The sequence below is a fragment of the Boleophthalmus pectinirostris genome, unplaced genomic scaffold (assembly GCF_026225935.1).
Source record: "Boleophthalmus pectinirostris isolate CB_2022bp ecotype Guang Dong unplaced genomic scaffold, ASM2622593v1 HiC_scaffold_13, whole genome shotgun sequence".
NCBI lineage: Eukaryota > Metazoa > Chordata > Actinopteri > Gobiiformes > Gobiidae > Boleophthalmus > Boleophthalmus pectinirostris.
In genome coordinates, this window is record NW_026571036.1 from 18,439,001 (window position 1) to 18,511,089 (window position 72,089).

At 39.6% G+C, this 72,089-nt stretch overlaps 3 protein-coding genes across 4 annotated transcripts; 1 reads left to right on the forward strand and 2 right to left on the reverse strand.

Moving 5' to 3' along the window:
- Positions 1-26,998: 26,998 nt before the first annotated feature.
- Positions 26,999-43,441, reverse strand: rps6kc1 (ribosomal protein S6 kinase polypeptide 1). Of its 2 annotated transcripts, XM_020927062.2 has the most exons (16): positions 43,266-43,441; positions 42,542-42,577; positions 41,864-41,984; positions 41,662-41,777; positions 41,503-41,596; positions 41,375-41,428; positions 40,880-41,302; positions 40,428-40,552; positions 40,224-40,322; positions 39,201-39,248; positions 38,567-38,699; positions 35,429-36,985; positions 34,648-34,737; positions 29,970-30,052; positions 28,558-28,653; positions 26,999-28,020 (listed from the first exon to the last, which is right to left on the reverse strand). In XM_020927062.2, exons 1-16 carry the CDS (start codon positions 43,404-43,406, stop codon positions 27,904-27,906), a joined length of 3,333 nt encoding a protein of 1,110 aa, XP_020782721.2. In that variant the 5' UTR covers positions 43,407-43,441; the 3' UTR covers positions 26,999-27,903. The 2 variants fall into 2 exon arrangements, with proteins under 2 accessions (XP_020782721.2, XP_055005350.1); XM_055149375.1 differs by lacking the exon at positions 41,864-41,984 and having other exon boundaries at positions 43,266-43,373.
- A 689-nt stretch (positions 43,442-44,130) lies between these two features.
- snx9b (sorting nexin 9b) lies at positions 44,131-54,004 on the forward strand. Its single transcript, XM_055149419.1, has 18 exons — positions 44,131-44,433; positions 45,240-45,326; positions 45,699-45,773; positions 46,597-46,722; positions 47,900-48,065; positions 48,576-48,696; positions 48,768-48,849; positions 48,927-49,052; positions 49,174-49,291; positions 49,363-49,493; positions 49,824-49,927; positions 50,019-50,122; positions 50,260-50,337; positions 50,696-50,772; positions 51,728-51,817; positions 51,889-52,003; positions 52,078-52,169; positions 52,694-54,004. Exons 1-18 carry the CDS (start codon positions 44,422-44,424, stop codon positions 52,739-52,741), a joined length of 1,752 nt encoding a protein of 583 aa, XP_055005394.1. The 5' UTR covers positions 44,131-44,421; the 3' UTR covers positions 52,742-54,004.
- A 370-nt stretch (positions 54,005-54,374) lies between these two features.
- On the reverse strand, positions 54,375-58,250 carry si:ch211-203k16.3 (fibrinogen-like protein 1). Its single transcript, XM_020919916.2, has 8 exons — positions 58,125-58,250; positions 57,474-57,689; positions 56,822-56,941; positions 56,365-56,482; positions 56,160-56,291; positions 55,441-55,657; positions 54,978-55,173; positions 54,375-54,905 (listed from the first exon to the last, which is right to left on the reverse strand). The coding sequence occupies exons 1-8, from the start codon at positions 58,248-58,250 to the stop codon at positions 54,759-54,761; spliced, it is 1,272 nt and encodes a 423-aa protein (XP_020775575.2). The 3' UTR covers positions 54,375-54,758.
- Between the last annotated feature and the right edge of the window lie 13,839 nt (positions 58,251-72,089).

The following is a 72,089-nucleotide window of genomic DNA, read 5'->3' on the forward strand; positions in this document are numbered from 1 at the left end:
TGTGACAGATACAGCTCATATATACAGTACTCCACAGGGCTCTGGGCTGGGGCATCTCCTAAACCCACCTTCACCCCCCTCTCTATCCTATGCACGGCCCTTGGATACCTGCTGGGCTAAAAGTCACATCCAAGCGCACCCAGACACTATTCATATCACATAATGGGGCTGCTCTTAAAGGGGCCTCTGGGGAGTTGGGTGTGATGGCCCAGAGCAGCACTTGCCCCTGGGCTTCAGCTGTGTTTGTGGAGCAGATCTGGGCTCCTGCCACACACAGGCTGGCCTCACTGCCTCAGGGCACACTGCAGGCTATAGCAGGGCCTTAAAGGACACCAGCTACAAGGGATGAGGAGCTGCTTCTAAAGCGTGTCCCCAACCTTTTTACTTTAGATGTGTGATTTTTGACCACCTCGTCTGCCATGGTTTGGTCCACACTTGTCTCTTTATTGTGAGTCACCAAAGCCTGGTCAAGTTCAGTTATTCATGGGTTTCAACTTCCTGTTTATATGTGCAGTTTTGAGGAATTTTCCCCATTCAAAAGATTAAATATTTAGCTTTGAATTGTTAATAGTAATAATTTTGTATTGTTCAGAAATGCATGAATAAGGACTTGATGTCTCACAAAAAAGTTTCACATAATCCCACAATGAAATATTATGCTATGCTTGTCTATTGCTATCAGCCAATCACAACCCATGCATCTCACTCAGTCATGGCACAGCTATAAAATTTTTTATCCTTTCCTTTTCTGTTATTGTTGTAGAATAATGGAAGTATAGACTGAGAGTTGTAAAGACAGGCAGGACACTGGTTGTCTACAGGGAGTAGGGAGTATTATAGCCTCTGATGACGTATGCCAGATAACAAGATAACTGAGCTGGAGGTGTCCTTGGCACAGCAGTGCAATGTCCCTATCATTGACCTGCCTCTTTCTTATCCACCAGAGCAGCAGAACCATCTGTCACCTCAGGCTTTCAATCTTCCTCCCCACTTCTACCTTTGAGGGTTTACCAAAGTATCAAAAATCTGATATTAATCCATACTAAAACTAGTTTTGAAACTACTCTTTTGACCTAGGATCATCACAAAACAATCACGCAAACAGGACAAAAGTTAACATTTCCAGGACAATGGTTTTGAATGATGTTAAGCTTTATCAGAATGAGTATACTGCATGAACACACACAAAAAAATACTATTATTTTAAAAATTACTGCTTCAAGTTTTAAATTTTGGTATTGTGGCAACACCACTACCTTTTACCCCTCACCTTATACACTAGTTACTCCTAGTTTAAACATTTGTCTTGACTTGTAAACACGCACATTCACATATGCATAAGTACCCATCCTTGTTCGCTCCTTGTCTATAAATACGCGTGTTCTTCACCTTTCTTGCAGCCCTGCCACCTTCACATATGCGTCCCCTCACGTGCTCCGCTGTTAGCCCCCGTCGCTAAACAGCTGTCTGAGATGTGGCGCCGCACTGTACCCGTCCTCCATCACTGTCACCTCCCCATCACCTGCTTCGCTTCTCCTCCTTCTCCTCATCCTCTCCTCACTTCCATCAATCAGCATTTTTCACACACGGGGCGATGACAAGGGCACACCCGTCCCCCGGCCATACATCACCTTTATTGGGGGGTGGAGGGGTGGGGGGGGTGATGGTGGACCGTGCATGGTGGCGCTGCCGTTGTCCCAAACTCCTTCACAAGTTGGGACCTAGCCAAGTTTTATCTGCGTTGTCCATTCAGCCGTTTTGTATCTAAGGAGAGTGTATCCTTTGTTGATAGGTTACATATAAGAAGCAACGGCCAATCAGAAGGACTCCTAGGTCAGATTAGGTCAATGGAAGCTGGAAGTGTCTATTCTAATACCGACAGCTATGGGCTGAAGGTGGAAGTGAACCATTATAATGCTATATTTCAAAGCTGTAGTACAAAACATAGAAATTTTGTTTATACTTTTTTCAAAATGAGTTTATATAGAGTTAAATCTGGCTTGTATCTTATAGTTCAGGAGAAAATGCTTAATCCATGTCAGTTTGTGTCAAAACATCTTCAAATTCATCTTTGTTAATTTACATTACATTATAAATGACTGTTAATATGGATTGGGGGCTTAATATGAATTGTCCTCCTTGTAATATAGATATTTACAGTCATTTTTCAACAATAATACAACAAAAAGTACACATACAATGCCACAGACATCAACAAAAATACAAAACAACATCACAATAATTTACTATGTGGACAGCATTATCACATATACCATTACATTGCTCAAACAAAGGCTCTAATCTGTGATATGCTGTTTTTCATTCAGCTGTAAACACATAAAAAGTTGTGTAAAAGTTGTGCTAAAGAACCTTGGGGAGGGTTTCGGTCCAGTCCCATGCGATGCGCAGCTGTACACCTCCACCTCCTTCCCTCTGTCCTCCCCTGTCCTCCTCTGTCCTCCTGTGTCCTCTCCGTCCCTGTCTCTCCTGCACCACCTGTTTTTCTTCACTTCTCACACCTGGACTCTATTCTTGGCTTTTTTGTTTACTGCTTGTGTTTTTCCAAAGTCTGCCCCCTCCTCTCCTCTTTCTGTGCTGCTTGTACCATCTATCACTCACTCCCTCCTTCTCTCACCTCTCCACTGTCTGCCCTTGCTCTGGCTCTCCTCTGGCTCACCTCTCATTAAGCCCCCGTGCCTACTGCCACCATGCCCAGTGTCCACCCACTCGTCTCACACCTCTTTTTGTCTCTTATCAGTGTCCTCTGTCACAGACAACCTTCCAAAATTAGCCTTTGTCTTCCCTTTTACAAATTACATGTAGGTCATTATTAATATAGTATGCAATTCCATAAAGAAGAGTTATGTAAATGGGCGAAAGAAATTTGTACATGTAACATTGTTTTGTATTGAGAAGCCAATTTTGATTATTTATTTTTTCTTGTCTTTTAGAAAACTGTCAGTGAAGAAGAAACCAACCCTACCCCAGTGTTCCAGCCAAGGAAGGTAAAATTTGTGAGGTGTCATGCTCATAGGCACAAAGCCAATATGCAGTTCTATTTGTAGAGGTACAATGAGCACAGGACAAAGTACAGCTTGTAATACATACTACAAAACTATATCATTATTACTGCTTGGATCAAAGACAGCAAATTTTACTGTGCAATCACTGTTATAGAAGTAAAAAGTACATTATCAATTAGAGATACCAGTTCTATACATTTTTCTCCAAACCAAATGACAGCTGGAATAATATAACTCTTGTCGTATATAAACATAAGTAAAAGTAGTATATTTGTTGCAGTGAAAAGTTGTGCACCATTTAATCTTATTGAAACACACACACATGTACACACACACGTACAGGTCGGCCGGCAGCCTTACCTTGACCACAGCGCTCCTCACTGATTACCGCCTGTACTTCTTTGCTCCCAAACACTGTGCATCACAAAGAGCGCACTGTCCGTGAAGGGCTAAAATAATTGTTTATAATAGCCCCTCCACTTGCGATGACGAGAGTGCATTTTAGGCTGTACATGAGAGCCAAAGCTTTGTGCGCGGCTAATTTCCTTTCTCGCCGTAAGTGGTCAAGGTTCGGCGTTTTCAAATGTTTGTGCGAATGAGGCATTGTTTCAGGAGATGTGCCAGTGTCCGCGTAGAGAGCTCCTGCCCTTGTCTCTCCTCTTGAGGAACAATGGAATACACTTCAGAGATGCTGTGTATGAAGTATGTTTATGAGTGCTCTTGGACAATGCGGAAAAATGTTACACAATATGAAGAAATCAGCCAGGCGTTGGAGAGAAGCACTGGGGTCCTCACGGATATCCTTGACATTCACAAATAATTACATGCGCCGAGGTGGGCCGGAGTCGTACGAGGTGGGAGAATGGGAGAGTGATAGAGAGGAAACACAATGTGATGTTGCTGTTTTGTTGGACATGAAAGCTTGCTAACAGCTACGGTAAACAGGAGCGGTGCCAAGGCTCACAGGTGTCATCTGGATCCTGGATAGGAGCCACACATAGATGACTCCAGGCCGCTCTGAAGGCTGCTGCAAGACGCTACAGTAGAAGGAGAAGAGGGCAAAGGTCAGTGCAGAGTGAGGAAAAGAAGAAGAGACCACCTGTGATCAAGGATTTGCATACCTGGCTGTCTATAGTAATATGGAATTGGATTAGGATGTTGAAGCTTCTATTCTTATACCTTATAATAGTTTTTCTTGTACTTTTGGACATTTTTATATTAACTCTGGAAAAGGATGTCTCATCATCAGCATGAATAAATCAAAAATGTGCAATGCTAAAAGGAGCTAAGTGGTTGGTTTAGTGTAATATATGAATTATTAACATCTATCTGCTTTTTGTTATTATATTGATTGTGATATGTGAGCTACTGTGGCCAAATAATTTCCCTTGTGTGAATCAGTTATGTTTGTCTAAGTCTAAGTATTAGTCCTTTACAGTCCTGTCTCAAAGTCAGATTATAATTTCATACATCCTTCATTAGCTCTATGTTTGGTGGTGGTTACTTCTGTAACTACAGCTGCCCGAAGGTAAACCTGTGCTGCAGATCTATGCGTATGGTCCCCATAGACTGTATATAAATGGACATAGCTAACCCACTAGCCGCCTTCCAAATAGGAAGTGAGCATAGAGACGCTTTGGGATCCATTGACTTTGATTTCTAGTTTACATTATACTGAAAATTGTTGCCCCTCTCTTTTTCAGTCTTCATACACTTCTTTATACAGTCTATGATGGCCTCAGGCATTCAAAGTGGGCATAATGTCTTATCCAATGCTTCAACAGCAGTTTGTACAGGTTGATGCTGGAATAGAACCGACAACCACTGCATTTGTGGGCTAACACTCTATTGAAATACTTCGCGTTTAGTGTCTTTTATTGACCTAATTTACAACTAACTTGCAACTAATCCCCCCAAGCAGATGCAAACTAAAACAGGAAAAAATGTGTGAAAAAAACCCAACAGTTAACACTAAAGGACCACCACTATCTCCAAGGTATGAGCCAATACAATCCCCAACAACTGCAAACTCCTGGTGACGGATAAACCTTGCCAAAGAAAATAGGTTACCTCTGTTTCTCCTGGTGGCCCTAGGGAGGCGCTCAGTGGAAGAGGGGTGCCCCAGTGTCACCCAGGAAACATTTAGCCACGAAAACTGCCCCGCAACACTGCCGACAACATCCCTAAAACTGCACAGGACCGGGTGACGGGGGCTGGTGGTAAATATGGACACACTGGGATTATCATATGAAGGTGTTTCTATGAAGAGGAATGCATTGTTTTACAGTTTTTATTAATTACTGGGGTGACAGTAGCTCAGTTGGTGGTGTGTCCACTGATCCAAAGGTTGAATTGCCTTCTCGATGTAAACATCATTGGTTGAGCGGTCAGATTGTCTGACCCACAGGTTGGCAGTACGATTCCAGCAACCACAGATGAACGCTGTTGTTGTATCTAAAGTGATTTGTGTCTAAAGCTCTTTGAGTGCCTTGAAGGTGGAAAAGCGTTACATAAAGTAAGACCAAATATGACTATAAATTGTCACGAGTAAAATCATTTATTTACATTAAAGGTGCATTGTGTAACTTTTCTGGTATTCCACATGCTTGACCCCTTGGTGATGCCTGGTATGTATCGCAGTATGGCGTCATGCTAAATCTGCCCAGTTACATTTTTTATATATTTTTATGAATTTAAAAAAACATGCATTTCTACCATAAGCTTAGCCGCCTCTCCACAGATCTGCCCTGTCACTCGGCCTTGCATCGTCACCAGTTTGTCTCCACATACATACATTTAATGCCAAACTGTGGAACATTCCAGACCAATCTATATTCCTGATACATAGTTTGCCTTTATAACTCTGTCTTTTGTATCTAATCTAATGACATTTCCCTTAATTAAAATCATCCTTGTCTTAACTGTGCACTCATCTATGGCCCTCTCCTTGCAGCCATTTGAGCGTGGCTAAAGCTTGTCTTAATCTCCCTCCTCCAGCATCACGGAACAAAGAGCAGAGCGCTGGCACATCCTTGTTTTTCTAACTAATGTCGATTATATATTTGATAAACAGCCCTTCGCATTAGCATTAGCCTTAGCGAGGACAGGATTAGCAGTGCTCATCCTCAAACCACTCTGTGTCTATGCCTCATCTGTTTGTTCATCCTTTTGTTTCCTGCTTGTTTGTGGCCATCTGAAATCCTAAAGGACACGACTTCACACACAAATATTTGAAAGAGTGATTCAAAATCGGTTGGGAAAACAGATTATTGACTGTTGCTCTTTTTTGTTGATCTGTAAATACAAAGATGCTGCGCGGGTTGAAGTGGTGTTAAAGACTTTCAAACACACTTTAGTTTCTTATCAGAGTGCAAAAGTTTAAACATGAGCTAATAAAAAGTATTTTGGTGCCACTTTTTAATACAATATTTATAATAATTTGCCTTCAAAGATTTTAAAGGCGTCATTCATAATGAACAGATAAGAATGATTCAGGCTCAATGAAACTGCTTAATTAAGGAGTCAGGCTCCACAAATCAAAATAGCAATTTGAGTTGCTGCAATTACCAAACTGCAAAGGCTGCAATTATTTAGAAAGTCTTCTGCAAATAACAAATAACTCTCTCTGCAAACATGTTCTTGGGATTCTTTTATTTGTTCATTGGTTCATATTTCAGTCAACTCTCAAATGTGAATACTGCTGAAGTAGATGTGCACTCTGAACAGAAACCTACCTGTCTATGGAAAATCTAGGGTTAGGGTATGAATGAAGTAGTCTGTAAGCCTGAAACATTCTTAATAAACCGTGTATTCATTATGAATTAAGTCTTTGTTCATGCTTTATTAAGGCTATTAGAAGTGTAGTTATTATAGTGTCTTCTCCCTTAATATTAGATTCTGTTAGACTAATGACACATTAAAAGAAAAAAAGGTGTATGTGATTGTGATTGCACTACAGTAGTACAAAAAGAATAATGCTTATAATGCTTACTGGTGCTTACTGCTAAGTTGTAGCTTCAATTCTTGCAAAGACCAATGAGGTCACACTTCCATCTGAAAGCAGTATTAAATGTCTAAGACTCACTAGTGTTCATCATACATGTTTTACACACATTACAACAAGTGCCAACCACGGGATTGGGAGAATTAGCTCAATACAGTTGAAAAAAGTTTCAAGTGGCTTGAGTTGACCGCACACAAAGAGCCTGATCTGCTTAGCATCCTTAAATCTCTCCCTCTGTTCTTTTTTCTTTTTTCTTCTATTCATTCTTACATTGGACCCCTCCCAAAAAGCCTTGGTATGGCCCACACACTCCAACCCCTTCAGACCAATCCAAGAGCCTTCAAAGGGCCAGGCAGGATCACTATAGTCCTAGAAGAGGATCCCAAAGACCTCTCCTCGGACCTATTAAAATGCCTGAAGGTGTAGAATTGACAACCAGACACCCTTCCCCAAAACGGGCTGTTGTGGAGACTCTGTAATCCCGCCATTTTCGATCCTTTTCATTACTCGGGCAGTAATCGTTTGACATTAACACTAATCTGTTTTTTGTTTCTTCAAATCTGGCGGCTGTTGTTCTTGGTCATTTCTTCTGTGAATTACAAGACATTTCACAATTTTGGACCACAGTGATAAACAGTGGATTAAGGATTTGTCTCCATGTTGACTTCCAATCAAATAATATTGTGTGGTTTTTTTGGGAGGTCCAACTGCAAAACTGTTTCTGTGGGGCTTGGCAAAAGAGATTGTTTAATGCCTTCTGTTGTTGTTCTCTGTTCTCTACACCAGGTCAAAAGTAACTTAGAAGTATCATTTTTATATAGGGCTTTTCCACCTTCAAGGCACTCACATTTCTTTCCATCAAGGAACCACTAACCTGTTCAGACATACATTCATACACCAGTGTACACAGATACTGGGAGTGCGGTGGGTTAAGTGTCTTGCCCAAGGACAGAACAACAGTATTCATCTTTAGTAGCTGGAATCACACCGCCAGCCTGTGGGTCAATAAATCTGACCCCTCAACCAATAATGTTTACATCAAGAGTGGGATTTGAACCGCCAACCTTCATATATGGACTGAATGAAAATAAGTCCTATGCAACGTCATGATTATTATTATTATAGTTTTGCCTATGTCAAAATGGATAATTTTATCTTTATGTTTTGGCCTACATGTGATAAACTACAAAATGGCTGCCTTTTATATACATTTTCTTTGTTAAATTCTCTACTAATTACAAGAAGAATATTTATAGACTCATGTAATAGACTAAATCAAAGAATCCTCTGAGCACTGTTAATGGCATTGTTAAAGTGGCCTTATTGTTCACTCATCTTTCACTAAAGCACCGTAATAAACCAGAGAAAGATGTAGTGAATTCTGTTTTAATTGGACTGATGCTAGTTTCTTGCTACAGTGAAGATAATTAAAAGGACATCCAAAGACCTATTACCCTTATTATCAGATCCAAAAGAATACAAGATTGTGTTCGGCTGAATAAAGCAATATATCACAAATCAATCCTTTCTACTTTTATTTTTTTCTTGATTATTAATTAGATTTTTTTTATCCATTATAGGAAACAGCACTCCCTAGATACTTAACAATAATACATTTCCATGAAGATAAGTACACCATGTTATTTCGGTCACACTGGCCTTAACCAAATAAAATCATTGGAGAGATTGCAATTGTTCAATTAGGATTCATTAAGGCTTTGTGGTTGGCTGAAAGCAAATGGGCCCTCACTTACTGTATCTCGGGGCGTAGGGGTCAAGGATTTGTGGAGAACGTGATTGGTCGCATGTAGATCCAAGAGTGGACCAATTGCAGGGCTATATGATGACCTTTGACCTCCGCAGCCTCCTCATCCTCCCAACTCCACAGCTCCATTTAGCTAACATGAGCGGCTAAAGGACTGCTGAGTTGTACTTCAGAAGTCCTCCAGTCCAATCACTCATTTATCCTGAGAGATTTTATCACTCTCCAGAGAGAATTATCAAGAGGCATAAGCAAAGTGTGGGGCTTTGAACCGGCAACCAACAATTATCAAAGTTACAAACCTTATTGGTTGGCACAATGTCCATGAAGTCATCTTCAACAGGAACAATTGTGGTGGTTTAAAAGAAACGGCACACTGCAAGTGGTCCATTAAACCACAGACTGGACTTTCCTGCTTTATTTGATTTATTGATTAGATGAAAAGTTTGAAGGTATGTAGTATTTATTTTAGGACTTTTATGTCTCTCCTTTCTGGCAACCAGTAGTTCCAATCCAATCCAAGTTTATTGTAGTACATTTTGATAGAAATATGGTCTGGAGTATTCCACAGTATGGCATTGCTTAAAAAGACCCTGAAAAACATGAATTCTTACTGTTATGGTCTCTTCTTTACAGCTTTGACCTGTAACTTGGCCTGGTGGCATCAGTTGCTTGTCTCCATGGAGATAGACAACCAAAACATACATAGTGCACCATTAAAATATAATTTACTGATAATTGGGATGTAGAACCTTTTTTGTTGTTGTTGTTTGAGTGGTTTGAGACAGTTGTTAAATGTACAGTTCAGTTATTCAGTCAGTAGTTTTGTCTCATATGTTTTCTAACACAGTTTTTTCTTTAAAGTTGGAGGGTCCACTACCTACTTGTCTCCATGAAGATATTATTGCTTTGCCTGGAATGACTTTAAACATATGCATCCAGTATTTATTCATTACGGTTGTTTCCATTGCTCAAAAATACAATACTTCCTTCTGTGAATAAGGGCTCCCTCGTGATAATAATCTACAGTGGAACATTCTAAACAAAGCAAAAACATTTCCTTGGAAACAAACAGGTGGCAGACCCAAAATGTTATGCAGTACAACTTTGACTGATTTCACATTTTACTACAAAGAATAATTAAAATCCTTGAGAACTATTTTACTCTCCTTACAACAGAAAATTTCAAGATACAGAGAGAGGGGACATCCAGTGGCCCTTTTGGTCAGTGCAAAACATTTTTCATTCTACAAGACCAGCTTTACTACGATCTGCTCTAATCCCTCCCACTTGAACCTTAGTCCACCGCAGTGCTCATGCCAACAGATTAGCACAATGCGCAAAGATAATTCAGACTGTGATCTCTGTCAAATCTATGAAGATACCTACCCTCGCCAAACCCAGATTAAGCCCACAGATCTACAGCCTTAGCCCCTCTTAGGCCTATATTAGCATTACTACGCAATGCTTTTTTAAATATTTGTGTGATACGAAAAACAGATAAAGCTCAATTTGAGTGTCACAAAATCTGCCTTGGTTTAGATCAACGGATATCCAGATTGAGACGAGATCAAAGAGCAGACGTAATCCATATTATGTGCTGCAAAGAGGGAATTATTTAAGAGTGTCTTTGTCGCACTCTTTTTGGCAGTGGTCATTTAGGGACATCATGACAGAAGCCAGCCCCATTCTCCAGCAGATTATGCGATTTCAATTAAGAGGCTGAAGATCTGGGAATTATGATTTCCATTTTCAAAAAAGATTGTGTGAGATTTGCCAAAAGAGAGAAGGCAATTGTTAAATCACATTTATGTGTTTCTGCTAATGGAATATGTAGACTTATTTGAATTTGTTAGATTTAGTCTACCAGTAACTAGCCTTAAGACACAGTGTTGATCTCATACAACCAAATGCAACTTGGTGGCTTTATTCTAGCTCATGTTGAGGATTGTACATATTAGTATGATAATTAGTAGGCTGTATATACAGTATACATCATAGATAACATTTAATATAACATTTTCATTAAGTGCCTTTTACATATAAATATACCAAATTTACAGAACTCCCAAAAGCATGTGGAACAATTTAATCTCACTTTAAAACTTTATACTTCGGGTTGGCTCTCAAGATTGGCAGCCCATGTGTAATTTGCCATGTTTGGTTGCATTTCCTGAGGACTCTTGGCTGAAAGAAACACACAATCAGAATCACCTGTAGTAGACAAACACAAATAATCTGATCAGATCCATTCGGCTCAAGTCCACCCTCCTCTGGTCGCAGAAGTTTGGGTTTGGGGGCCTTAAGTTGCCAGACTCTTGCCTGTGTTGTTCCCAATGCAGATAGTTGGAGAGTGCGCTGTTCCCGCGGCGACAGACTGTGGCCCCTCTCTGCTGTGCTCAAGGGCCCTTGAGGCGGCCATTATCTGGACGCCCGCCTCGCCGAGGCATATGGGTAATTACTGAGCTAATAGAGTGATGGAGGGAGAGGCACAGGCAGGAGCCTAGGCCAATTAGATGATGCATTAGTGTTCTGTCTTTTGTAAGCACCTAATGTGTGGGGAAAGGCTGGGCGAGATCGAGAAAACGTGTCATTTCTGAAGGGTCAGGATCCGTGTGCAAACGCAAACACTCGCTCTCTCTCCTTCTCTTCCTCCCTCTCTCTCTCTCTCTCTCTCTCTCACACACACACACACGCACACGCACACATGCACACACACACACCCATCCACACACGCACACACACACACACACATCCAAACACACACATGCATAACGCACAAACAGTCACAGTGTGTAACAGTGTGTACTCAGACATGTGATCCACACACTCCCTGATTACAGCGCTTTGTTTTGCTCTTTTCTCTAAGTGTCTGAAGAGTGTGAAGTCCTAATTATGACACACTGGCTCACTCACACACACACACGAAGCAAATGCAGATGAGTCCAAATAAACCAGGAGACCCTGCCCAGTCCATTGAGGTCTGCTATGAGAATCCACTCCATCAATTACATTAAAGAGGCTGCCTAATGACGGACACAGCTGTAATCACACTCAGCTGAAGCATTTCACACCCGCGTCTTTGTTTGCAGCTATTATCATGAGCCACGAGGAGACAAGTCTGATCTGGAGTATCACCACATTGTTTTGTGTTAAGAACGTGCTTTTGTCATTAGCCCGTCTGTGCATATTGTTCAATATATTTGTCCAGTCCAGCTGCAGAGGAACGGGCCAAAGAAACAGCTCGAAGTTGGCAATTTGTTACAGTTTCTTCCTCGTACTTTTTAAATTTCAATCAATTAAGTCAAATTTAGTTTCAGAACTTTTCTTTTTTAATTAATTATTTTGTTTTCAACTGTTCAATTACAATTTTCTCCAATGTTAGCTGAAATGTAATGTCTGTGCAGTACTCAGGGCACTCACTGTCAGCTCAATCCTTGTTATCTTAGCCTGCATCATCAGAGAAACATACTCACTCTGGACTGCACTAGACTGCACTACACTATTACATGTCTTGGGGATTCATGTCTGCTGTTGCCTGGTCCCGTAGTAATCAATCAATTTGTAGTCAATAAACTTCTTGCTCCACCTCTTCTCTTCAAATCTCTACAACTATTTATTCTACAACTGTGCCTGCAGTGTCTATTAGCAGTGTCTACATTTAATTTACATATTACCAGATACATACATATTACCTGTATGTGTGATGTGACCATTTAGGACTTTAATCTTAATAGTACTAGGTCACCTCCAACATGTTATAATTAAATGCAAATCTCCATATTCAATTTCTAAATTATTACACCCTGTAAAAATGTACATCTGTCCAGGGTCATGAAAGGGCGAGCTGGACTAAAGCATATGATTAACCTGCTCGATGGCATCTTTGTAATCCGCATAATAACTCCAAGGACCTCTGCTTTATTCCACGCTGCCCACTTTAACCACAACCTCTGTACAGTTTTTCAGCAGCACAAAGCATCCACTGCAGCCCCATAACCTGTAATAGCCGTTATTATTATTCCCAATTACAAATAGCACAGCTTATTATCAAACAAAAGATGAGATTATTAGTGATATGATGAACACATTCTCAAGTACTGTGTTTTCGGTTGTTAAAATTGGTCAGTTTTGCATGTTTTTGACCTTGTGATGGCGTACAAAGTTGCTCTTAATTGCCTGTAATTGTAGGTAATCTTTGATGAGCTAAGTCAAACAAGGGAGGTGCATTTGGTCTGATCTTTGGTGCTTCAGAGAGGGGCTTTGGTGGAGTTAAAATGCGTTCCCAGACTGTATCACCTTGAGGAGTTAGCTGGAGGCGATCTTCATACGACCAGCGAATTCATAAAAGAAACAAAGGAATAGAAGCTGACGTTGAAATATGTTTTAATATCACCCAAGTGGAGAGATTGTGACCCACAGGTGGAAGTCTTGCATCAGAAATTAAGAGTGAAAATATACTGCAGATTTTCTGATCACTGATTGTGTGGTTAAGATAAGAGGTAAAAGAGCCTTTATTTGTTCCACAATGGGGGAATTCCAGTGTTGCAATGCAAAGTTCAGAAGAATAAAAATATGCAAAAATAAAGATAAAAAATACACTTAATTATCTGTTTAACTAGAATATTAGAGATACTTAGAGATAGAGGGTTAGCAACAAAATAACAACAATAATAATAATAATAAAATACAACACTGTGAATGCAAAAAACCAAAACTATAATTTGCAATAAGTGGCTATAATAATAAGTGGTTATGCAGCGTCAAAAGAAAATAATGAAATCTATAGTATTGCCCAGAAGAAAGCGTCTTTCCCCTCCTCCAGATCCCTCTTGGGCAGTGAGCGATCCAAGTGAGTGTGGATTGTGGGAGCATCGGAGACCTAGTAAAAACCAAACACATGCTAATGTGCGACCTGCCTCTCCAGCATCACCTCCCGCCATAGAGACCCCGAGCTCTCAAGTACAACCAACCTGGTCCTTACTCCATCAATGAGAGGCCCTCCTCTTGCAGCTATCCTTCACTTCTGCAGACAGAGAGCTCTCCTCTTCTTCTTCTGTGCTTCTCAGTGACCCCATGACCTGTCCCCATCTCCTCTGCTGCGTTTGAGGGCTCTTCAGACGTCTACTGAGAAAGAGCAGAAGCCTGTGAACCAACCAAGACAGTGGAGACGGTGTGTCCGAAAACAGAAACCAGGGACACATTTGAAAAGCTTAAAGCAGGAGGTATGCAGGATATAGGCCCCAAAGGTTATGGCTATAGTTCTTACATTAACATGTGATGCCCTGGTATTCTCTGTCATGCTAATCCTGCGTCTTTGTGCTAGCCGCGGTATGCTAGCCCTGGCCTCCTGTAGCCGGTGTGGAGTGGCCGATCAGGGGGCATAATAAGGGGGTAAACAGCGCTGTTGTCTAAAAGGATCACGTTTGAATACACTGTTAGCATTAGCATACATTAATTATGCAGCCCTGCTAAAGGTGCTAGCCATTTCCCAAATAAGCCTCTGTTGTTGTTTACAGACAGGGAACGCTTCCAGGAAGCTGGACACATGAAAGGAAAACAGTTAAAAGTGGTTTGCCATCATCACGTCTGTAAACCCTGTGGCATTAACAATCAAAAATTCTGCTTTTCCGAGTGATTACTTTGTCATTTTGAAGTCTTGGATGGGGAAAAGGAATAGAGGGAGAGAGCTGAGCCAGAATTTCCTGGAGGTAGCATATCTCTCAAGTCTCCACAGGGGCTGGAGAGAGGCTGGAGAGGGGCTGGAGGAGGCGAGAGGGGTGCAGCTTCTCTTGCGTGTTTATCCACAGTAATCAGGAGTCGGTGGACCAGGAATGGGAGCTTGGCAGTGGGGGGACCCTGCCACATTAGAGAGGAATGAATAGCAACGCGCCAAGCCTGGCACACCAACCACTACACTGCACCCTTACTGATTTTGTCAAAACTTTTCAAAGTGGCAGATACGCTGAGACTGTTGTAGGAGACAAACTGGAACACTGTGTTTTTTTTCCTTACTGAACTTTCATAGCAAAGTGATGTTGTAAAAACAAAAGAGGAGGGTTGACAAAGAGGAGAATAGATGGTATGCGAACGACAAGCCACCATCTGCTCTGGAGAACGACCAAAATCTTGACACACTTCAGCAATCCCACAATCCCCTGCTCCAGGAGCGTTCCAGGCGCCCCATTCATGCGCTTCTCTCACTCTCAGAGTCTGTGCGATCCCCTTTTTCTCTCTCCTCCTCAATTAAGTCATTAATTCTTTTCTTCACCCCCTCTTAATGACCACAGAGACACAAACAAGCCCCAGTCGCTTCCTATTGAGGCCCTCTGATTGGGCATAATTGCTGTGAGTTCCCAAGTACAGAGAAGCAGCCATGAGGATGGCATTGTTTTAGACAGTGGTTAGAAGAAGGCCGAAGAAGAATATTCAGTTCATTAACACGCAAGAGTATGTGGACTATGTGGACTGGGCCTAGGCAGCCTATATGGCCTGATTGTCACTGGAAATTTGGACAACTTTTAAAGATCTATAGTGAGGGAGCATGAAAAATGAAAGTCATCATTGTCACATTATGACCCCACAGTGTGTGCAGTTGCAGAGTCCTAGTTTTGTCCTGCAAAGTCTAAGTTTGTTAAAACAGCTCATCTTAAGTGCTCTATCACTGTGGTTTTAAAATTCTTGCATTTCTGAAATTCTGAGACACAAACAGACAAATCTCTGCATCCAGCCCCATACCCATGAAGTCAATCCAAGCTTTAGTTACTCTAAATCCTGGCTTAGTCTCAAGATCTCAAGATTGGATATTGTGTTTCTTTTTGTGATCTGGCATTGTTCATTTGACCAGTACAGCTTCGCTCAACTCCACTGTTCTGGCATGTATGTGTTTAGTTTAAGGAGGCATCCGGATTAGAAGTGACTGGTGCTGGCTTTGTGTGAAGAGCTAACACCCAGTGACTTCTGCTAGCAGCATCCACCAAGAAAGCCCTCCAAGAGACAGGAGTCCAACATTCTCACAGAAATCAAACCGTCTTGTTTGGCTGATTGTGCATTATGTGCCCATCTGCAAAAGCTGGGACTGTGTCTGAGAGAGTGTGTTTTGGGAACCTGATGAAGGGGGGTGGGGCCAAAGAGTAGTGTAGATAAATGTACAGAGAATTAGTCCATCTTTAATAACACATTTCAGCAATAAATGTGTGTTTGAAATACTTACAGATCACTCTGTTTTAGAGGAAGAGCAAACAGAGCAGGAGAGAAGGACAAACACTGAGCTGTGGACAGATAAAAGAGTAAATCTCCAGATTAGAGATTTGCCATAGTGGCAGATTTAAAGGACTGTCTGGTCCAGCGCCAGGATGCTCCAGCATCTCTGTGTCTCCTGATGTTCAGGATTGCCAATCCTTCCCAGTGCATCCCAGTATCCTTACCCATTAGCTTCAAGACTACCTAAACAGAAAAAAAAAAATCATAAAATAGTTAGCAATAGACCTGTCTTCTTCAGGTCTGATAACTTCTAGCCAAAGATTCAGCTTCTTATAATATGTCTTATATTCTTATTATACATTTCATAACCATAGGCTGTCTCCGGACATGGGTATTGCTAATGTGCTAATGCTAAACTGGGCTGGTATCATGCTGTGTTACTAATGTAGCCTTTGGCCTGATGTTTATCTTTGATGTTTTAGGCCCTCTAAGCACTTCTTATTGGGTACTAATTCCTGTTTTTACATGGGTGTAAGTAATCTGCCATAATCAGAACATCTATCCTAATACTGTTATATGTGTAAAATGTGTATGTAGGTACTGGGTCAGATTTCTGTTACACACACTTGTGATATAAATCCCACTGAAGCTTAAGTTGGGCTCATGCCGTGCAACTAAACCTAAACTAAGAGCAACTTTTAGTGCCATTTAAACCTTTATGTCTTTTAAATCATGTTGAAAATATGTTAGTTTCATCAGACCTCACACATTTTCAAGACTCTGTCAACATCTGCCTTTGAAGCTTTTTCATACAGGCCTATTTAAAAGAACACCCATTAATGAGTGACTGCTGTATGAACCAATAGACTCAAACATAGAATCAAATGTAACATGACGATCTGGTTTTCCTGACAACAAACTGAGGAATACATTTGGTATGATATTGTGTGCCTGTTTGATATAATGAACTACATTTGCTTGAAAAGTTTCACAAGTATAAATAAACCAAGCCTAGTAGCCACAATAAAGGGTTTATAGCACATATAGTTCCCTGTGATAAAAATGTAGGCTCAGACCTCTGGTGCTCCATCAATTACACTATTACAGTAACACACATCTGTGTGTGCCAGCTCCTTTGTCTGTAGTCTTGTTACGTCTTTCTTTACTGCGAATGTCCTCTATTATATTATGTGTTTTATAAAATACTGTCCCCAGTTAAGATGGGTCTTGAACAAAAACAGCTTCTGGTTGCTGTATAATTCTTGTGTAAGAGGCTTACAGACCAGTGGTGCTCTGATATGGGATGAGATCTTGGAGAGGCGTGTCTTTGGACCCAGGAAGCGGTGGCCACTGATTGGAGAATAGAGCACTTGGACGGAGTCGGTGCTCTGGGGTATCGCACACACCCCAAAAGACGCTGGGACACAATGAGAAATCACAGCTCTTTCACTCTTCGTCCATCTGCCCGCCACGGAGCGTGCTCAGTGTGTGCCACTTGGCCAAACTCTGTCCCATCAGCCACCACAAAAGCCCCCCGATCCAATCACAGGGAGCAGACCTGGGCCAAGACCATGAAACGGAGAGCCAAGGAACGGAGCAGAATCAACAGCCCATTCTCCTAAGATCACACACACACAGCACCCACACAGCACCCACACAGCACCCACATGCACACACGACCAAGAACACCAGGCCAAGAACACACAAAGAAGGGCTGAAAATGGCAGATTTAAGGCTGGCCACAAATGCACCGCTTTCTCATCTTTGCCTCAGCCCAGCCCGGCTCAGCCCGGTTCTGTCTCCAAAGGTTCAAATAGCTCCTCTATGAAGTTATGTGTTGAGGAGAACACAGTGATGCACAGTCTCTTGTTTGCTTAAAGCTTGCTGGGCCTCTCCCTGGCTGCCTGTTAATTGTGTGAGAGCAGGTCATCAGTTGCAGTGCATTAGAATAATGGAAATAGATGGCAGAGACCTGCGGATGGCAACACAAACCATCTTCCCTATTTGCATGGCTGCGTGCTCCGGGACAATTATGTCATTATCACAGACCTCTATGTGTCATGTGAGTGTGTGTGTGTGTGTACGTGTGTGTGTGTGTGTGTGCAGTGACAGGTGGGCAAATGAACCAAAGTGCCAAGGAAATAAACACGTACATACTTAATTCACAATTTAAAAAATTGATAGACTTTTATATATTCATAAGTATATAATCTAGTAATAATTTCCATAGTTTATTTTTAAAATATTTTGAAAAAGAGGCATTCTTGTTGAGTCACGGACCTCTACCCTGGCCTGATAACATCCACAGCTTGTCTCCGGTGAGATAGATCAGTTTCATATCTTATTATAAAACAATGTAGGCAAAGCGAAAACATGAAGGAAGCCACAGCTAATCAGCTACTTTTATCAGCTAGATTTTACAGTGTATACTGAACTTGACCTCTGACATGGAAATTCCCACTTCCCCACTTTCCTTCTCCCAAAACTCCCTTTGCTCTTTAACTCCTGACCTGAACGAAGACCCAGATGACCCAGATCTGGCATTGCCCTAGTGTTACTCACTTGCATTGTGAGTGTCTTTCCTTCTGTAACTTGTTACAGCAAATTTGACCCAGACTGAAGCATCAGGAGAACTTAAGAAAACACACAAAAGAACACAGTGGAATAACCTTTGACCTCTTGACACTTCCTGTTGCTATCAGACAGGGGATGTGCTGAGAACTCTGCTGTCACGCCGTCGTACTATCTAAGGGTTTGGTAAGAATGAGTAAAATTGCTATTAACTAATTTGCTGGTTTAATTGCCAACTGAGGGCTTAAGCATAACCATATACATATATATATATATATATTGGACTGTGTAATGTACAAGGTTAGACTTTTCTGACAGCATTTGTTAGACTATTCACATGTTTCAGCTTCATGTTGCAATATTCATTTTGGGGACTTTTTCCTCATTCACAAGATATAATATATATTTTTAAATTGTTAATTACTATGGCAACAGTCATCATGATTTATTATTCTGAAATACATGGATAGTGTTATAGTTTTTAGATTGTCACTCCTTACCTAGAAACAAAAATTATGTTTTATATTTATAGCAAAGGGAAGAATATTTTGACAGAATACTGAATATCTGCATTAAATGATGGATTAAATTATAGATTTTTTATGCATACATGATACAATCAGAGTACTGTATTCTAAATACTTATATAAAGAGTTGCATTTAAATTATTTCACTGTTTGTTATGCATTTCCTCTCACTGAGTGTAGAAGGAACAATTCATTACACATTGCACACACCACAAGAACAGTGTTTTTAGTTTTTCTCTCTAACACTGTGGAGTTTGGAGTCTAAATTTTGTGATAAAGTACTGCAATGTATACCTTTAATTCTAGAAAAGTAGCTGTATTCTACATACAATGTGCTGAGTACATGTGTTGAGATACTTCCCAACACTGTATACTTGTCAGGAACATACAAAATGTTGATATAAGCAAACATAGGAGTACTGCAGTAGAATAATGTCTTCTGATTCTCCTTAGGGCAAGAAAGATGACCCTCTGCTTCTGCCCTGTCGCCACAGTCGTCATAACCTCGTGTACACTGCTCTTTTCCTTGCTGCATTTGTTAAGTAATAGCCTTTACAAACGGACACAAAGTACACGTTTTGATAGCATCGGGCGGATCACTGCAGTACCTAAATGAAAAAGATTAGTATTGACATGACAAATCTGAGCAGTCCCAACAAGAGCCCATTATATCCATCAACAGTCTTCAGGCCCGCGTCTCTGTGTTAGACAACATGCATTTAGCTCATAGCAGCAGGCATTGTGGAGGAAAAGGTGCGAGGTGCTTTTTTTCTATGAAACCTCTTACTGCGCCATAATCAGGAGTGATAATGCCGCTCATTCTATGCTAATGTGTGTGTTTTACTGCAATCAGGTGACAGGTGATGATAGCTCACGCGCAGGAAGAGAGAGAGAAGCAGGGACCTGAGTATCTGTGTGTGTGTGTGTGTGTATGTGTCTGTGTGTGTGAACCAAGTGTGGATGTAAGGCACCATTAGTGACTTCCCAGGTCCTCTTCAGGAATACAATGGGCGGCCAAATTGCTTTAATGGAAAAAGGCTAATGCGAGACACACACGCAGCCACACCAGCACAACGCCTTAGCAAATCACTCAAGCCACTGAGAGGCAGAGAAAAACGGGGAGGATATTATCACTTACACTTGAAAAAATACAGATGGAGGAGAGAGAGGATACAGACAGCGAGGACGGAGTTGGTAGAAGCTCCTCATCCACTTACTTCCACCCACGAGAGGCAGTTTTCCAAAACACAGCTAGATCAGGGTCTCCGATGGATCCTTGCTGAATCACAATAATAATTTACACTTATAAAACAGTGAAAAGATGTTTTTGGGTTTGTTCAGAAAAATATTATGATATGATAACACAAAATCACAGACAAATAAACTAAAAAATAATGAGTGTGTATTAATAGAGAATGTTGCTAGTTGAAGTTCATTTCCAGTATTTTATCATTGTAAAGATAGCATTGCCGGTTTTAAGATATATATAGATAAAATTAATATTGTTAAAGTACTTTTTTTATTTTGTAATGAAGCAAGCTCTAAGGTTTAGTAATGATCAGCTTCAACTGTTATAACTTTAAATTATACATGACAAATAATAACCACCAGCATTTTGATTATCTGCGATTAATAAAATAATGACTGAATGACGAGTTATGTGTCGATTTGAGACAAGTATGTGTTTTTCACTTTAATACTTCAATATTTTGGGCAAAAATATACAAATGAAAACAACCAACCAGAAGAAATGCTACTTTGATTTACCTTTTGTGCTCATTTACATGTTCCAATGAAAGACACACTTCTGTAACAGCTGGCATGCCGGGCATCAAAATCTTCCACAAGACGAATAATGAGCATTAGCATAGCTTTAATACCCACCTCACGCGGCTCTTTTCTTTGAGAGGCAGGTCAGACAGACGCTGGCGGGTGCTCTGTAAGGAGAGGCACGTCCCGCTCGCTCCTCTGTGCCCTGCTCAAGGCGCCAGCATCTGTTTGACTGCGGGCCATGCCATAAGGTCCACAGCTCCAAGGATCCTGGGTGCTCCCTCCAGTGCCCCGTGACACCACCTCTCACCTACACAGACCTGCACAGCCCGGTGAGTGGCAATGAGTCTTCTCCTCTTTTTGTCTGACTTCAATTTTGTTTGTTTTTTCACTGACCTGAAACATCTAAATGACATGACAGGTTCTAGTGGCATTGAAGGATGTGTCAAATGTACAACTTTATCTACATCGATAATAAGCCTTAAGTTTACTAATTGCTTTATCAGTGGTGAGAAAACCACTAACCGATGGCTACATCTGGTAGAAAATCTCAATAGATAGATAGATTAAATAAATAAATAAATAGGTTGCAGTTGGGTTTTGTTCAAAATGTGTATTCAACTAAAATCTTTCTGTCTCAAAAAATATAAATATAGTGCCTCCCTCTCCTCCTGTAGTGGCCTGTTTCCCCCTATGACACAGGCAGAAGTTATCATCTTGTTGTTAGTATTGTGTATATATGTGTGTATATTTGTGTGTGTGTGTGTGTGTTTATGTGTGAGTAGCATAATACGCAACTTGGCCAAAAAGACTTCCCCTCAGAGGAACAGACAGATTAGTGTAAGAGGCCCCCCCTCCCACTGTAATGTTCAAGGCGCAGTCTCCTAGGACCCTCTATCTGTCACAGTGGCCTACAGGTCGCCCACGGCAACACCCACAATGCACGGCGTGAGAGGAAAAGTGATCTGATGGCACACTCCCTGCTGGCACTATCGGCTTTTCGTTTTCTTTTTGAGTCTAGTATTCAGATGTGTTATTTAAAGGTGCAGTATGGACTTTTTCTGGAAGGTGATAATGTTTTGGCTGTAATTTTCCACAGGCTGGCATTAAACATATCTTTCTACATGGAGAAAAGGCCAAGTTATAGGTCAGATCAGTGGAGTGGCAAGCCTGCTGACAATAGATTTTTCAAACTGTTTTTTAGCGGTAAAACACCTTTAATGTAATAAAATGCTATAAAGATACATACATATAAAGATATATTGTGGAACGTTTAGTGGCAGACTCTCAAACTGAAATGTTATGTAGTGCACCTATAAATAGAAATGAGTTTTCCATTAACCAGCAGCTAATAAGTGCTACTTCGTCTTTTGCACAGAGAGAAGTCATATACTCATAGTTAGATAGAATGCCCAGATTAGAAATCAAACCTTGAATCTTTTGGTTGTGGGGTTAGAATCCTATTCACTATGCCATCATGATGTCTAATTTTTATTAAACTGAAAGACAACCAAGCTTTTTGAAACCACGGAAACTACGTAATTCCCTTAGATGAGGAATTACAATCAAATTATTCTCTGTTGTACAATGAATGTACCAAATACAAATGAAACTCACAGTTAGAAACAGGAAGGGAAATTTGAGCCTACAAGATATATTTAGTTCATACACAATCCCTCAGCCTGTGAACATGAATGGTGTTACAAATAGAGCCAGGTATTGAATCAGAGTCATACAAGTAGTAGAGCCTCCCCATGTCCTCAAGGAGCATCAATAGCAGTTGTCATAATCTCCTGCTGAGGATGTTCACAACAATAGCCTCTAGGGGCAGCGAGGAGGGTACCAGCCTGGAGGGAGAAAGGGGGAGAGAAAGAGGGAGAGAGGGGGGGTCCTTGGACAGGAGGGGGGATCGTCGGATAACAAGCAGTGCGCAGAAGGTGTGTGTATCGGAGCGTGAGAAAACAGTTGAGACAGCCCGGGCCCACTGAGATGAGTGGCGAGCTAATGCTATGTTAGTGAACTGCTAACGGCATGCCTGGGTCTTGGCGCTCTGCCCTTGTGCACACACCCCAGTGGCCTGCAGCGGGGCGGGGGAGGAGGGGAGGGGGGCTCAGGTCGGGGGGAGCGATTAGTAGTGACACGTCTTTTGGGCACCGGGTGGGACCACTCTACCATCTGAGCTATATGACATGTTGACTCACGCAAGACTATAGTCCGGGTTATGTAAAGGGGGTTCAGTCTAATGAGGTGGAGAAGGTGAGGTAGAATTGTACTCAGAGGCACACTTCCTGGTGAAATTCATGTAGCACCTTGGGTCATTTAACATGAAAGTTGCTGAAACATCTCCTCTATGTTAGATGGTACTTAGGATTTATCATATTTATGAATATTTAGTGGATAGGCCTACAAGTAGGGTTGAAGTACCTTAAAGGGTCACAGTGATACTGTGCTATTCATTTGTATACTTAAGATAATCAAATGTTATATTTACTGTATAAAGTTCAGTTTTAACCATCGTATTTTTTTGTAAATGACAAAATTAAGTGAAACATACTGTCTAAATTCAGAAGTGATGTGCTGAACATATGGGCCTATGTTTCAAAAAAGGTCAAATTACAAAAAAATGCGTACAGATGAAAATTCAAATTCAAGCATGATCCTTTTTTTCCTTGAAGTATTCCCACAGCACCTGACTCCTGGTGATTTGCATATTAACTGTTTTTTATACCAGATGCCCTTCATGACATGATAATAGTTCTTTATTTAGGGGATCAACACAAGAAAAACACTGACTCGTCATTGGATTTTGTGTTTTGATCTCACGGAGCCTCTACTCTCGCTAAATTAATTTGTCCATTTATCCATTACCTGACCTTGTGGTGACCCTTGGTGACCCCTCCTCGCCCCCTGATGTTTGTATCTGTACGTCAGAGCATCAGAGCAGAGCTGAGGCTAATGAAGTCTACTGCAGGTGGACAGATACAGGGACTCCACACAGGGTCAGAGACTACAGTTAATCTAGCCCTCGGGCTTGTTCCTCTGCTAATTGGAGGCTGTGCTTTACCATAGATTGGATTTGGTTACAATTGCAGACAACATTTTGTTGGAACCTGCTTATCTTGACACATCTTAAGAGCCCTTTCATTTTTTTTCTCAAGTGACAAATGCTGATTTGAGCCTCTATTGCTACAGAGCACAGTAGTAACTATTATGGCTCTAATTTGAGTTGCATAATAAGGTCTTTGATTACTTTAGTCTATAGTGGATGGGCCTCACATTCATGGAGTCTGTTTGCAGTGTCTCTTTCCATTTGGTTATGTTGTACATATTGTTTTTTTTTTATAATTTTAATGTAATGTAAAAAGGGCACATGTGTAACCTTTCTGAGGAGCAGGTCCATAACCTGTGGTTACCATCTTGCTCTGGCTGTAATGTTCCATGGTATAGCATTAAACTGATACGCCTTGCATTTATTAAATTACAGACATGTTTATTATGAAACATACCATTAAAAAAGCATTTTAAGGTTGAGTGGAGTCACCTCTTTTCATAGATCTGACCTGTAGCTAGACCTACTGGCGTCACCTGCTTGTTTCCAGTGCCATACCATGGAACATTCTAGGCAAAGCAACATCATCTCCATTTAAACAAACAGGTGTCTGACCTTCCACCCGAAAAGTTACGCAGTGCATCTTGTTAATGTTTGCTGGATCTAGACTAATGCTGTCTGGTCATTTGTAAGCAAGCTTAAGCACTTCATTGTGTATGATTTTATTTCATATGAACTAAACCTGTACAACCTTTAATGTTTCGCCTGTATTTTTATTGTGTGTTTGGTTTCACTGGGCTGTATTAAAGCAGCATTGTCTCCTCTTAATGACATCATGGCTCTGACAGAAGCTGGAGAAGACGCCCCAGGTCTGAGAGCAAAACTCTTCAGCTTGGCTCTAGTGTGTCCCTCCCCGGGCATTACCAGTCCTCACGGGGCATTGTGAACGAAAGTCAAAGAACAAAAACAAGCCCTGACCACCGATGTGAGGGTCCGTATGTGGTACAGGGGCCATTTGGCTGTTCACTTCTGCTAGCGTGTGAAAACGATAGTGAGACAAGATCGTAACAGAGCGGGAAGGGGAGGGGGGAAAGACACGGAGGTCCGGGAAGTTGGAGAGGAGTTCAGAGGTCAATTTAGCCTCCAGGGTTGGGTGATGCTCTGAGGGCGCACTGTGAAGGGTGTGTGCAGTGCATCATGGGAGTCCTTGGCATGTCCTCTTAATCTCGCCTAGGAGAAGACAGTTACTTCCCCTTAGCTGGTTCTGTGCACAAAGAGTCGCAACGGGTTGGAACATAGATGACAAAAAGTGTACTTTGTATAAATGAGGAATTAAGTAGGGTTTACCAGTAGTAGTCTAGCAAAAAGAAACTACATTTGATGGGGCTGAACTAAAGCAGGAAGTAATATGAGAAGTTAACAGTGCCCATCTAAGGAGCTTTTTATTATTAGGTATTAATCTTTTCTATTAAACATGCAATTTTTATGGCTCAAAACCCTCAACACATTTCACTGGCATTCATCATTTAGTGGTAATCCGATTCATTTCGATCATTTTAACACTGAAATAAAACTTGAAACATGACTAAGGCTGGCCTATATGGGAGCGTCCCTATGTTCCCTCATTTCTAAGGTTTTTAAATTTTTCCAAATGTTCCCACATTTCCTTTATCATCACTTTGCACCAGAATGTTTCCCCATTTCTCCCAATTTGGTCGTCAATTACATCCAACCTATTATCCAGCAGCAGTTGACTACAGATGTAATGTAGAGGTCATGGTGCAAAGGATGCTGGGTTGAAATTACTCTGAATCATCCCTTTAAATGCGGTATAAAAATAAAAATGACTTGACTTAAAGTTTAATTTTGAGAAAAATTTTAGAAATAAGGGAACATAGGGTTGAGGGAACATAGGCCTGACCCCGCCTATATGTTTTCGAAAGTTTAAAAAGTCTGAGAAATATATAACCTTTGTGATGGCAATATTGACCCAGTAACTGTGGCCTGCATGTTATGTAAACTTAAAACAAAAGCAGAACCCCAAAACAAATATTAGTATTGAATATTCGAATATGAATTCTAGCGTAGATATACTTTGCCGTGTACAAAGCTCAACATTGCAGTGTGACAGCGCTAACCTCCCTTTATTCACATTGAGTAAGATTGACAGTGCTACTCCCTGTGCTGCTGAAACCTCTGGCCCTCAAAGTGTGTGTAATGAGACAGGTCCCGAGACAAGCGCTAATCAACTCCAGTTTATGGCTCCTGAAGCGAAGAGGCCATCAGCAGAGAATACAGGCAGCGCTGCTAACTGTAGCCCTATGACCTAAGCAGGGACTCTTCAGTAATGAGCAAAGTTCACATCAAATATTTACTTTGATTCTGAAAATAGATGGCATGTTATTTGAGGAAAAAAAACTACTTCATGTACCTTGTTCTCACCATTATAGTTCAAGCATGTTTTTCAGATGTGTGTGGTTCATATGCATTATCAAAATATATTCATGGGTTTCAAAATCATGAAAAGTTATGACAATTCAAAATAAAATATTATATCTTTTGAATGGTTAAATGTTCTAAAAATGACACTATATGACCCCAAACTTATAAATAGAAAAGAGCTGCACAATTTTGGGGAAAAATCTCTGTGTTAGTATTTTATTTTGATGTGTCTAATTTTGTAAATTAAGAAACACACATTTTTATACACAGCCTGAAGCATAATTTGAGACAGAAATATTACCACTAACACATGAATGTGAAGAGTAGGTTTGATACATAATACTTACTAATCCATGTTTATTTCCCAATAATCTCAGTCTTTCAAACTGCATTTTTGGATTTTATTTAATTAATAGTGAAATTTATTTAATAACCATTTCCTTATCTCTTTTCAGCTAGGCAAAATCCTGCTGTAGATTTACCTTCAGTGCCTCTGTCAGTTTGTATGAGTGTTACAGTGACACACAGCGGGAGCAACAGCAGCTTTCTAGAGCTATCACTGGTGCTCCTGGTGGTCCCCTGACAAAGACAACCTCCAGCTACTTCTACATCTTTAGTCAGAGTAACAGACAAGACAGTGCCCTCGGCTCTCATCCAGGTTAGTTTATTGGTCTCAGTGCATCCATAGATGAAACAGACAGGTACCACGCACATGAGTAAGCAAAAAATAAATATGAATAGATGTAGAATTATAGAACATTATACCATTTGGAGTTGTAAAAGTAATTATGATAATATTGTTCAGTCATTGTTGGCAATAAACATGATTGTTAAGACATTTGTGACGTACAGTATTAGGAAAAGAAAATACATGTTTTTATTATAGATAGTGGTTGGTTTCTTGGCTAGGCGCTCTGCAGTGTACATTATTATTGTTAGCTTTGTCCTTGTAATACACAAACTTCACTACACAATCATATTCTTGCATGCACATGATTTTGTATTACAGAAAATTTACCATTCATAAAAAAATTGGAAAAAGGGCTGGTTGAAAACATGTTTTTATCCTTGGCTTTTTGTGTCATAATGTCCCTAACTGTAATCACAATATATTTAACATTTATCCCTCTAACACTATTACAACATATTCAGTACATAATAATTTACTGCCATACACCGATACACACGCGTCATCTTTGATCATTTTGGCTTGCATAGAGTCCATTATGGTGGCACTTACAATGGGCTCAATTAAATGTCTATAATGCCATTTTTAAAGAACAGGTTGAATATGCATTGAAATGACGTGATATATTGAATAGAAAGGAGAAAGACGTAGTCACTCTAATCAACAAACAGCCTACAGTGAGTTTATAAAATGTTGTCCTTTTGGCTGTGAGATGCTACAAGGAGTGTAAAATTAAATTAAAATCTATGAAAACACAATGTCAACACATAAATTATTGCACAAACAGTAAGACAATCCCTGCATCAAAGTTGTGAAATAAAAATAAAGTCGGCAACTTCATCAAATATAGTGTACATCCTGGTGTTTATGTAGCTGCATCAGGTGTGGCCCAGTCCACTTTGGAAAAAAAGGGATGGGACTTGATATCGTCGACTCCTCCCACTCCGGCCCCCAGTCGCTCTGTGGGGTTGTACTGGAGGAGCTGTAAAAGCAGATTATTGGTCAGGCATAACAATCACTGAATAACAGATCCTCAAATCACAGTGGAATATATTAGGTAACTGAGTTTTCACAAGAATGAGTTCGAAAAACAAGGGGTTTAAAAGTACACTATATACTTTTTCTGGTGGAGGGGTATATTATCTTCTTGTCTCCAAGGAGATGCTATTGCTTTGTCTGAAATGTTCCACAAAATTTATTCAATTAGATTTATTCAGTTACAATTGCTTTATTACTAAAACACAAGTGAAAATGCTTTCTTGCTGTGAGCAGGCCTCTCTACAGATTTGACCTGTAACTTGTAGCATCACCTGCTTACCATTATACACAGATACATTTAATGTATAACTGTGGAATATTCAAACCAAAGCAATAACATCTCTGTGGACACAAACAGATCCTCCATCAGAAGTTACATAGTGCACAAATACATCAAATAAATTTTAGTAATTATAAAACATTACTATTTGTCCAGTAGGTCCATTTTAAACTATGGCCCATCTTAACTCTTCGTCCTCACCTGTTCAAGCAGAGATCTGGCCTCCTCTGAAACAAACTCGGGAATATTGAGCGCCGTGTGCCGACCGATTCCAGCGGGATGGCACCTCAGCAGAGACTGGAGGGAGCAGAGCAAGAGTCCATGAATGAAAACAGAGCAGATCAAACCAACACTGTGGGAGTCAAAACTACACAAATAACAGGAGGGTCCAGGCACCTGAAACAACACTGATGCCATCAACTAAAACAAGGACCTCATCTGACTGCTTTCTCAACGCAAAGGATAAACGTCATGAAACATATCTAATTATTATGTTCCTTGTTTTTGTAGAGCAAGTTTACTGGTCAGGTCAAACTGCCATTTCATGCACAAAGCTCCATTTGAAATCACTAAAATGAGCTTTAAGTGCTGTTTCATCCACAGTCTGTAGTTCTAATGTTGCAGTAATTGACAATAATGAGCATAATTGCCACATATATATGTATCCGGCGCATCCTTGAGCCAGTCTGGAGTAGTGCGCCTCTGCTAAATGAAAAAAAGAGTGTTTGTTTTTTAGTCAGTTGCCCCTCTGTGCGTCTCCCGCCTGCTACGTGCTGCAGGACTTCTGGCTGCTATCCGAGCTTTAGTCAAGACTGCTCCAGGCAAGATCTTATCCTGCAAGGATCAAGAGCGCAGTGAGAGCCGCAGTGAGTGTTTCGCTGCCAGGACATAATCATCAAAGGAGACATCTGTGTCGCGCAGGTTTTATTCCAGGTAACTGGGTGTGTTTGATTGAATGTAAAAACGCTAACCTAACACCCCCTGCTCTTGTCTGGGCCATTGATGGGAACTACTGATGCCTGATATGTGGTTATGCCCACTGGCAATCAGCTACACAGTATTCAAATGTAATATACAATGAGATTGAGCCAGGTGTGTGCTATTGTGTGACCTCCAAGACAGCGCTAAGGTATAATTAGTAAAGTCTAGCAGCTGCAGATCCAACTGTTGAATTCTAACAAAAGGACAAAAGTTGGTGCAGTTCCTTTGCAGTCTAATGAAGAAGACAGTCCCTGATTGAGGACGAGTTGTGGCGTCTGGAGGGCTGCCCCGGTGGTCACTGCTGTCCACGCCTTTCCTGAGGTTGGCGTGTGCAGAGAGCTCAGAGCAGCTCCAAGAGCCAGCACAGAGACCCGCGAGGGCCGACCTCCTGGCCCAGCAGATGGAGCTCAGGCTGGGGGAGAAAGTCACACCAACACCCCTGGCACTCCCCGAGAACCAGAGTAAGAAACAGCAGCCAAGACGAACGTTATACACAACTACACTTACAAACGAATACAAAATTACACACTCGCTGGCACCATTATAAAGCAGCAGAGCAGAGATACCCAGAGATGTCCCACAACACCTTAGCTACAAAGACCAACCAATATTTTGTCAAACTTTCTACTCACCATGCCTGTTAGAAGTTCAAACAGGATTGCACCTAAGCTCCACCAATCACAGGCTGGCGTCTCCTCGCTGATACCTCCGACCTCTGAAAAAACACACATACAAATTTGTTTATTGTACTTGTACTTATTATCTTCAAACATATTTAATAAAAAAAAAACATTTACTCAAACTCAAAATTTACAGTTTTATTTATTTTACAATCTACATTCTTTTACTTTTTAATTGTGTTTATTAGTTTTTTTTGTGCATTATTGAGTGCATAAGTAATCTCCCTTGTGTATCAACTCATATAAATATAATTCTTAAAAAGACAACATGCTGCCACTCTCTTGTCACTCACACAAGCCGAAGTGAGTCTCATGAAGGTGATTTGCATAATAAAACCTGTTCTATTGAGGAAACCGTAACAACTTCACACCATCTGCATGACCCGACCTCAAACACACACACACACTCTCCAAGAAACAGCAGCAATATGTGAATCACTGATATCCAGCTGTCCATTACCACTTCATTTCATCTTAGTGCGTTGTTGTAACACCATCTATTTATTTATTAACAAACAGAAATGAGCATTAATAAGTTCTTTCTTTCAACTGTGTTAACATGTGTCTCTGCACTGATTTGCATTCAACTTAGTGTACCTTTAAATATAAGCTGCACTTTTTGTGGTGTGTTTGGAGTTATTTATTTACTGTTTCCTCTTATACCTTACTTCAATTTACCTCTGCTGTTTAACTTCTGACAGTTCATTAATAACCGTTTCAAATAATAGTGATTCCAATTATGACCCAAATAACTAATACAGTTTCCTCCATAATTGAGTAATGTTTATTACTATAGATAAACCGATATATCAATTAGCCGATATTTTTGACTGTTTAGCACATCGGCTGTCAGCCTTAACTCTCCAGCACAAGACCATATTTAGTTTTGGTCAATCTGCTGCCTAAAATAAAGCTTTGTGTGTAGTTTTTAACATTACATATGAAGAGAAAACTGCAAAAAATGTGATTACACAGCTCGTCATCTCTTACCCATCTCATCCCTACCCATAGAACCAAAAAGATCGGTTTATCAGAGTTTATCAGCGATCAGTTGCCCTGGATTCTAAACAATCAGTATTGGCATTGACTCTGAACATACCCATACTGGTTGATCTCTATTATAACTATATAAAAGAATGCAATTTGATAAGGGACAAATCACATTGCATTGGTGCCCAGCTCAACCACTGCATTCGAGATGTCCTCTTCACTCAGTCTTGCCATCTCTAAAGGGGGGGGGGGTCACCCAGAGGGGCCCTGGGTCAGATCCATGCGTAGCCCCAGATCAGGCTCCTCAGCTGGGGTCACATTAGAGACATTCTCCCTTGTCTTGTTTCGGCTCCTGGGAACTCCACGGGCCTGTGCGGCTCTCTTTCAGCCAAGGTTAGCGCGCGGCTACGCTAGGGCCGAACGCGCACAGACAAAAACCAACTGAGCAACCGGTCTTCAGGGCTCCCCAGCACCCGTGTTTTGACAGCCAAGGAGAGCAGATCGTCATTGAGCGCACTAGTGATACCTGCGTTGGTTATGGGCTGCAGGGGAGGATGCCGGACTCACACAGAAGCGCACACGTCTCAGAGCAAGGTCGATGTCATCACAATAGATTAATGTCTGAGGAGCTGCGGGGAGAGAGCAGCGGAGAGAGCTGGCTTCACTTACCACTCTGTCAAAGCAATGCACGGGCACCGGGCACAGCGCAAGAAGAGGGTGACAAGGAGTTAACCAAGTCCACGGGCCACGGGTCGCTCCAACCACTGTTACACTATTCCTTTAAAATGTGTAATACAGGATTTTTGCATTTTTATAATTATGACTTTTGGTGGGATAGTAGCTGTGGTAAATATTTATCATAGTTTAACACCCGTTAAAGTGTCAGTTTGTGAAGACTGCATTGAGTAAAATAAACTGTATAAAAACAGAACTCTACCCATGTCATAAATACATAAAATTTCATCCAGAATTCAAGGGGATTTACATTTTTCTGTCAGTTTAGACCTTCAAGGCATTGTCATTTATTTTTATTAGCCTAATCATAACTATTGTGTAATTTAGACGTGTTCGGCCATTGTTAACATTGTTGTTGCTAGGAAACAGCTATGGATGCATGTCTCATCTGCAACCGTATCTGCCCAACCAGGAGGTAAAATGATAGACTTCAGAAAATTGTCTAAAAACTAGGGGAAATTAGACAAGATCTTTAGTAAAAGTTTAAATACAATTATGCTAACTATGTTTTAATGAAATGTGTGGTCTAACTTGTCATCTGCACTTCAATCTACCACTACTGTTCGACTGGTAACACAATGCTGCACTTGTTATGGCATCTTCTTTTACCTCGAAAAACAGACTTCCCTCTCCACCTGTGAATCTTAGTAACAGCTCCGCTCCTCTGGGCACGATAAGGAACTTTCTCTCTTCTCCTCTTAGAGACACTTCCCTAAAAACTAAAGCCACAGGTATTGTTCTCAGAGGAAGTCAACTACGCACTGGTAGGAAGAAGAAGAAGACTTTGTTCTCTGAGGCTCATTAGTCTTACAGTGTGGTACAGTGGTAGTATTTTACTGTGTAGAAACCGATTAAATTCAAAATACTTACATTAAAGCTGTACTAAATTCTAATCTTAAATTAAACCTTAGGCTTGATAAGTACAACCAACTATTGTCATTATACAAACAATTATTAAAATCTCTAGCAATTAAAACCTTAACATACAGCACATTTGGGATCTTTTGAGGCTTTCTCTTACAGATTCAAAATCTCTCAATTTAAACATTTTCATTTCTCAGTTTTGTTCAGTTTTTACATGGACCAGAATCCATCAGGTGCTGGTTAAGTAAAACAAAAAATCTGCTTTTCATCTCCAATAAAAGTGGGCGAAGGAAAATGAGCTCAGTTCAGAGTAAATAGCAGATTTTCCGGTCCCACTCCTGTTTTGGTGAATGTGTTTAAAAACATGTGTAGTGTCTCACATGCACACACATACGGTCAGTGCAGACCCCCTGCTGGCTCTCTGGCAAACACTCATAAATCTGTCATCAGGAATGAAGCCATCACAGGAGCTGACCCTGTCTGGATAAACAGCCACACAGAACAAGGGCAGCACACACTAGAGTGCATGTGCATGGGATGATCACTTACATATAGCACCACATATACTACTATTACTGCACATATACTTCAACTACTACTACTACTGCACATATACTACTACTACTACTGCGCATACGGCACTGAGGCTATAAAGGTCAGAGAGACACTGGCTCCAACTGCTGCTACAGGCTGTGGGCTCTTTACTATATATACTAATTATATGAAAAAGGTGTGAATTTAAAAATGTCCAATATTTGCAGAGTTAGACTTGTGTCGATCAGCGGCAGTACACACCTCCTACTGGGGAATAAGTGTATTGCATTAGAAAGCCACAGGGGATTAACAATCGTTTAACTAACAAGAGCCCTCACATCTGGACTGAGAAAACAAACACTACACTGATAGCTGGGCAATATAATAAAATATTCTAATGTTCACTGGAAGCAGTTCACTCTGGAAAAAATATGCATTTAACTTATAACTTAGAACACATTTTAGTCAGGCTGCTAAAAATATGGCAGGAAATATTATAATTAATAGTAAAAAATGTTATCTTCTACAGAAAGAGCCCTTCAGTCTACTTAATTATGAAAATATTCTTACTTTAAAAGCATAATAAAAAAGTAAAGTGTCAATGTCAAAATAAATAAAATATTCTTTAAAAAGGATCACATTTGGTCACAAAGCAGAGCAGCAAATATACTGTGGCCTTTACTCTGAAGAGTCTTTAGATCACCTGCCACTCCTGTCAAACTCCTGCATGTACCTGCCTCTACTTCCATTAGGACGTTGTTTTTAACACATTGTGGCTCTGGGAATAAAATACACACTTTGAATATTAGATGGGGTGTTAGTTGCTTTCAGATTTATTACATGGGGGCATACATACAGACAAGGAGGATTTGAATCTGGAGCGACCTTTTTGGCTCAGTGGAGAGGGCGATTGTGAGAGAATGGTTTTGGTGAGGTGAGGGCTACAGTATGCAGAATCTAAAACACATCTTGGTTTGGACTTGTTAAGACAACTAAAGGAACCCATATAACTTCTTAGATTTAGACTAGATTAGATTTAACCAAGCTCATATTTACCCATACATAAATACAGAAGAGCTTGGAGGGGTCAGAGGGTTGAAGTGTAGCAGCAGTTGGTTTTAGACAGCTTTTAAACAGCATGCCACACGCTCAGTCAGGGCAACACAAAAGGGTTACAATAACACAAGCACAATGTTGCACAACAGCACCTCCTACAGGGCAGTACAAGAGCTTCAACCTTTCAGTTTAGCCAAGATGAAAGAATGGCATGTCTCTACATGAAGTTTGTTGTTAATCTTAAAAAAAAAAGACAATAATAATAACATTGTGCCAGATGGTGTATATTAATAATGGTAAAAAGTAAGTTAAACTTTAGAGATTGTTAAGTTAGTTAAAGAACTAACAGCATAAGCAAACAATGCCCACATAAGACTTGCTTAAAACATCTACTGTAACTGTAAACATATAGCCCACTGGATGTAAAGTGTGTGTGTGTGTGCATTCTCACCTGGTGCACAGTACATGTTGGCCACAGCCTCTTTGTCACATGACTCCTCCACATCAGTCCAGCTGCAGAAGTATGTCAACTGAATATGACCTGAGGATGATATGAGGATGTTTAAATATATGGAGATAGCATATTGTTATAGAGACCATTCTGTATTGTGCATGATGGAAAGTGAAGGGTCACTTTGAGTTGATCCTTTTCAAACTGCAGAGCACATTTCTCAAGAGCCCTTCCTTGCTGGGATCCTCTGGGCCTGGTCTCTACATTACTTTTCTAGCACACAGCCCTGACGATTACTCCTGTTTAGCCGCTACCCGTTAACGCTATCATTAGAACTAATGGTGTCATTAGGTAACTGTGGCCATTAGCCTAGGCTAGCCAGACAGATGCACCACACTACATCGGTGATGGGCCCTTTAGAACAATAATTACCAGCAGGCAGAGGAAAACAGCCACTCAGCTAATTAGGCGCTTGTTGATAACGAGGCGGAGTGAGATGATTGTAGGAGCACAAAAGAAGACGTCGAGGAGGATTCTGTGACCTTCGCTAAAACAACACTTTCCTTTTGAACACAGTTCATATTTGTGTAAATAGATTAAATGAGCGACGGACAAAAGTTAACTGCACTTTGCTGAATGCACCTCCTGCTTTTAGACACAGCTATTAAGAGTTATTAGTTCCGTACAATCAGTGCGAAATAGACAGAAGTGCATGGACACAGTGCTGTTGCTCTGTAAAAGTAAGCTGTAGATATTTTCTTTTCAGACAGAAAAGTGGTACCTTGATGGTCGAGCAGAATGTTGTTGGGGTTGAGGTCTCTGCATAGGATGCCCTCTTGGTGCAGAGAGTCCAGGGCTGTGACCAGCTCTGAGGCCCAGCGCCGCACAAACTCCTCTGGGATGAGGGCTTTAGATGCTGCTTCAGAGAGCTCTTGCAGCTCTGCAAACAGCCGTGACACATGTCCATCAAACTCACCGAGCCCAGTCTCCTGAGCGCAGAGAGAGCTGTGGTCTGGGCCTAGCTCACTCTCTGTGGCCTCTGACACCTCAGGGTCAGTCCTGGGGGGCACAGAGCTCACACTGTGGTCAGGACTGTCCTGGTTCAATGAACAAGACTCCAGTGTTTCTCTTAAAGAGTCACTCACTGACAGAGTAGAGTCATTTTGGCCTGTGATGTCCATTCTCTCTGAAGCCTCTTCTCCGTATGCTAAGCTGAAGTTGTCCCATAAGGACATGAATGGGGAGGAGGACGTGGTGTCTCCTGTGGCAGAAGCTGTGCAGAAGGACAAAACCTCCTCCTCTTCCTCGGGCTGGCTGTGGCGCTGTAAAACATCAGGCTGAATGGACTTTTGAGGAGAAACTGAAACTTCTAGACCCAGAAAAACCCCAGAGGAGTCGGTCTCCTCCTGAGAACAGTCCACAGCTCCGGTCACTACAGGCAGGTTGACCAGCAGGTCGGGGGGCTGGCCCTCCTCCTGCACTATGGCTTCTTTAAAGGAGATGACAGGGATGGACTCATGAGAGTCTTTGTCACTCTCCTCCAGGCCCCACACCTCCAATCGAGGCTGCACTTCCTGAGCCAGCTCAGGAAGCTCCTCTGTGGCCTCAGAGCCCAGGTCTGAGGTGGAGAACAGTGCCAGCTGTTTGTGGGACATCTCCACACAGGGCACCTCACTGCCACTGTCTTTACTGTCAATGCGGAAGAACTCCATGGGCGTGTGCTTGGACTGATCTAAGGACAGAGGCACAGCCGGAGAGGGCAGAGGGCTGAACACATCACTGTGGTCCGGCCCCTCAGTATCCTGTGTCAGAGCGCTCCTGTCCGACGACTCTGTGAAGAAGCCCAGCTCCTGAGAGCTGATGGGTGACGACAGACTGTCATTACTGAGCAGAGAGCGGGAGCGAGATGAGGTGGTCGCATTAGGCACCTCCAGTGATAAGATCTCCTGCTCACTCCTCTCCTCCTCCACCAGGGCATCTACTTCTACCTTCTCCTGTTCATACTCAATGCACAGAGCTAAAAAACTGTTGGTGACCTGGTCCTCGTGTGTGTCCTTGGAGCACTCATCTTCAGAAGTAGGTGTTGAATCAGACTGGGCTCCGGATAGCTCCTCGACTCGTGGTGGGAGCGCACTTTTGAGAGGACATGTAAAGATAGTCTCTCCCTCTTTAGGCAGTCCTGCTATAGAGTCTGTGCTGGCCTCCCCCGCCTGTGATGAAGCATGCTGGGGAGAGTGCACAGCCGTTATGTGGCTTTTCTGGATGAAGGGAATGTCAAAACTTTCGTCTGGGCTGGAGGTGCGCAGGTATTTTCCAACATGAGACCACAGCTTACCACCTACACACAAAAAACATGGAGACAATTAGCATACCACCAGAATTTAAGGTCTCTACTGTTCATATAAAAATACAATGAAAAATATGAAATGTCAATAATCTATCTGAATATTGATACCTCTCTGCAGAGAATTCCAAATTAAAATGGGACAACTATTTGTTTTGTACTCTGGGTGATACATGTATGATTCAAAAATGTCATATAGACATTTTTAAACAACTAAAAAAAGGAAATGAAAATCTGCCGCTTTCTATGGTGAAATACCATTATCAACTATCAATTCTGCGATTTTAAACAGATAGTCATTTGATGTTTCTATTATTAAGCTATTTAAGATCAAAACTGTGGTTTACAGTGTATCAAATGTAAAATGATGATCTATGTATGTTATGATATTTTACTAAATGACCACAATATGTCCCCTTTGAACACACACAATGCAAAAGTCTTATTTCAGTTAAGTTTGGTAGAAAGAATGATTAGAGTTATTACAGGGCATTTACTAAGTAATGTTATTAGGTTATGTTACAAGATCAACTTAGCAGTGGATAAAGATACATTTCATCTTGACTTTCTTTGCAAGGGCATACTTAGAGTAAATGCCCACAGCTGTAGTATGAACAATTGGAAGCTAGCATCTGTTGTCTGTGATGAGAATGGATAGTGAGCTCGCTATGATGATAATGATTTAACTCAATGGGTTTCAAAGTAAAACTAGTCCCACGTTTTGTCCAATGTTACTCAGGTCACTGCCTTCCTCTGTCCTTGATAAACTGCTAAAAGCAAAACACTGGGAGATGGGACCAGGCCAGCTTTTGGATCAATTAGGCAATTATGAACAGCTCTCTATTAAAACAATCAGGTATATTGTAACAGCCCTTAAAGTATAATATTGAGTTACTGTCCACCGACATTGCACATGGTGGCTATGGGGTTTCACCAGATTGAACAGGTCAGAGAGCACTGCAAATACTAACTCACTGGTCTACACATAAGAGCCTCACACGATCTAAGTGGGATATATGGAGGCCCAGGTGGTGGCGCTGCTAATGAAGCCAAGCACCACCTGCTTTTCAAAATAATGACCTGTGACTCGCAACAATCACTATCACACATCTGCGAGGAGCAAGGGCACAGTATTAGCAACAAAGCAACAGAAAGGCTAAAGTAGGGACTAATGGGACTTAAATTTAACAATATATTTGTCTGCTTTACAGGCACACTCTGTAACTTTACTAGTGTACTTGTGTCCATGGAGATAATATTGTCTTGTTATCCCCACAAAGCCCAGCACAGATCTGTGGACAGGTGACCCCACTCAGAGTAAGAATGTTTTTAAAGGTATTTTGGAGCAATAAAAAAACATATCATGAAATAAATGAATGCTACATAGATGTGACTAATGTTATACTGTGAAATATTCCAAGCAAACCATTAACATATTGGAGACAAGCAGGTGGTGGACACATCAATGTCATATAGCACCTTTAAGGCTTGGTTCATACACAACAGCATTTATAGAAACATATGGTATTTGTATAGTGAATTCGATTAGACTAGATTACGTGAGTGGGAGATTACCTTCAGCATACTGCAGTAAAAGAAAAACTGTGTCTTCAGAAACAATAAAGGTTTTGAGCTGCACCATGTGAGGAACAGAGTGAGGCATGATGATCCGTTTGGACCTTCCACAGTCGCTGCTTCTTCTCAGTCCCTGTGGGTGAGTGGACAGAACGATTAAACTACGGAGAGGACACAAAAGGACAAAGAGGTAAAGTAAAGATACCCCAAATATAAAGGGCATGCAGTGTACAGAGGCAGGGCTGCAGGTTGTGTTAAGAATAAGCAGAAGGCAGGGGGGCAAAGGAGAAAGCTCACATTAACCAAGTGCCAGCTTTGCCCCATGTGTGTCCCAAAGTCACTGGATTCATCAGACCACACACAGCGCGTGACTTTAAATCTATCAGCGCCACACAGAAAGTTCACATTGTATGTGTGCATATGTAGTGCATGTATGTGTGCATATGTAGTGCATGTATGTGTGCATATGGCTGTGTAGTGATCTGTGCCGCGCAGTGCGCTGGCATCTGGCACACATCTCACACCTGAGAGCAGAGGAGCTGACAGGGAGAGGCCCATTAGAATCAATTACAGCGGTCACACAGAGGGGGGCGCCGGCACGCACACTCCTACTGTACACATGCCCCAAACTTACTTTCAAAATAAACGTCTCCTGTGTTCGCTTGTCCATGACCAGAAGAACCTGTAACAGAGGAGTGCCATTAATTGTGAGGTACTGAGATGATGTAGTGGTGAAGCCCCTCAATGAGGTGTTTTTCAAACATTGGGTCAAGACCCATACAGAGGGCACTGCAAGATAAATGTGGGGCTTGAAATGATGGCAGAGGAAGGAAATTTCCCACTGTGCTGGGCACAAAGTCTCAGCCGAAAATATAACATAGGCAATATTGTAATGTTAAACATAACAGGTAAGTTATAACACTGTAATTAAAAGAAATGTAAATAATGTGTGTCATTTTCTTTGTCATTTCTCTAACATCTCTATTCCTCCTTCCTACTGGGAGAGCATGAGCATATGTAGGCGAGCTGTGGTGTGTTGCTGTGAGGTGCGCGCTCTCATTGTGACCCCGACTGGGACCAAACAGGTGCAGGCTAAATGGATATGAATGGAGCTGTGAGTAAACAGAGCGGCAGTGCTAGCCAGGCGCTAATATAATTAAGACACAAACATCAGGGAAGGGAGGACAGGGGAGCAGGAGGGTGAGGACTTCTCTCCATCTGTCCCCTCTGTCCCCATTAAAAGTGCAAAGGCACGAAGCATTGAACAAATAAAAAAGATTACATTTCAGTTGTGTTTCTATGAAATGATTTGACACTGATTTGATGTCAACAAATGCACATTAACTCATGCGGGGTTGTATCAACATTTTCCTTGGGGTGCGTGTGTGTATAGGATGAGCATCATTGACTCAATGTTGTGTGGCTCTTTCTGAGCTGCTTGCCAAGTCATTTCATGGCTGAGTGGTGAAGTTGCTTTGTTGGCAGCTGGTTGAGGAGACCAGCAACCTAAACTGACCTTGTGGTCGTCATGACTTACTCTAAACACATTCATCATTTATAATATGATCCACAAAATCTACATTTATAGCTTGAATTAAAGCTATGGCCAAAAAAAAAGGACACAGAAAAGAACAGCTGCAGATGTGTACATACTGACCTTATCAATAATCCCCAACACTCTATAGACTCTGAGCTCTTCTGCTGAAGGATGTGAGATTTCTCTACTTGAAGAAGGGCAACACTGAGCTGCCATGGCCTAAAACAGTTATCAAAACATTTGTGTGAGTTATGTTTGGCGCAGACCATAGACATACAGTCTATGGCACTGATTTAAGATTAAGGAAACTGCAGAGCTCTTTACCACTGTTTGTGTTGATCCTTGTCCCATGTTGCTTTTCAGATGCTGACAGGAAATTTGTTCAGCTCGCATCAGATACTCTGCAGTCTTCTTCTTTACTGCCTCACGCCGTGTGGCACTTGGTTCACCTGCAGAAATTAAAATGTCTGTGATCAATGTCAATAAACAAGAGTCATAGTTTAATGTTCATTTTTTGCCACTGTTTTCAGTAAAGAAGACTTAACATGCTTTTTATCTGGCATTTCATATTAAACTACAGCATATGTAGATCACAATTTTACATGTTGTTAATTCTAAAATAAAATACAGATCTAAAACAGTTTTGTTCAAACCTACAGGGTAGGCCCTGCCTCTCCATAGTGACATTTCCCCATTTGTCATGTACGTGTTTTTATTTTTTATGTTTTTAAAAGTTGATTTTGACATCGGATTAAAGCTGAGTAGCCACAACTGACCTTGGACTCCCTGTAGAAGCAGGTCCACTCCACTTCGATAATAGGAGAAAGCAGCCTGGTAGTCCTGTTCTTTCTCTTTCTGTACAGCTAGTGAGATGAGCTCACTGGCTTTGTCCAGATAATCAGACTTTACGTCTTTTGAGTTTCCACTGTTTGTTCCTTTTACACTTCCTGAAAAAAGCTGAGCTTTGGTTGCCCAGGTGACCTCTAGGTTAGGGGCTGAAGAAGCTGGCACAGGGGCAGGAGATGGGCTTCGACGGTCATGCAAGGAAGGCAAGCGAGGGCTACAACTGCTGCTAATGGTAATGGCTCCCCCTTGTGGTATATTTGGGGATGTGCGGCCTGAGGCCATGCCATCATCAATCTCAGCCAAAGAGTCAGTATCTACAGCAAGGGAGGTCAGATCACTGTCACTAGATGGGCCTAAGGAATAGTAAGGAACACTTAGAAAAATAAAAACAAATAAATGTGCTTCCCATTTTGTTTTTACTGTACCTCCATAATCCGAAGTGAGAGTCAAATCCTCTGCACCACTAAAATCTCTTTGTACTGTAAAGCAGGTATTTGGTTAAGTAGTAGAAAACATGAAAATTGCATATCTATAATATACAGTACAGCCCTACCATCAGAGCTGCAGTCTGACAAAGTATCTGTTAGAAGGTCAGACAGCGGTTCTGCAGGTCCTATTAGCTCTGAGCCATCGTGGACCTCCCCTCCCTGAGGAGACAGAGTGTGTTAGTGGTGGAAGTCTTTGAAACAATGTGTTATTCAGGTTTACAGACCTTGAAGAACTCCTGAATGTGCTGACTGTTGTAGAGAGCAGGGATATTAGCAGAAAATTGAAGTAAATCCTCTGAGCATTGTCTTCGCTCCTCAATCACTGAATCATCAAAACGACCTACAAAAAATGTTTACTAAGTAAGCAATGGTCAATAACTGCTCAGAGTCTGCAGTATAGTGAATCCAAAATTCTGAACATGTTACCAAAAACTTTTGCTTTGGCGAATGGAGGAAACAGCTCAGACTGGCTACAAACATTCTTGTGCAGCTGCCACAGGTTTTGATGAAGTTTGCGAAAATCATTATATCTTTTCCAAACTGTTATCTGGAAGAAAGTTGCAATTTTGATTTGGTATTGAAAGAAAATAACACTACAGTCTTTACTGTGAAGTTACTGATGCAGTTAAAACAGCAGCTTCTACAATGTTTTCACAGTATAGCCACACTACCAGACTTACTTGAAAGCAGCTCTTCCTTCATCTATGTAGAATGGCAACATGTTAATTACAGTATACTTGTGTTAAATTGCATCTATCCAAGAAGAGTGAGGAAACAGCAATGGATCGCCACTCCCAAACTGAAGCTCTGCTAAGCTCTGCTGGTATGTGCCATCTCAACAACAGTAATTGGCATCATGCTTTAAAAATTAGCGCTGGTTTCAAGTTAGACTGCAGTGCATCTCATTCAATTACTCTATATATGTGTGTTTAATTGTTATTAAAAGTGGTTCAAAAAAGAACAATATTTTCTCAAAAGCTGGTGGTTTATCCAGTTTTACAATTTTACCAAAAATACTTGTTTGCCTTCAGCTCTCAGAGAATTCCTTTGAGGTACATTACATGCATTACATGGTGTTTAAGTGTGGTTGAAAGTATGTCTTACCTCTTGGACATCTTCTGGATTCTTTCTTGAGATGATCTGTACAAAAAAATGCAGTATAAAACTCTAGGACCTGGTACATCAGCCCTGCTTATGACCTCTGCCTTGAAGACTGAGTGAGTGGAGCGTCTCGCTGTGACAAAGGACTGCCCTATAAGAATACCACGGGTGTGTAGGAGACATCACCAACAACAAGCAGACTTAGCTCATTTCCTGTCTTGAGAGTGGTCAAATGACCAAATGCACTGGTGGTTAGCCACTTGCAAAACAGTATTCTTAAAGTTTCATTTTCACCAGAACCCAATGTACAATTAGAGTGATTAACAACTGTCATCTGTCCATTGCAATAGATTGAGACTAGGATAGAAGAGCAAATATTACAAATTGAACAGAATGACATCTTGACGGCCAACAAAAGGTTGTTTTGACTTAATAAGGGGCATGTATTGACAACATCCATCAGATTGACATCAACATGAAATCAACGTTTTCACAATGGGCACGTTTATCATGGCGAATATGGCGTAAATGCTCTGACTTCAACATAACTGTCCTTTTCCGGTGTAATAAATTTATTTTTATCCAAAAGAACAAAGTCGTGATAACAGATTCCTTGTCTTTGCATCATCATTAGCTAAACATCCAGCTAGCTTAACGCTAACAACAAAACCTCAAAGCACTAGCATTGCCCTCTCTCTGTCATATTAATATTATAAATTATACTCACCCTTGCAGTCACTTTGTACACTGTGTAGCCTTTCTTGTGCTTTTTGGGGTCCGTGACAGTATAAAAACGAGCCAATTCTCCTTTCTCCCGCTGAGATATCATTCTGAGAGTGACAACATTTCCAAAGCTAGCTGTGCACATTCATTCACAGCATTCACTGGAGGAGAGTCGAGTCCGAGCGCCCACTACAGGAGAGACCACACAGCTGCACTAGTAATAGTCACACAAAAGGGGATAATTTACTTACTTACTTACTAGTGAACTAACAGCTACTGAAATGCAACTGCATGGTGTTGTGGTGGATACAAGTATACTAACCTCAACAGTATGACATATGGTTATTCTGATGTAATTATTGTACCCAAATATATCAGACGGGTTTCAAATTAACAATAGCTCTATATTGCAACAATAAAGTTTTAGAAACTAATAGTAAACTCACAAAAATTAGGACAAGTTGACATAATGAGTAAGTGTAATACAATATTTGAACCAACAGAGGTCACAATTGTCCTAAAGAGGGCCCTCCCCATGTGGTTCCTCCCTTTGGCTTTCGTGCAAGTGAGATGTCAACAACATGTGGGCAACTAGCAAAGCAGAAGAATTCTGATTTACACATTTCTTATGCTAACTATGAAAATAGCTAAAAGTTAAAATGATAAAAATGTCCAGTTGGCATTGATAACTAGGCCCACTGTTTAAAAATGTGTGACTTATTCTGCACAAGCTACATATAACTGTATACAACAATTTAACAATAACAGTGTTACTTATTGATTACTATGTCAAAAGATTGTGGGAAAACACATTTGTGCATTAGTCCCCGCTGTATCGTTCAAATGAGTCACTTGTGATACTTTTTCCGGTTTTTTCTCAGGTCACTCCCTCCCCGTTGCTGTCAGTGCTTTCATACGCGTTCAAACAACTTGCTGGCACAGTACCATTTTTCTTGTGTTAGAGTTGTTTTTTTATGTTTTGGGATATTTTACGAGTTTTGTAATGTGTTAAAGTTTCTTCTGTTGCGGTTGTCTCGTATGAAAAGTGTAGCACTTATTGCTTTTCAGCTCAAAAGCAGCGGGGAAAATGTCCAGCTGAGGAGCGGAAATCCTGAGAGCTCTGGGCCTGTTTTGGTAATGATTGGTCAACTGTTTCGACAATGGCAGTAAAGGTAGGTCATTTGCATCGTAAGGACAGATAAATAGTCGAAAATGAGTTGTGTGGCTTTAGCTGTTATTTAACAGCTGTTTTTAGGACTTGTACCCAGCCGCCTGCTGGCCAGAATCGCGGAGGCACCGACTTCTGCAGTTTTGCCAAATTGTTTAGCTATTACTCATAATTAGTCTTGTGCTTTTTAAAAGTTATTGTTTTGTTTGCTTTGGTGTAGAGACGTGTCACGGATGCACACACACATCTTTTTTAAGTTATGCTAACGACATGGAAAATGTGCGTTCTCCTGCAGTGTCTTGTGACATTTTACTACCTTTCCAGTGTGGGTCATTTGTGCTCCCGATGAATCCTGGGAATTGTAGTTCATTTCAGACTTTGCTTACAGGAGTTTTTTAGAGTTTGAAGTGTAGAATTTATCAGTGAGGAATGTTAATGGCACAACTTTATTTAGCTACACTGTAGTGTATATACCTCAATATTTTATTAACTAACAGCTAAATTTAAATGACCAACAGTTCTATAATCTGGTGCCCATAGACCTATATTATATACTTGTTATATACACTAACTTGTACAGTATTAGTAGCCTGTAGTGCAATAGTTCATTCAGGTATATTATACAGCATTTTGTAAATGAGCCGCAAGTTGTTTTTTTTTTTTTTTCTGAACCTGTTTGTCTGTGTTTGTTGTTGATACTAATAAAAAGGAAAGTTCAAGAGTCAGCAGAAACAACAAAACCTGTCCTTCCTGTTTAAGTTTGACCTTAGGTTCTTAAAAATATCTAAAACACTGCTTGTTTGTTTTCAGGCAAAAGTTTTATACGACTTCACTGCAGAACCTGGCAACAATGAGTTGACGGTTAAAGAAAATGAGACAATCACAATCACCAATCAGGTAGGCCTTGTGTTGACATTGAGGATAGCTGACAGTGGCTACATGCTCACACTTAAAAACATTGTACTGGTACAGAGTATAAACAGAAAATCTATGATGTCATTCTTACTGCTCAGTAAGAGTTCAAAGGTCACCCCATGTGTGCTGCCCTACATAGTTTTCTACTCAAAGTTAGACCAATCTGTAGCTACTGTTTAAAGAAGACTTGTTCTGCTAAAATAAAAAAGTTGCTGTGTACTGTAAAATAGCCTGTCAATTAGGCTACATTGTGCATTTTATAGGTGAATTATTGTACTGTAGACAAGAATTGTTGCTGTGGAGAAAATGGTTTCCTATAAGAAAGATTTATTTAAGACATTGTGTGTTTTGTAGAGTATTGGAGGCGGTTGGGTGGAAGCACAAAACTCCAGAGGGGAAGTAGGATTAGTACCAGAAGACTACATTGAGGTAAGAAGATGCCTTCAGTCTACAGCAGGCAATGCTTCTCCAACACATTTGTGACCTCAATTCAATAAAATAGATTTCTGTTTTCCCTGAAAGTTACAACACTGGGCCTTTTACATTTTGCTGATGTTTGCTTGTGTGAACATTTGTCCAGTAAATGACTTCATCATGTGGAGGTGATTCACTGTCATAATACACTTAAGGTTTATTTTAAAACAGACACTTTTAGTTCAGTCAATCTAACATTATACAATGCAGCCTCTGTGTTTGACAGATAATTAAGAAGCAGGGGATATGAAAATGTCTGGAGCACAAGATGTGATGTGGTAGTGTAATAATTTTAACAAGTGGATAGAAATAGACATGAAGCTATAACACCAGGGGAGCTTCCTTATGTGTGCATGATTAGTGGTGATCTTAGCCTTGCTTTTGGCTATCTACCACTGTGAAGCTGTGGCTACAAAATATTACTTTTAATCACCAATGAATAATGTACAGTGTTGCACTTTAAAAGGCCTGTCATCTTGTAAAGCACAAATTTATAGCATTGATGGGACCTACATTTAGTGCAGTTAAGCTAGGACTGTGCAGTGCATCCGATTTAAATCATGTTGAGTTTCATCAGTGATAGCTTGGCAGTCTAGTACATACAATCCTCTGTCAGTAATAGCTTATGGTTTAGAGCAGGTTTTTGGATGAATACACTTGACTTTTATTATATTAAATCACATAGATGAAAAGTCTCTTTAGTGTCGACCTCTATTTTAACTGTTCAATCCATTCTGTCCACTTTGTCGTTTTAATGCTCATCTTTTTCCACATCCAGGTGTCCGCATCCTTACCATCCTTCCCCGCTGCAGCTCCTCCTGCTCCCAGTCAAGGAAATGTGGCTGCTCCAGACCTGTCTTTCTTTGACGCTTTTGCCCCTGCCTCTGCCCCACCTCCTGTTCAGGTGCACTTTAACTTTAATTACATTTTTCAATCGTTTTTTTGACGCAGTTTTGCATTTACATCAAAGTTGTATTTAAAAGCTAAAATGCAGAAGTGAATTTGCATTGGGCCATTTATTTTTACCTGTGTGTGAGTTTTTGCAGACTGAAACCCAGATGTCACTTAGTTTTGAGTAACAATGTTTTCTAAGCATCTGCTGTAATTGTAAGCAGAGTTTAGTCAGAATTAGGAACAATTGTGAATTGTCTAATATTTTGAGGTCAGCAAGTTGTTGAGTACAGAAGGAAACGCATCAGCAATTGACTCACTCTTCCCCTCACAGCATAGATGGATTTCTGCATTTCCTAACTATAACATCACCATCACATTTTCTTCCTCTCAAGGTGGACACTGGGAATTTGAGTCCCCAGCCCGATACCCCAGATACCCCTCTCACTCCCTTCTTTTCTTTCCCGGGCGAGGTAACAACCATTAAAAGATGGAGAGCAGAGCCAAAGAATGAACCCAACATGACTCTGCCCCCCTTTTTTTGATTCGTTTGCCTTGGAAATTTGCCCATTTGATGACGCTAAAAAGCATGTTGTCACTTATTACTGATTAACATGCACACTCTGTTTTCAAATCAGCACCAGTTAAAATGTCACTATTCTATTCTTACTTTAATCAATATATTACTTATTGTATGTACTTTTAGTATTAAACCTTAATTTCATACCAGGCAACAGTTTGGAAACTTGGAAGATGACCTGACTTTTGACTGGTATCACGTATGAAATTATTGTTTTAATTTTAATACTTTGATTTGTGTTATTGTTGTTGCATTAATAACATGTTTTTAGCTCTAACATATGACATGTTGCAAGGTTGGTTCCCAGAGTGTTTTTTCAGCATTAAAAAGTGCATGTTTTATGTCAGTTTTGTATCATTGAAAGTCCTGCACAGTGCACACAACCCATACCACAGTGTGCTTAAGTGTGTTCCTTTAAGTTAATTGCATGATATGATTTCCTTCTAATACATGAAACTCGTTGGTACTGTTCTTGGTATGTAATGGAGATTTCAGAATGATACAGTTAAGTTAAGTTAAACCAAAGAACAATAGATGCCTTATTCAGTTCCTCTTTGCTTATCCTTGTATTAGTATTCTGCCAGTTTTAACATTACTGTATTTTCTTCAGGCGAGTAATGGTAATGATCCCTGGTCATCGTGGAATGCTGATCCTTCGGGAGGCTCTTCCAACAATTGGGCATCCAACCCAGAGGGCACTCAGACTGGGAAGAGTGCAGCAGCAGACCCCTGGGGCTCTGTGTCCCATGGCCATCCTCAGGCTTATCAAGGACCAGGTTAGGATTGATATTAACTCTATTATAATTGTCATGCATACTCTATAAATCACATAGAAACAGCTGCATTTGCTCTTGTCTTTGTACAAAAAACTAAAAGTAGCAAATTTGAACACATTATTATTTGACTGTATAATGCTATTTTGGTAATCGTACTTTGTAAGTGTTGACCAAAAAAAAAAACATTCCTTTTTTTTCTTTCCAAAGGCCCATATCCTTATTTGATTGATTATACAGGTATCCTGTGTCTTGTATGTTGGTAGTTTTGAGCATATAGTAACAAAAAGGTTGAGTTTTTGTGAAGAAATAACAGCATGTGTTTGTACAATAATGGACATGTCCAAAATTCTTTTGTCACTAAATGTATTCTCATGTCATGCAAGGTATAAAGCATGTTCAATATGTTTACCCCAAGTTTGTCCCATGGCATGCACTGGTCCCATGCCCTTTAATGCTCTTCCCTGCATTACCCATGCATTATTCATACAGTGTATATGGAATGTGTGATAGGAGCTGAAGACGATGAGTGGGATGATGAGTGGGACGACAGATCTGGAGGTTATGCAGACTCTGAAGCTGGAGAGGGTGGAGCCATGCAAAGAGCTCATACAATGAAAATATCCCTCAACAAGTAAGAGCCCACCAGAACAACAATGGTCCAGTGACACAAAATAAATACATAATTTTTCTGTTTCTGAGCAGGTTTCCCTTCTCAAAGTCTGGTCCAGAGCTATTCCTCCTTTGCAAACAACTTACTAAAGGCAAAGAGAGGCTCCCAATTTATGTAAGTATGTTCTTCAAAACCAACAAGTTCTTCAATGTTATTGTAATAACATCTGTTGTCTTCTAACTCATGCTCAGATGGGAGAAGTTGGCGCAGTTTGGTCTTACCCAGAAACACAGTTAGACTGTGTTGTAGCTGACCCTAAAAAAGGCTCAAAGATGTACGGCCTCAAGAGTTACATTGAATATCAAATTACACCCAATGTAAGTATTCATGTGAAGGCAATAACTTAAATGTAATAACTAAATAAAAATAACAATATTTGAATTATATTATGTCTTGCAAAAGCACTTTCTTTTGTAACAATTCATGACTGTTTTATAGACCACAAATAGACCTGTCAATCACAGATACAAGCACTTTGATTGGCTGTATGAGAGACTCCTGGACAAATTTGGGTCAGCCATTCCCATCCCATCTTTACCAGACAAGCAAGTGACAGGTACGGCAAATTAAATACTTACATATTACATTCTTAGTGAAATGTTGAAAATCCAATTCCTGTGTGTCTAGGACGATTTGAAGAGGAGTTTATTAAAATGCGTATGGAGCGGTTGCAGGGCTGGATGACTAGAATGTGTCGGCACCCGGTTGTTTCAAATAGTGAAGTGTTTCAACTTTTTCTCACCTACAAAGACGAGAAGGTTTGTACTGGATCTCAACACTAATCATGTGTTTACACTACAGAAACACAGCTTAACCCTTCATCTTCTTCAAACTGGTTTCACATCGTTAGATCGGGTTTGGAATGCATGATATTTAGAGACTACTTTATATTTTGAGATAATATAGGAATAATTGTATCGTAACTATTGTATTGATAACTATAATTAACTTTTTTATTAACACTTTTTACATTTGTGAATGTGCTTAAAATTATATAGTTTTTGTGGGTTTTTTTTGTGTTTTTTATGTATTTTATTTGAACTCATATCATAATCAAATCATTATCTTTGTCGTTACTATTTCTTTAGGATTGGAAAATGGGCAAGAGAAAAGCAGAGAAAGATGAGACTGTTGGAGTAATGATTTTCTCCACAATAGAGCCTGAAGCCCCAGATCTGGACCCACTGGAAGTGTAAGTTTAACAATATACCAAAACTAAACAAAACAAAAAGTAAACAAATAAAAGAGACAAATAACTGTATTTCTTTGTTGTGTCCCCTCAGGGAGCAGAAGTGTGAGCAGTTCAGCAGGTTTACCAAAGCCATGGATGACGGTGTGAAGGAGATCCTCACTGTGGGCCATGAGCACTGGAAGAGATGCACAGGCCGTATGTGACTTAATGCATGTTTTCTATTCTCTCTCCCTCATTCTTTCTTATATTCTGCCTCATAATTACTATTTACATTAACGGGTATTATTTTGTAAACCTATCACATTGACTTTGGTGTTTGTGTCCCATCATAGCATTACCCAAGGAGTATCAGAGGATCGGCAAGGCTTTCCAAAACTTGTCCTCTGTTTTTACGAGCAGCGGTTATCAGGGTAAATTCCAGTATTAGCTGTGGTACATTTTGCTACGATGTAAATGCTCTTTCAGTTGAGCAACAATACCCACTTAAAAATAAAACGACAATACAAACAATAAACAAATACAATTATACATATTCAGGCTTAAAATATGCATATAAATGATAGAATATTCACTCTAAGACTCCAGAATCTAAGCAGTGATGTAAATGCACACACCATAAATGTACTGTAGTCCAGAAATGTTCCCTATTATGTATTATTTATTCTTTTTGAAGTTTGACACACACAAGATCTTATAATACTGTTTGTGACTTTTATGTCGAAACCGGCGGCAATTGAGAAACCTTCTGATTACAAAACTTGTGCCTAGGTGAAGCCACCCTCACAGATGCCATGACTGAGGCAGGAAAGACCTATGAGGAGATTGCTCAGTTGGTTGCAGAACAGGTATGTGATTTTTACAATAGCTAACCATGTATTGCAACAGAATGTAACACCATAACATAGTGATGTGTGTTTATTCTTAAACAACAAGTTTTGTACTTTTTTCCTTCAGCAAACCTCATCTTTCACTCTGAGCTTTTCCGGTTGAGGTCATGTTGCCGTCACATTGTGCTGTCATGACCTTGTTTACCCCATGTACTGCCTGTCTAATCTGTACAGGAAGATCCCAAGGCTGAATTTATTTCTAGTAATGGTGATGTGTTATACATTGAAAAGAGCAAAGTCTTAGCATGATTTATACAAATAACCATACTAGTGTAATTACTCTAATGAATCATATCCATATGAAAATAAATCAATGTATTCAAGTTGTCTGATAGCCTGTTGAGACACTATGTCGCTAAATCTTCAGTAACAGTGATGAAATTCAGTATGGATATATTCTGATATTTCTGTACGAAATACTGTCTCCACCACAGAGTAATATCGCCCCCTGTCATCCTTCAAGATATTTAATTTAACATAAAAAAAATATAGTATAGAAATTCTAGAACCTCTTTCAGGTAAATGTTTTACCATTTTAACGTAGTGTGTTTTATGGTGTCCCTGTAGCTAACAGAGTCATTTGTGTAAGTTTATGCTCCTCCAAAACCCTTTGTGATGGTGATAGATAAATTAATAGTAGATATATAGACCAATAGTCCGAAGTTGGCTTTATTTAACCTCTTAAATAGTACTCACTTATCAGTCTAGTTCCAAATCTAATTTTACTACTGACACACTTGAGCAGTTTGCATTATCTTGGTTTAAAAATTGATATGTAAAGGGGGAAATTTCACCAGTGATGTAGAGTTTCCTTTTGTCTTTATCTCTTGAGAACCTGTTGCCATTTTCTTTTACCCATATCTGACATTCAGATAATGATATGACAGTTATGTGATGCTTGAATGTTTTTCAGCCTAAAAAAGACCTCCACTTTGTCATGGAAACCAACAATGAATACAAGGGGCTGCTGGGCTGCTTTCCTGACACCATTGGAGTCCATAAGGTGCACTGTCATTTTGTCTATTTCTTAATTATGCAGTTGTGTATTTGCTAATGCTTTATAATCCTGTACAGGCTGCAATAGATAAATTAAAAGAAGGTGACAAACTGGTTGCAGCTGGTAAAATCACAGCTCAGGATAAAGTGACCATGGCCAAACGTGTCAGCACTATGTCTTATGCATTACAAGGTAGTACAGTCAAAGTATTGGTTACAATAAGATCATATCTGGTAAAGTAATATCTTCTTTTTTTCTTTTTATAGCTGAAATGAACCACTTCCATAATAACCGAATCTATGACTACAACCGAGTCATGCAGCAGTACCTCGAGGAGCAAATCAAGTTTTACGAGACGGTAGGAACATTTTCATCAACTGTCTGGTTCACTAAATGTCAGCGTGTAAAGGCTCTTCTAGATATACGACACAATGTATTATGTAACATCACACCTGCTTGTCTCCGTGGAGATGGCACTGCTTTGCTTAGATGTGCATTCATTCTGGCCAAAAACACCTTGAAAAACTACTGTGGCAGACTTGTCTCAGAAACTTGGCCTGGTGGAGTCACTTGCTTGTTTCCAAGGAAATGGATCAATTTAATGCCATACTGTGTAATGTTCCTTTCAAAGCAATAAATCTCCCTGGAGAAGTCAAGTCTAATATGCAGTCTTTAATAATGGCCTGAATATCCCTGGCATATTGACATATATTTATGAGAATTTCTAGAAATTGTAACCAAAATGTTTAGTTTTATTTTCTTTATCATATGAGAAAGCTAGTGTAATGTATTCTTAAAATGTTAATTTGACAGCAGAACTCTGTATATTTAATCACATTTACTTACCATGTGTTTTTCTACAACTTCTTTCTACATTCCTAGATCGCAGCAAAACTGAGACATGCACACAGTCAGTTCACCACTATGTGAGAACCGAGACTGTCACACTACAAGAACCCCTCCAATATTCCTGTTTGTACTGCTTTCTTTTGGCCACATTTTATTTAAGTTTTAATTTCCTTCACCTGTGCCTTAGAAAATATAACTGTAACAACAGAATTTTCAGCAGGGCTCCAGCAGCAGAAGAGTCCAAAGTCAGTGTAAAATACTTTTTCATTTCAAAATAATTAGGCAAACAGTACTGTGCAAAGGTCTGAGGCAAGTTTTTTTTTAAGAAAAGCTATAAGCAGAGGTGGGAGGTGTATTTTGGAAAGTATATAATCTATAATTAAAACTATTGAAAATGACCTCAAAAAGAGACAGAAACTTCTAGTGTAGTCTCCCCTTTGTGGTTATTTTAATAATCTTTTCATTTAATAACAAAATGTAGATTTTCATTTTTGTCAATATTGCCCACGCCTAACTATCCATGGGTTTTAGAATGATTAAAAACTAGAATAGCTGCCATAGCGATTAACAATTTATACCATTCAAAAGATGTATTTTGTTTTAATGTTCTCAAAAAACAGAAAGCCATGAATAAGTATGTGTGTGTGTTCTACATGTGTTAATTGTATTGGTCACACCTTTGCACATTACTGTATATTAAAGTCAAATTGAATATTGTAGTTTTTTGTAGTATAATATTGTTGCCTTTTGCTGATACTGCCTTGTCTTGTTCAGCCTTTGCACTTCCTTCAAACAGGAAACTCCCATCTCCTTCCTCCAGTGCCTCCTCACGTGCCTTATATTATTGTACAAAACAAAAGTGCTTGGATTGTCTGCCCTGACGAGCATACTATATTTCTGCAGTTTACATTTTACACAGTTATTTTTTAATTTTGAACACAATAAAAGTGAAAATGAAAAACGCCCCAATGAAGAGAGACTTTAGATTTTGGTGAAGAATGTTTGTCCCTAGAAATAGTTGTTTTATATGAAGGCGTATTAAGCACTAATAAATGTAACAATCTGTACTATAAGAGCTCTGGTCATGGCCTGGAGAATATGTGATGTATGCAATTTTACTTCTGCTTTTCACCAGCTTGCAATCAGCCTAATCTTATACACTTTTTACTTTCTTATGACATCCTATATAAGACATTCTGTGTAAGTAATAAGACAAATAGAAATGTAACTATATACTTTGAGCCCGTCCGGTGCACCATCAATATTTTATGTATAGAGCTATGCCATTTGTAACTAAATTCTGTTTGATTTATTAAACAATGATTTGTACTCGTTCTGCTCTGATCAGTGTTTAAATGTTGTGTATTATTCTGTGTTCGTGTCTTATACATGGCCTGTGCCACATTCTGGTTTTACAGTGTCTGTCCTGTTTCCCAAATGGACTCCTCCTTTAAACGCTGGCCTTGGAGACACAGAGGGGTCTGACTGTGCGGGTCAAAGACTGTGTTTATTCACTCACCCTCAAAGGGCTCTTTTAGCGCTCACTCGTCTGTGGAGGGCTTTAGGTGCAGCTGGATGTGGACCACATAGGGCTTTTTAATGTACTTCAATTTAGAACTGAGACTGTATTCCTGTAGACTGGAATGTCTGAACTTTATACTCTTGAATATGAATGAATAACACCAATGTACAATTTATCAAAGATTCAGTCCAGAGTAAAAAGTGGTAAGCATGGCAAATAGGTATGCTGCATACACAGTATGTCTAATATGTACATTTACTGGTAAAGTGTATTTTGGAAATGCCAAATACCAGTACGTTTATATATTATATTTTCTAAAAAAAAATAAAATAAAATACACACAAATAAAAAAATACAGGTTCATACAACATTTCCTTGTCTGAAATAGTGTGGTTAAATATTGCTGCAATATGCATTTGAGGTTATCCAACTGGCATGACTCCCTTGTCCCTTCCATGTCTTCATCATGTCTTCATCATGGGTGCACTCCTCATTAGTAACTTCCTTTTTTAAAAGCAGTTTTATCCTTGTGTATCCATGTGTAAAAAAGCCATGTGGTCTTTACTGCCTCATGTTTTAAGGTGACACATGTCTTCTGAAGGAGCGTGGCCGAATCATCATTATGACTTTACGCAGAGAATAATAGTCTGAGTCTTTCCACGAGTGCCACACAATCCCGTCTGGACCCAGAGGACCACGGCCTCGAGGACTGTAATGGCCTCCCTGTAAGTGAAAAATATTATTATTGTGCTTTTCTCAGGAGTTTTATAAAGGCTTATATATTCTATTGTTTACCCTGTAGTAAACTCCGTTCAGGTGGGCATAAAAGCACTGGTTGTACCACCATCCGCCATGGGAGATCTCCGCACAAATGTTGCCACTGTCTGGAGTGCTGAAGCTCTGTTTGTCATGGTACCATCCAAACGAGTCTTGCACAGAGCCACTAAAGCCTGATATATGGAGGCGGTACTGGTGCTCCTCATCTTCTACACTACAGAACAACAAGGGGAAGCATTTTAGTGAGTAGTGTTGAGACAATATCAACATATTCAAAATTGAAATATACTACAACAAAAGCTCAATGCAGATTTTAATACCACAATGACAATTAAATTCACATCACTTCAATGTCATAGTAATTTCTTTAAAACTTTCAAGCTGGTCTTATACAAATTCTAATATACATCAAGCCCAGTCAAAGCTACTGAGGAGTTGACAGCTTAGTTTGGAGTATTGCTATAGCTACTTTGTGCACCACCTGAAGCTCTGGTAGATGGCGTGCTTGTGCTTATTGCTCCAGTCATCCAGGTCTATGCGTAGCACGTATTCCCCCTGAGATGTGAGGTCATGGATGTGGTCGTTCCCCAACCAGAACTCCGAGTGCAGGTCTCCAAACCCATCCCTGTAATCCCCCCAGGTTCGGTCAAAGGTCACCGATCCATCCAACCTCCTCTGGATCATGGTCCAGCCCCCACCTAAAGGACAGCATATGTCATAAGAACCATCGCTTTGAAGGAGCTGTGAAGGAGGAAAAGCTACAGTGATGTGTTGAGTAGCCACAAATTACTAATTGCAGTATATAAGAGTAAAACAAGAAGAGTCACACAAATTCTCATATTTCCAATGGACACCTACAGTACAGTAAATATGAGATGCAAGAAATACATGTCCAAGTCATGTTAATATTGTCACTGTCAACAAAAAGCTTTCTTACCAATAGACCTGCTCACAGTGGAACGAATAACCAAAACTAATAGGACTCAAATTATTTAAATAAAAATATTACTCACAGAAGTAACAATATTGTGCAAAAAAAAAAACAGATTACTCCCATCTCTGAAATGAAGTAGTCTTTATGCAGATTGTCACTGTTTACCATATGGCAGGTCTAGTGGGAGCTCAAAGGCAGATGAGGCAACAACGAGACAAAACAGGTTGTAATTAACTTTTTATAAGTTTCTGTGAAGCGTCACTCACCATCTGTATCCATATCACAGAAGACTTCCACAGGAGCCCCAGCCAGTACCACAGTGTAGAGACCTGATCTCCTCACGCCATTGTGGTAAATAGAGGCACAGTCTGTAGGGCAGTTCCTAATGTTCTGTGTTTCTGCAGGGGAAGAATAAAGCCAATAGTTAAAGTGACCTGCGCCCTCTCCTGGTGGAAAAGTGCACTGACTAACCTGGGTGGTTCTGATGGTCTTGAGAATTCATCAGAGAGTTGGGGTGAGGGAGGTTGACCAAACACCCAGGGCTTCTTTTGACCCGATCCACCACTTCTGATAGATTATGGACCTGGTTCTGAAGAGAGGGGCATTGTCAGATGGTGACTGTGCAGGGCTTTTAGATTTTTATTTAGGCTAGTAACACCTTTAGTCTTATTTGGGAAGTAAAATTTTATGCATAGCCCTAAACTGTTTTTATTTTACCAATGTAAAACATACTTTTTAAATAAATTTTCTCTCTGTAATTACATAACAAAACTTTATAGCTTAAAGCAGTGGTTTGTACACTTTATTACAATATTTTGTTTACCAAAATATTACAGCTTCATATGACTATTAAACCCCGGTTTGACTAATAATTGCAAATACTAGCAATAGTGACTAAAAAATTTATTTAAATTTTTGAATATTGAACCTGCAGATCAAGTATGAGGGTGCCCTGTATGTGCAGCAGACTGGTGGCCTCTGTGTAGTGCATCTCCAGATCATGAAGTCTCTGTTCAAGGGACATGTTCAGGTGAGTCCTCTCTTCAGTCTGTCAACAAATCACATGCTTTCAGAAGAAACATCAGCTTAAAACAGTTCTAAATGGTTTTACATTTGACCTATTCTATTATATTTGTCAAACAAAACAAGAGGTATAATAATCAAACAACTGAGAACTATGTGGTCACAGATGATGTGCTGGAGCCCACCTGAGGTGTGTTATTGTTTGTGTAGCACTAAGATCAACGTAGCTACATGTGTAGGAGCATGACTAATCCTGTTAGCAGCTAAGGTTAAGGACAAGGTGCAAAGAGAGCTACACTACCTGCTGCTGTTAAGACATGAGCTATGACAAGGCACTATCATAGTGAAGCTTCAGATAGATATGGCTGTCAAATCATGTTAATTTATTATGCATTGTCATTTTGGATGCCTTCTACTATTGAACTTGTGTGACAAATCAAATTTAGTTTGATGATGGGGATAAAATAGGCTACAGTTTTTACCCATGACTATGGATAATACTGCCAATCCTCTGGGGAGCAGAGGCTCTGTTGTACACAGTGATGCAGTGTAATGACCTGTATCTCAAGGACCTTGACCCGAAGCCGGTGGTTCCTGAGCTCCTCCTGTAGCTCAGACACAGTCTCTCTGAGTGTGTGCAGCTGCCGCTTCAGCTCTTGGTTCTCATGGAGCCAAAAGGACACTTCATCTGTGCAGCGGAACATGTCAGGACACCTCTGCCCCCCCAGCTGGGGCAAAGAGGCCACGATACGACACATGCCATTTTCTGTCAGCTGTGGAGGGAGAAATCAAATAATAACAATTACAAATGAAAGTCAAATAAGAGAAGTAGGTTAGAGCATGATAAAACATGTACATGAAATAATACCAGAATAATTTCTTTGGTCTAAACATTAAAATGAACCGTATTTTTATGCTTGGATTAATATCCACTACAGTTGACATTAAAATTACTCCCTAATAACTTTCTATGTCTTATCCATTCATCAGTTTTATTTTATAAATATTGGTAAATGTGAAGATTGTCTAGAGGCAGTGAGTGGAGACTACAGGGACTATAGCTACAAAATGACAACACAATGACCAGAATACTATATGAAGATACTTTTAATTAATACTAAATACTAAGCCAACAACATCAGAGCATTAAGCATCTATTTCAGTCTCTCTTGGGTAATTGTATTTTGTAAGTTCTGATAAGTTCTCACCTGATTTGTGTACTCTCCACATTGAGTTCCTCCTCCATTGAATCCAGTTGTGTTAAAGGCATCCACCTCAGCCACCAGCACCAGTGCCATCCACACACACAGCCCAGAAAGTACAGAGGGAGACATGGTCGACTTTGTCCCACTGTTTTAAACTAACAGTTTTTCTGTTTGGGAGGAGCAGGTGCAACAGTCCACTTGTCCATGCCCAGGTCGGTTTCATCTGTGGTTTTCTTAAATAGAAACAATATTTATGTTACACATTTGTTTGGTCTCAGATGACTATAGGGGCATGAACTTGGGTAATTATGACGAACCAAGATCCCATTAGGTATATTACATTAGTGCCTTGAGGCTCAAACGTGCCACCTACTTAACTTAACCTCTTTATTGCCCCTATTGATTGAAACATGCATTTCTTTTTGACTGAATCATTAAATGAAGCCTTGAGAACTAAAACAAAACCTCATCCGTCTCTTTAAAAAAATCAAGTAAATATTCTGTTAGCATTATCAGTAAAACTTAAAGTTTCCTGGGACATAACAACACACAAGAAACAACAAATAAATAAACAGTAAATAAATAGGAGTTTGACCATTAGATTATTGGTGTAGCACTGCTCCTGCTTCATTCCCTTCAGTGTAGCAAAGTCTACGCCTACTTGTAGCACTTTAAAGGAGCTGCCACTTCCACATAGGGCCTAAAACTACTCACCTTAGCCAGAGCTCATCTTATGCTAGCACCACACCACACTTATTTCAGGCGCAGTGTTTTGTCCATTTTCTATTCAAAACTGCATTAATATCAGTTTTATGTAAGAGTGTCCTTCATGGTCTTCCTCCCTCACTCTCACTGCAGACATCTTAGAGCCATAATCCACCTGTAAGAGGATTCCACCAGAGACGGAGACAGAACGGGAAAGGGAATGGACAGTTATCACATGGTGGTGTTTATTTACAAGTTACAAAACACTTTTTTGTCTTTTTTTATTTGCCTCATTCATGAATCAGTGCATCAATGTGAATGAAAAGGAACAGAAATAGCATAGCTGTGTAATATCTGCCCTCTTTAACACTTCTAACACTTCTTTATAATAAAAATACTTGCTACACTGGCTTGACTACTGTAGGTTACAGTGTTTTTGTTGAAAGTACTTGAAGATTATGTGGCTTGGTACCATTATTTTACTGCTCCCAATAATACAAGTTTTAAGTCCTTTATGTTGGGAGCCAGTGATATCATTCATTTATTTATTTTTTAATATATAGGTTGTTTACAAGAAATTTCTACTGCACTACTGCACTGTTCACAACAATCCCCATCCATAAGAGCTACGGAAGTGAGTAGGGATGTAACAATAACCAAAATATTGTGAAATTGTATTGTCAAAGTTCTCACAATAATATCGTGGACCATCACAATATATCAAATTACAAGTCTCTTTGCTTAAATTAAGAGTTATGATGCAGCAATAGTTAAAAAAGACAGACCATGATCCTTTGCTCCATTTCAGTGCAGACTACAAGAAAAAATAAAAATTCTAAGCACATTTAAGTCTTAGTTGTTTGGATTAAGTTTTATCAAGGCATTTTAAGAGGAAGAAGTAGCATATTAACAGTTCTGTTTGCCTCCACAAAATATCGCAATAAATATCGCACCGTGAGGTCCATACCGTGACGATATCGTATCGTGAGACTTGGGTGCCATTACAACCCTAGTAGTGAGTTGTCTGCACGTTTTTTCCACAGTTTGTTTTTTAGTCCTACATGAGCCTAATTAAAGTTCCTGTGCGTACACATAGGCCTGGATTAAACAAAAGAAAGGGAGGGGGTATCGTTTCTGCAAGTAGCTCGGGAATTAGTCTTATTACTTGGTCTTCCACAAGGGGGCGACAACATACTGTACATGGCATAGAGCAACCTACAGTCTATATGCTTAATAGCCTCATCATGATAGGCTACCAGATTTACAGCTAAAACATCACTAAATTTCACACATCATGACAAGATAGGGCCTTTATTGAAATCAGGAACTGAGAATAAAAAAGGGGGGAGAGTGGGTTAATTTTAGACCTGGCAGTTTCATATCTCAGAATGAAATACAACCGCCTTTGGCTACACCTGGCAATGGGCCACATTTAGCCTAATGGGTTCAATTACAAAATTCAATTAGCTTAATAATCATCAGCGTGAGGATAACAGCATGACGCCACTTGCTATTTCACTTCATTAGATGTCATTATGTGAACAAAAACAACATTAGTCATTGGTGATTAATTTGAAAGAAATCTAGGCTAATGATTCAGTGTTTCTCAAACTGTGGTAGGTTACGTGGGCTGCCTCTGGTGCCACAAGGGGCCCTCTGCAGTATTTGTTTAATTTAGAGACACATCTATCAATGTTTTTGTCTTAATTTGGGTTAATTATTATTTAAAACTACATTATTCAGTGTTTAGTCTCATTTTAGACCTGGTTTAGTCCTGGTTTAATTTTGGCCTATCTGTTGATATTTTGCAGCTGATGTCATCAACGTTCCCTGGGGGTACGATGTTAACTGTAGGCACTGCTTTGTCTGAGGCTAGATGGCCAACAGTTACTATGGGACTATTTAGCCAACAGTTCTTCAGTTAGTCACTCTCACCTTTTTTCTTAAAAATCAAACTCATATTGATCACACGCTCGTGAAAATGTGTTGTTCAAATCAAATTTTTCTCTAATTTTTCAGACTATCTTGAAACTTTTATATCACAATAGTCAGGTGTCCTGTCGATTTGACCTACCTAGCACATTTAAATGCCGTCGATTTGAGCTCCTGAGGCAGAAGTGGAATATCAAGTAACATTTTAAAAGTGTATAGGCTTTATTGTATGTTATCACCAGTTGAGCATATAAGTAACGACATGTGCGTGTTAGATTTGTGGCAGAATACCTACGTTAGATGATTGAATAGTTTTGATTTAATATTTGATTTTGTCATTATCATTTTCATTAGATCGTATTTTATTTTGTAGATAATGTTGTAACTTTGTTTAGAAAGGTGCTGTATAAATAAAATATTACTATATCATAATAGGAAATTCACACTGTAGCCTATGATATTTAGTTTATATAAAGATTTTAGTGTTTTCAGTCATTTCTTTCTCTTATATAGTGGGAGCCTTATTTGATAGAAGATATAAGCATGTCTAAATGAGTTACCTCTACCCGAATTCATATAAATGGGTGAATAATGGTGATTCTACAGTGTAAGCATTATTTGATGGCTAAAGTGGCCTGTCAATATGTGTTCCATTTTGTCGGAGCCTTATTTGAGCAGAATATGACTCTTGAAATGAACTACCTATGGATATTCATACAAATGAGTTGAAATTGTACATATCTAAGGTATAAAGTGTGATCGCCGTGTGCAAAAAGCATCAAAACCGCTGTCTCTAATCCAAAGAAATCTGTTGTAAAACCGGGGAGGTTAGCTTTACTGGCTCTCGAGTGTGACTCAATAGACATCACTGTCAATTTAGGCTTTTGCCGGGGCAACCCATTTCGACAGAACACCAGGTTTAGATCTAGTGGTACTCAGTCAGAAACCCATATGTTCCCTTAAGTGGTACTTGGTGTGAAAAGTTTCAGAACCAATCTACACCATTTTTGGCACTAGTTGTCAGTGCGTCATTTCAGTAACTTGATCTGATTTTGATGTCAGCTCCCCCACTTGTTGAAAAAGGGAATTTGGATTTAAAATAAGACACATACTGAATTATTCATGCACAGGAGACAGGTACAAGCGTTTGTCAAGCTGTAGAGTGGCTTTTCCAGGCTCAGAGACATGAAGCTAAATGCATGTTCAAGGATGTGACAGTGGGCGAGAACATGTGGACCGTAAACAAGGTGGGGGAGGACTTTCATTTAGCATGTGTGGAAACAGGCCCGTTGACAGAAATTTAGGGACCCAGGGCAAGAAGGCTTCGGGGCCCCCCCTGTAATATACATTAATAGGCAGAGGTTCCAATTCTGGGCCCCTATGACATTGGGCCCAGGACAAGACACCCCTTTACCCCACGTCGACTCCCCTGTGTGGAATTACAATAACAACATAAGACAATATTTTTATACTTAAAATTCAGTTAGAACACGTAGATCAAAAGGCAAAACTGTTTTCAAAATGTAAGAATAGGTTTTTGTAGTCTTTTTTGTGATCCACAGTTCTTCACAACATTTCTCATTTATTAGTACTTATACTTCAAAAAACTGCTCCTCAAAGATCTGCCTCTCCAGCTGTTGACATGTTTCGTAGTTCTTTTACAATAAGTTCCACATTGCCACAGATTCTATAGTTATTCTGTGATGTCTATGTATCTAGGGCTTAGGTTATCTCTCTGGAGCTCTGTGTTATAAAACCAGAGTCGCTCTTGAGAATGAGGGTCCACAGTTAATGTCATGTTTTAATGCAAATATGTCTGTTCCAAGAAAATGTGGGCCCGCACTTAATAAACCTATAATGCCTGTCAGAGCCAAGCGTCCAGTCTATGGAGAATGTAGGTCAACAGCTATAAAATGTATCTCAAATTATAATGTTTTTCTCTTTTGTTATTTAGATCAAAATGTAGGCCTATTTTTGTGACCGCATTGACCCCTTTTTGAACAAATGCCAAGGTTTTTTTCAGGTTTGTGGTGATCCAAAATGAAAAATACTTTAAAAAGAAAGAAAGAATACTGCAAGTTTTTCTTTAAAGGGCCTTTATTGTTGTATTTTCTGATCTACAGTATGCTATAATGTTTTATTTCATTACATGTTTAACACACAAACCCCACATATTTAGGCAGAGTACTTCTCTCAAACAGAAAACACATTGTTCCACCTTGTGAGGTCATGTGATAATACAGAAAGTTCTCCACTGTGTTTTTAAACTCCATACACCTTCATCAGAATCATTTGGATGATTTATGAAATTTACAATATACTTAACAAAAAAGTAAAAGATAGCTGTTAACTTGAAACAGCATTTGAGCTTTGGAGATGTAGACAAACTAAAGGATGACTTGCACATGTGTGAATGAAACAAACACAACTCCAGTTATGTTTTTGAAGAGGTAATGACATTATAACATGGTTTAAAGCTCACATGGGTCAATCTTGTGTAATATAGGACACTTAAATATATTTAAGGTCCTAAGCTGTTAGTTTAAAACAGTGGGACAGAGTTGACCATGTGTCCCTCTGTGCTTTCTGGGCTGTGTGTGTGGATGGGACTGGTGTTGGTGGAGGAGGTGGATGCCTTTAACACAACTGGATTCAATGGAGGAGGAACTCAATGTGGAGAGTACACAAATCAGATATTTAGATATGCACTAACTCTTCTAGTGGAAAGTCTGCTGCGCTTGTCTCCAACATAACGTTACTTGGAAATTTTGGCCTGGAAATTTTAATTAAACTTATCTCCATGGAAACAAGCAAGTGATGCCAGCCGAAGAGATTTGTGGAGAGGCAACCGCACACACAGGAGGAAAGCTACATCTTCTATTTATGTATTTATGTATTTATTTCAAAACACCAGAAACTGAATAAATCGAAAAAATACATTTGATTCCATCAGTAGTGGGAGGTAATGCAGTAAGCTACAAAGTACTGTACTTTAGTATATAATTTAGATATCTATACTGTACTTAAGTAGATTAAAGCGGATACTTTTACTTTTTCTTCTACTACATTTGAGAACAGATATCTGTATGTTCTATTCCTCTACATTTTTGAACAGGACTGAAAAGTTTTTATTGTTGTTTGAGACCTTTAATAGATTTAACTGTTTCTATTGAAGAAAATTCAGCACACATCTTTATCAAAATCACTATATTTGAAACTTTAAAAGAATCAGAATCTGAGTGAAATACTTTTACTTTTTACTCTTTAAGTACAGTTGTAAAATACTTTTGAATATTTTCTTGCTTTGGTATGTGTACATTCACTTAAGTGACACAATTGGTTATTTCTTCCACCACTGGATGTCATACTGTTGAACGTTTGATGCAAAGCAATAGCCTCCAATCCTATTCAGAAAATTTCCACAGTGCACCTTTAACCCATGAGTCATAAAGAAGACATAAGTACAACCCATTTCTTTTAGTTCCGGTGACAGAACACAGCTCACCTGTCATTATTTTGACTGATTCTCTTAGAGTGAGTGCATGTTATGAGTGGATCTGAAGGAGACAGCCCCTCTGTGATCCACATACTCTTAACCTGTGGCTCATCACGTTGATTTGACACGGATTAGCTCCTATTGTCACACACTTGTACAATGACAGGACGTGTAGCAGTAGATCAATCAATATCACTTAGTATGTATGCGTTGTACCTGCCTGCAGAAGTCTATGGGAATGTTATTTCGGTGTGTGTATAGGGATTTTCACTTGCAGATAATTTGTGCACAATGTCAGTAATCTAAGTGATAGAGTCATAACTTTGACTTAGACAAACTTTATTGAACCGCAAGGGAAATTATATAGACACAGCAGCTCACACATCACAATAAATATAATAACAAAGAGCAAAAATACACATGGTAATGATAAATTCAAAATAATTAGCAAAAATAACAAGAGACTAGTGTCAAATAAGACATAATTGTATTGCAATAGTATAAAGTAATACACATATACTGTATTTCAGTTATATACAGGAGATTGTAAGGAGAAACAGTGCAAAGATGAAACAGTGATTGAGAGAAATCTGTTAAGGAAAGGTGAGTTGTTGTATAGTTGAGTATGGTATGAATGTAGTTCTGTATCTCTCACTGTTAATCAGTTATACATTAAAGTTATAAAATGAAATTAATAGATTTTTAAAAGTACATTAAAGTTAGGAATTCATAAGCACTCAGATCTTAGATGTACTGGAAGAGTAAAGTAGTTTTTTAATGATTTTTTGTATTGAAATAAGTGCTTGTTTGTCTTATTTCAAATCAGTGTTTTTGTTTCAGTTTCAAGTAGTAGGAGTTTCAAAGACTGAATTTAATAATTTGTGAGATAGTGAAAAATAGAAATATTTCAAAACAAAACCTTGAATGCCAAAAAATGTTCTTTTTATTCTTTTTTATTTATTTATTTTTCCCTTTTTTTAAGATTTTGCAGTTTTGGAGCAACACAAGCTCCAAATTGGAAACGCGTTTGTTAAAAGGTGGAGGAAATTACTCTTACAGCAGTTGCAACGTCAATGCCATTTCATTTATAAAGGTATAATTTAAAATAACACTCTGCCTGCCTCATTTAATGGTCTTTTTCTGGTCTTTTTGCAGAAGATTGTACAGAGCGCTTAAAGGCATCACCTGTTTTTATTCTGGCTGCGTCTGGATCACGTTGCAGCTCCCATCACCTCCTGGTGGACTACAGATCCTGATGATTTCCAAGTCATTTTGTTTTCTCTTGAGTTGGGCACTGGAGACATGTACCAGGGCTGACATGTCCTTCACACAACAGCAGCTGGCATTTCACACATGGTAAATCTGACAGGAGAGAGCAGAGGAGGGTGCACACAGCAGAGGGGTGGTCAGATGGGAGTTGAAGGGTGAAGAGGACACAAGGAAGGAGAAGAAGTAGTGGATTTGGAATGACAAGATTTAAGACACAGGTCAGCACCATTGGCAGCTGATCAATAATTTAAGACAACCCCCACAGAAAATAATCTATCAAGTGGGTTACTGTTGCAGAAACATCTGAATCTGTATAGAAAGACAAGAGTAAATTTGCACTCCTTAACAGGCCCTAATGCAAATGCATATAACCATATAATGTTTCCTTATCAAAATCATACTTGGAATTGTCTTTTGTTCCATATTATTTTTGCATCTCGCCAATAATAGCTCAGTTGGTAGAGCATTTGTCCACTGATCCGAAGGTTAACCGTTGAAATCCACCTTTCGACATAAACAACATTGGTTGAGGGGTCAGATCCACTGACCCACAGGTTGGCGGTGTGATTCCAGCTCCCACAATGCTGTTGTCGTGTCTGTGGGCAGGACACTTAACCCACTTCGCCCCCAGTGTCTGCGTACACTGGTGTAAGAGTGTATGTGTGAATGGTAAAGTGTTTTGAGGGTGGAAAAGCACTGTATAAAGTTCATGTCCCTCTTGAGAGTTCAAAATACTTATTTATTTAAAAGATAGATAAGTTTAATGTCATACTATGGAAAATTCCAGACTATGCAGTATCTACAACTATATGAAGAGAAGCAGGTGGCGAATGCGCCCCCCCACCAGAAAAGTTACATTGTGCTGTGTAATGTGTGAGCTTTTAATCTGTCAAAGGGAATGTTTTGTTATTAATTTTGGATTCAAGTTAAAGGGCACATATTACTCTATTTTCTATTCTATGTTACAATGTTGTTTCCTCATCACAGATCTGAATCAGGAGTTGTGTTTTGTTTCATTCACACATTAACACCACACAAACCCTGCATATTTAGGCTGAGTTCTTCTTTCAAGCACAAAACACTCCATCTTGTTCCATCTTGTGATGTCATAGAGTATTAAAGGAAGTGTTGCACTGTGTTTTTAAACTCTCTATACCCTTGCTAGAATCATTTTGATCATTTCAGACCTGGATTTGCCTCTCTACTGAACAAAAGGTAAACAGTAGCCGTAAACTGAAAAACTACCCATTCGTGACATCACAAGGTGGACATGTGAATATAACAAAACATAACTCCAGGTTTGCCAGATGAAGAAAAGAGGTAAAGCGCTTCACTGGGTCATAAAAAAGTAAAAAAAAAAAAAAAGCAGTACAGATGCTCTACAAGGGTTAAACTAGTCATCTTAATCAATTTTTTTATTTAGGTTATGCCATGACGAAGACCATCTTGCTGGTCGAAACGTGTTGGCGTCCCTTCATGTAATAAAGGACTTTTAATATATTCAGTTATAGTGCCTCAGGCAGAGGCGGCGCTACCATTAGTCAAAAGTAGGCAGCTGCCTAGGGCCCCCAAACCTAGAGGGGCCCCCAACCAATTGCCCACAGTGCCACTAATGACTGAGGCCTCAGAGCAATTAAATTTTCTCTCAATATGAAATTAAATGAGAATAATTATAAGAAAAATAAAATAATAATAATAATAATATGTAATGGATGTAAACAAAAATTGTACTAGCAAAAAAGATCTGCATGTCTCAACAATGGAAAAAAACATTATAGTGAGGGCCCCAAACTCAAGTTCGCGTAGGGCCCCAAAATTGCTGACTCTGCCACTGGCCTCAGGTTTGTACCTTGCCAACTTTTACATTTTTCAGTAAGGGTAACTTTCTGTTAAGACAACTCCAGGTAGGTATTGGAGTAACAAGATTATTATGGCTTGCAGCTCACAAGAATACAATTTGCATAATATAGTCAATGTCCTGTATTCATCTGCAAAACACAATATAAATATGGGCAAATGTGCTGAGCCCAAGATGTGTCCAAACTGACAAAATGAATGATCCATCAACTGTTTCATCAACACTTTTTCAAACTATGAACTCCCCAAGGCAAAAATAAAAGCAAAAATAAATAAATAAAAAACACAATCTGTTCTCTTCAGTTGCACATATTTTACTGCAAAGCTCAATAAATCATGAAGCACAGTTTGGGTGGAAAACAAAAACAACACCCTCCTGGACTGGACTGTACTGACCTCCTGGAAGCTGTTTATGTTTACCATTCCTGTGACTATTTTTACAGACACAATTTAATCTGGGGAGGTAATTGAAGGAGCGCAGCTGGTTGTGCCTTGGGCCACCTTAACACAGTCTTACAGGGGACCACAAGGACACAATGGAGCAAGCTGCTGCCAAAGTTTGTAAACAAAAGACGATGATCCAATGTAATTCACAAAAACACACGTCACTGGATTGTTTCATAGCACACACATCCAATACCCATAATACCTAAATATTAAATTAAATAGACTTGAAAATTGATAAGAGGCAGACAGATGTTACTTGATTTTAGATTCAACTTCAACTTTTCATCAAATGTCTCATTTTCAAAACACTTGAAATATTTAGGTTTAATCTCCTTATATATTGACTAATGTAAATAAATAAAGAATAAAACTTAAAGGTGCACTGCGTAACATTTCTAGTGGAGGGTCCGCCACATGGAGATGTTATTGCTTTGTCTAAAACGTTAAACAGTACAGATTAAACCTATCTATCATGAGGGAGACAAGCAGGTTACAGCACTATACAGGTCAGATCTGTGGAGAGTCGTCTCTATTCACAAAAGAAATTACTATATTTTTGAGCAATAGAAACACCAGAAATGCTTTAATTCCAGATGGATATGTTTAAAGTCATACCATGGAACATTCCAGGGAAAACAATAACCTCTCCATTGAGACAAGCAGGTGATGGACCCTCTGCCAGAAATGTTGCACAGTGCACCTTTAATTGCATTTTGTTTAGGCTCTTTTTTAACACAATGTATCACAATCTTTTGGCATGTTTTCCTGTAATAATGATGGGAATGGTTTTAAATTTGGAATATAATATAATAAGGGCTAATTGCCACTGTTAAAAACTGACTGTGACGTCTCTGGAGTGGCGATTCTAACCTCTGAAGTGGTTATTCTAATGAGGAGGGGAAACTTAGAGCTATAAATAGTTTGAAACAAGAAACCACAGATATTATGAAAAACACTTTTAAAGCTACCATCCAGAAGTTTAGTAGATAGCATGTGGTGTTATGTGGTAGGTTTAAAGGTTCTATATTCTATTTCCCTGTCCTAACAATGAACAGTGCTACATTTCATACATTTTATAATTTGCCTTATGTCACACTGTAAATCTGATAAACCTTGTATGTTTTACAGAGAGGGTTGATGGACCATACTCTCCTCCTCTGCTCTAGGTCGTCTGGCCTCAGATGCTGATAAAGGGCACAGCGTGGACATAAAACAGCAGGATTTGGGAGTACACAACTGCACTACAGGCTCAGTGCCAGTGTAATGGAAGTGCGTGCGTGTTTTATAGTGGTTGCCCAGGCTGACTGAGCAGATGAGGCGCTTTGATAAAGAGGGAGATATAACAAATAAATGGGGCTGGTAGGGGAATACTGCCAGGTAATTATGGTCCAAATCAGATGAGAGGAGAATACAACAATGAAAACTGGTCCAAATGTGATGTGCCCTTGATCTGGACTCCTCTAAATATACTTCAGAATACAAATTACCTAATCATACTACCATCTTTTATTATTAAATGGTCAAATGGTCACATTTTTATATAGCATTTTTCCACCTTCAAAGCACTCAAGGAACCACTGTGTGACATGGGTTAAGTGTCTTGCCCAAGGACATAACAACAGCATTCATCTTTTGAAACTGGGATGTCACCTCCAACCTGTGGGTCAGTGGATCTGACTGCTCTACAAATGATGTTTATGTTGAGAGTGAGCTTCAAACCACCAACCACCAACTGAGCAATTACCATTACTATGATCACTAACACTATTCAAACCAAACCTCACTTTTATTTTCCCAATAATACAATATTTAGGTGTATACATTATGTTTGTGCTTGTGTGTATGGGGGTGTGTGTGTGTTTGTGCGTGTGTGTGAGCTTGTGAGTATGTCTTATTCATTATTCATTCACTTTGTACAGTTGTTTTAAAAAGTACAAACAAATACATTTATTATTATTATTAATGATATCCCTACTATGTCAGCCTTTTTTGTGTCTAACACTATAATACTTAAGTTGCTTTAGGGATCTTATGACACAAGATCTTCACAAGGATGATCTTGTGATGTTTTTCTCTTTGAATTTGACATAAACATCATTGGTTGAGCGGTCAAATTCATAGACTCACAGGTTGGCAGTGCAACTCCAACCCCCCACAGATAAATGCTGTTGGGCAAAACACTTAACCCCCCCTGCCCCCAGTGTCTCCATACACTGGTGTGTGAATGGGTGAGTGGTTCCTTGATGTAAAGTGCTTTGAGTGCCTTGAAGGTAGAAAAGCGCTGTATAAAAATGTGACTATATTTACCACATTAAACAGTTAAAGAATGAAAGAACGATTGGAATTGTTTGCCGGAGACATGCTTTTATCAAATATAATGCACAAGAAAAAAATAAATAAAAAGATTTAAGAAAAAATATATATGTCTTGTACTGCATTGCATTGTATTGCATCTTGATCTTGTTGGCTTTATGTCTTGTTCCAGCCTGTTGTTCAGTGCAAAACTGCATTGAACTCGATTAGTAGCCTATAGCTGTTATTCAAAAGTTCAGGCCTGTGTAATTTTCCAGATGTCACCAACCAACCTCATGACTGAATCCATTGCCCAGGAGTGAACTTACAAGAAGGTATGCTGTGTTCCCTGCTTGCCATAAATTATGTGCAAATGTATAAATAAGTCATAGATAGCTTTCTCCACCTCTTTTTCCTTTACAGTGAAAAAGCATGTTCTGCGTGATATAGAAAGTATAAGTACAAGTATAAAATATGAATTAATATATCTACTCGAGCAGCCAGCCCAACTGAAATGCCAAAGACATTTACGTGTTAATTACTGTCTCATCGGAACAAATTGTGTATCGCTAATTAGCACACTCCAACTGTTACACATAATAATAATTAATAATAAACACATTTTAAAAAGCTTTGGACACTTGAAGATGGTTAGCATGCAAAGAAAGAACAAACAACATAATATGGCTATTATCCAAACAAGTTGACATTGAAGGTCCTATATTATACAAAACTGACTGTTGTGAGTTTTAAGCCATGTTAGAATGTTTTAACCACATCAAAAACATACCTGGGGTTGTGTTTTGTTGCATTCACACATGTTTGAGTAAGCCTGTATTATAAACCTGTTTATATTTCCAAAGCTCAAAATGCTCTGTTCCACCTTGTCATGTCATGTAGTGGTAGTTTTCAAGTTAATAGCTCCCTTTACCTTTTGTTCAGTAGAGATCGGTAATTCCAGGTCTGAAATTATCCAAATAATTGTAGTGAAAATGTATGGAGTTTAAAAACACAGTGGAGCATCCTGCATCCTGTATTACCACATGACATCACCATTGTGTTTTCTGTGTGAGAGAAGAACTCAGTCTAAATGTGCAAGGTTTGTGTGTTAAACATGTGTGAATGAAACAAAACACAGCTCCAGGATTGTTTGTGATGAGGAAACAACATTACAGCATAGATAAGAGAATAATATGGAGCCCTTAACATTAAAACTTCAGTGCTATCTTAAAAAATGTATATATTTTGGAACGCCTCAGCCAACTGTGAGCTGGGATGCACAAACATACATGAAATAGCCACGCTCCACTGCACATGTCTCCCAGTGTGACCTGATCACCATGACAACGACATCCGTGGGTAGGGAAAATCCGAGTTTTCCTGCAGTGATGAAAGGCAGTCCTGAACCTGCTTCTTCTATTTCCTTCTTTTGACTGACAGGACAAAATTAGTCATAACATTTTAATCCTGTTTGAAGTAAAAGCACACACCAATGAATATTTTACTTGCTTTTTTCCTCACTTAATCTATGTGCTAATTACACTCTACCACTCTCAGTATTTGCGTATTGACTATTATTTATATATGTGGTAATTAGCCGCGCAGTTAAGCTCTTGTAAACTGGGGAGTTTCTTTCCTGGCAAAGTCAAAGTAATTATGCGGCTGGTATTCTTAGAAGCAGAAATGGCCCAACTTTTAGATATACAATGATGAACAGGAATTACCACTTCACCTTAAAGGAGAAAAGTGATCTATTAGTGGCATAAAGTGTTAGATTTGAGTAAAATACAGTTGTTATGCCTTTTTGTTCACTAACTTTAATAATTTTTTATCTTAAATGTAATCATAAATCAACCTTTGCATACTTACAACTGTATTTCCAAATCTTAATTGTCATTAAATACTGAAATCATTTTATTATTTTGTGTGTGTGTGTTTATTTTATATTTATTTATTTATACATTTTATGT

What these genes read in the sequence shown, in the direction of transcription:
- rps6kc1 (XM_020927062.2), bottom strand. Translation starts at nt 43,406, where the DNA reads ATGTGCACAGCTAGCTTTGGAAATGTTGTCACTCTCAGAATGATATCT. An exon ending in TGTTGGGGATTATTGATAAG is followed by an intron (nt 39,249 to 40,223) that starts GTCAGTATGTAC and finishes CCTCTGTTACAG; the next exon opens with GTTCTTCTGGTCATGGACAA. An exon ending in TTGAACTTCTAACAGGCATG is followed by an intron (nt 28,654 to 29,969) that starts GTGAGTAGAAAG and finishes TGCTCCCTCCAG; the next exon opens with TCTCTGCTGAGGTGCCATCC.
- snx9b (XM_055149419.1), top strand. An exon ending in TCAGGCTTATCAAGGACCAG is followed by an intron (nt 48,066 to 48,575) that starts GTTAGGATTGAT and finishes AATGTGTGATAG; the next exon opens with GAGCTGAAGACGATGAGTGG. An exon ending in AAGAGAGGCTCCCAATTTAT is followed by an intron (nt 48,850 to 48,926) that starts GTAAGTATGTTC and finishes ACTCATGCTCAG; the next exon opens with ATGGGAGAAGTTGGCGCAGT.
- si:ch211-203k16.3 (XM_020919916.2), bottom strand. Translation starts at nt 58,250, where the DNA reads ATGTCTCCCTCTGTACTTTCTGGGCTGTGTGTGTGGATGGCACTGGTG. An exon ending in CTGTGATATGGATACAGATG is followed by an intron (nt 55,658 to 56,159) that starts GTGAGTGACGCT and finishes GCTGTCCTTTAG; the next exon opens with GTGGGGGCTGGACCATGATC. An exon ending in TGAACGGAGTTTACTACAGG is followed by an intron (nt 54,906 to 54,977) that starts GTAAACAATAGA and finishes TTTCACTTACAG; the next exon opens with GGAGGCCATTACAGTCCTCG.